The 72,089-nt window shown below is 39.3% G+C and overlaps 3 protein-coding genes across 4 annotated transcripts; 1 reads left to right on the top strand and 2 right to left on the bottom strand.

Annotated features, from left to right (window-relative positions):
* Positions 1-487: 487 nt before the first annotated feature.
* cav3 (caveolin 3) lies at positions 488-3,056 on the top strand. The gene is made up of 2 exons (XM_071538168.1): positions 488-612; positions 2,087-3,056. The coding sequence occupies exons 1-2, from the start codon at positions 496-498 to the stop codon at positions 2,426-2,428; spliced, it is 459 nt and encodes a 152-aa protein (XP_071394269.1). The 5' UTR covers positions 488-495; the 3' UTR covers positions 2,429-3,056.
* Positions 3,057-6,535: 3,479 nt separating this feature from the next.
* Positions 6,536-13,380, bottom strand: oxtra (oxytocin receptor a). Its single transcript, XM_071538162.1, is given in 6 exon segments — positions 6,536-6,789; positions 12,455-12,856; positions 12,859-13,005; positions 13,008-13,031; positions 13,034-13,112; positions 13,114-13,380. Coding segments are annotated over 6 exon segments (1,173 nt in total).
* Positions 13,381-41,856: 28,476 nt separating this feature from the next.
* On the bottom strand, positions 41,857-70,439 carry LOC139660112 (E3 ubiquitin-protein ligase RAD18-like). Of its 2 annotated transcripts, XM_071538170.1 has the most exons (8): positions 70,256-70,439; positions 68,959-69,029; positions 68,717-68,777; positions 63,232-63,363; positions 62,077-62,203; positions 48,490-48,537; positions 42,382-42,499; positions 41,857-42,119 (listed from the first exon to the last, which is right to left on the bottom strand). In XM_071538170.1, the coding sequence occupies exons 1-7, from the start codon at positions 70,416-70,418 to the stop codon at positions 42,400-42,402; spliced, it is 702 nt and encodes a 233-aa protein (XP_071394271.1). In that variant the 5' UTR covers positions 70,419-70,439; the 3' UTR covers positions 41,857-42,119; positions 42,382-42,399. The 2 variants fall into 2 exon arrangements, with proteins under 2 accessions (XP_071394271.1, XP_071394270.1); XM_071538169.1 differs by having other exon boundaries at positions 41,857-42,499.
* Positions 70,440-72,089: the final 1,650 nt, after the last annotated feature.

Here is a 72,089-nt window from a genome sequence, read left to right as displayed (position 1 = left end):
GCAATTCCATTGTAAAAACATACTCATATCGAATATCCTCCTTTCTGTAGACTGAATTCAGTGGTGGCATTTGACTTGTGTGGCTGAACTAGAGTCAGAGTAGGAGGGTGGGTTTTTACTTACTGCCTCACTCTGCGGTGGAAATTCGTGCCACCATGCAAACCCTGCCCAGCTAACCCCACAACCCTGTGTGAAATGTGACACAGCCCTGGGTTCCCCTTTAAGGCATGCCTTCTCTGTCTGCGTGCATCACATTGTGTGTGTGTGTGTGCGCGTGTGTGTGCGTTCATGCATGCATGTGTGTGTGCGTGCCAGGCATTCATTTGAAACAGGACGTCTACAGCAGCTGTCCACTGGCATGTCAGAGGGGCTTCAGAAGACCTGAGGCGGCTGCCTGCAGTTTGCTCCAGGAGGGTTGACTCTCACTGTCTCCTGCCCGGCCCTTAACACCCCACTCTCCCTGCCTCTGCCCTAGCCAGGACTACCAGCCCCACCATGGCGGACCAGTACCAGTATAATACCAATGAAGAGAAGATCGTGAAGGACAGCCACACCAAGGAGATTGACCTGATCAACAGAGACCCCAAGCAGATCAATGAGGACGTGGTGAAGGTTTGTGCAGCATGGCGACCCCGCTCTCTCACAGACAGGTTTAAGAGTGTAACCCCTATGTTAGCATGTATGGAAACATGTAGAGAAAATAAATAAACTGGTTGCTAGGTGCAAAGACAGAAGAACAGGTTACTACTATACTGCTGGGAAGGTCCCTAAATAGTCCAAGAGCTATTCCTGCTGCCTGAGCTCAACACAATGTTTATTTGTGGAATGGGGTAGAAGGGTGTGAAACTGATATAGTGTATCATCATGTCTTATTTAGGTTCGGCCACTGTTTATCCTATGATTGTTGCCATGTGTACATATCATCACAAAATATTTACTCTAAGTACAGGACAGCATATACAACTGGATTAATGACTGTTTGACTAAATGGAGGTTCATATAAACATTTTCAATGAAGGCTGCAGTAAATTGTGATTTATGTATACAGCATTTGTTTAGAGGTAACACTGTTCAATTTTGAATGATTTATACTCCTGTTTATGTTCAGAAAGTTAACAAGAAGCTGATAAAAATTAATGGTTGATATATTTTTAAACTGTAAAGTTTGTTAAGTTTGGTTACAACAGTCTGGTCTGACAAATTAACATTCCCAATTCTATTCCATGCTTTATTTTTCTGTTAACGTTTCCTCTTTAATGAATTAAAATTTTGATTTGCCACAAATATAAGGCATTGTTCAAATCTAATTAATCAGTGATGAGAGCTTTCTTAATCAGCCAGGGAATCTCAGCTGCTGAACACTGAGGCTGACGAGCTTTGGGCCATATGGGTTTCCATCTATTGTTTCTGAAAGAACATTGATCGTCCATTTCAGAATTTCACTCTAGCAATCGCCTAAGAATTCAGAGAAGCCAGACATTTTAAAATGATGCATGTCTAGCCATTCATTCAGAGGAAGGTTTCCAGGCAGTTATCTATATTGGAAATGGATGGAGAGTGGCTGCTTCCCATACTGATCCTATCCAGTGTTCTTGAAAGAAACTTTTAGTTCTGCAATGCATCTCGTCAATGTAACATCCACCTGGCATGATCACTGAGTTAATTAACATTTTACTACTGAGTTTCAGCTGACTAGGCAACAGCCAGCTTTTTTGAAAAAGCCCAGGTGCCAGATACTGAATGCACTATGCAAATCCACAATCGGATCTTTGTACAGTCGCTCTCATGCATTTTACATGAAAGTAATTTCAGTTACTGAAAAGTGTGTCAGAATGGAGCAAGTAGAAAGGTTTGGACCCAACATATACATCAAGAGCCACTCTGTGCAAGTGTATTTTTCATCCTATGAATTACAGCAGAAAATTGGTTTCTCTGCATAAATTTGTTCCTATCAATCTGCAGGTATCATCTTACTTCTTAAATATTCTTACATTTTGCCTTAAGATTTGCAGTACTGGTATTGGTAGAAGGATTGGTAGAATCTATGATGCATTGTAGTAATAGCCTCTGTTGAATCTCTCACTAGGTGGAGTTTGAGGATGTGATTGCAGAGCCTGATGGTACACACAGTCTGGATGGGGTGTGGAAGCTCAGCTACACCACCTTCACTGTGTCCAAGTACTGGTGCTACCGCATCCTGTCCGCCGTCTTCGGTATTCCCGTGGCTCTGCTGTGGGGCTTCCTGTTCGCCTGCATCTCTTTCTGCCACATTTGGGCTGTGGTTCCCTGCATCAAGAGCTGCCTGATCGAGTCGCAGTGCATCAGCCGCATCTACTCCCTCTGCATCCAGACCTTCTGCGACCCCTTCTTCGAGGCCTTGGGCAAGATCTTCAGCAGTGTGCGCGTGGCCTTGCGCAAAGAAGTCTAAAAACTCACATAGTAGTTTTTACAATATGATTGTGTAAAATGTGGTATCTTTTTTATACACCAGTGGATCAGTCTTGGCATCATCCTTATTTCCCAAAACACCCCCTGTCTTTCATCGCCTGCCGTCCCCCACCCTCCCATCCTCAAGCTCAGAGCTCTGCCCGTCCACCCCTCTAGTCCTGACATGCCCAGTGTGCCTTTTTGCCACCAGAAGCTCTGTGACAGCTGCAGTATGCGGCGTGGTTGTGTGACAGCTCTGGCACTCACGGAGGGCTCAGTGCTGCTCGTGGGGGAACCGAGGGCTGCCTGCCATCAGGAGGATCTGTCTGGCCTTGTCTACCACTATCACAAAATGCTTAGACAATGGCTCCTCCTTTCACATGACATGAAACAAACTTCCCACCATTGCTGCACCTGTGGACAATACTGCCTGTATGCATTATATTTGGCTTATTTTCAATTTATATTGATACTGTATGTTGCTGTGTGTGATATTGTTTTAGTTTATATTGTACGATGGAGATAGATAATCACAGAGATTTATCATGATTGGAAACTCTTTTACAGAACAAAGAAATTGGAACTATGTTTTCTCTACTGAATCATTTTGATTAAACATTAGGAATGTTTTCAGCCTATGGATCTACTTTCTTTATATATTTTAAAAGCCTATTCCAATAGCGTTTCCTCTTAATTTCTGATGGCTGTACAGTAACCAACAGACTTCTTGGAGATTTGCAGTTGTAAGAAATATGCAGATGATCTATTTTTCTTTTAACAGAGGGTGATGAGTGGAATGTTTGCACATTTCAGCCAAGTATGTGTGAACAAGTACAGGTCTACCTATTGCTGGAGTAAAGTGTGCAAACCTCTCAATGAGACCCATGAAATTTGTTTATATTCAGTATACTGATATTCTGATTTAGATAGAAAAGAAAACTACTTTTTGCTGTTATACAGTGTAGTAGGGCAAATTAAATGTAAGCTGAAATTAATTTAAAGACATTTTACAATTTATGAGATTGTACTTATAATTAGTATATGGCATTATTAGGGTGTATTTGATTAGATTAGAAAAAAGTGTATTATTTCAAAGCATTCTTGAGAAAGTTAATATTACTCTGTGGCCTTTTTATTCTTCAAGTGATTCTCATTATGACGATTTAACAACCATCTTCACCTTACTTCTATGATATTGATTTCAGTCAGCTGGGCAGCAGTGACCTATAGGCACTGTGACCCACTAGAGGTTGCTATTGTGTATGTTTCATATTGCACCTCTTCAGTGTCTCACATCCATTAGCCTATTGGTGGTCTAGTGTCATCGCACTTTTTTTCTTTGTGCCCTCAGTACAATACAATGACAGTACACCGTCATTGTATTATGTTCAACTAGAAGGGCAGTGGGAGAGCGCAGACCTCCGCCAAGGTTCATGCTATTATTGCTTGTTCGTGAGTCGGATCCGGATCCGCTCCAAAATTGAATGGGTTCTTCCTTGGTCCATGCTACACCCTTCCACGAAGTTTCATGAAAAGGCCAGTAGTTTTTCCGTAATCCTGTTAACAGACAAACAGACAAACAAACAGCACCGAAAACATAACCTCCTTGGCGGAGGTAATAATGAACTAAGTACAGTGCTGCACAGTATAATTACTGAGTATATGTTTTCTTTGCCAGGGTATATTCTAAAATTCCTTAAAAACTACAGCAAGAGCTTCCATCACTTTCACTTCAGTAGAATGTGGACACAATGAGAGGTTTTTAATGTTTTGATCTTCCATAGAAATGAAAAAAAAAATCTCTTGATATGATGCACAATTTATTTCAAATAAATAAGAGATACATATGTACATTTCCAAAATACAACACTCTAAATGCAAATATGTTATCAGTGTTTTCTAAGATGCCTTCAGTAGCCTTAAGGGGAAAAATATTGACCATAAAAGGATAAACCAGTTTTGTAGAAAAATCCTGTCTTTATGCTGATGTTTGTGATTTTTTACAAGGAACAGTTTCAAGTAGAGTGATCTTTAAGGCAGGTTGAAACGTATACTGCACATAGATGATGAATCAAGGTATTTATATTTTACCTCTTTACCTATTTTACCAAAAGATGTTTTCAGACTAAGCAGCGACAATCTAATTACAGTATCTCTGAACGAATGGTTTGAAGAGGCTGACCTAGCATTCAAAACCTGCACAGAGACAGTGAATTTGTAGAATATGTGAATATGTTTGGTGTTACCAAAATACAACACATTCTCAACAGATACACATCTTATGATTGTTTTTATTTGTTTCCTCTAGAGAATCTGTGGGCTTTCTGTAAAAGATGAGTAAACTTTTACAATTACAGACAAATACATTACCCTCCACACCAATTGGCATCCTTGGTAAAGATAAGCCAATGAAAAATGGGAAATAGCTCACAAGTAAACAGCTGTAACCTTAATACTAAAAAAACCCCCAGAAAAAATAGAACATTGCTTCGGTTATTGACACAATGATGTTTGAAGTTTGTTGTTTCATATAAAATTCAATATAACCTGTACAAATACAACCCACCTAGATCATGAAATTCATAGCATACATCTTTGATACGGTCTGGCAAGCCTTCATTGCCAGCTGTTACACTTAAAGATTTATATTTTTAAAGAATTCACCTGATACTATTAATTTAACCCTGGAATAGCACAAAAACTACATGATTGTCTGATGAAATGTCACAGTATCAAGGCTGTAAGTGAGCAAAAACTTGATAAGTCGAAATAATATAATCTTAATATAATGTGGTACAATTATGATTCTAGGCAAATTTAACTTTCCCAAGTATCAATACCTTGACATTTTATTAGTTAACCATGTTATCCACACTGCACCAGGGTAAATAGCAAAGGCAATTGATGCTTTATAATCTGAAAATGATGAATATCAGATGCTTCACAACCTTGATGGCTCTTAAAAGTGAATAGAAATAAAACTGGCCAAACAACAAACTCAGGCTTAATTAGCTTTGCAACAAAGGATGCTAGAATGAATTCATGGCCACAGGTTACCCTTATTGTTAATTTCTGCAGGAAATATGTCATGACACACAGCACGCATCGCCTCAAGATGGTTCTAGAAACATGACAGTCACTTTTGTTTACGCCACATGCCTGCACAGTCCCCAGATCTCAACCCGTAAAGCACTTTTGGGATAAGGTGGAACAGGATGTTCGCAGAATGAATGTGCTGCCAAAAAATCTGCAGGAACTGAGTGACGCTATTGAATCAGCATGGACAAACATCCCTATGGATCATTTCCAGCACCTTGCTGGATCCGTGCCTCGAGAAATTCAGGCTGTTCTGGAGGCAAAAGGGGGTCCTACCTAACACTAGTTAAGAGCATAATAAAGTGGTCACTGAATGTATTTTTCTTGTTTATATTTTTAAGATTTTTTCTATCGTTACCAGTTGTGACAAGCTCTGTAGGACACTTTATTTTGTCATCATGAAGCCATAACATCTCACATCTCACAATATCTCAAGTATGTAACAGTTTAAATGTAGCCGATCCACTGCAAATACAACAAAAGTGAACAACATGGCACACAATATTTATAACAGGTGAGCAATTTCATTATAACACAGACAAACTGGATTCATAAAGTTTCTTGTTATCCACAATCTCTCACCTGGTTGACACCAACAACTGAATCAATAGTGTGGGTGGCCAAGGTTGACCGTGCATATAAATTCATTCCATTATTCTCCATTTTTTTCCTTCCTCTTCGGATCAAACATGTAAATATACATCTGAAAAAAGCAGACATTCAACTGATTGCTCAGCATGGTCCATGAGAAAGGAATTGACTGGTGAGAGTAAAATAACAAAAGAATGCCACCAAATATATACAACAGTAATCCATTTCACAACTCCACTTTAACCCACCATAAGAAAGTACTGCAAATTGAAGATACAAGACTGGTGTCTTTCCCCGTTTGGGTGTGAATAGCAAGCCTCAGGGACAGAGGTATCTGATGGAGTTGTCACTGCTTTGTATTGTGTGGGCAGTGGGACAAGGAAGCCAGAGGGAGGGAGGGAGGGAGGGATGGGGGTGTTGCTTATGTGGTGGAGGTTTGTGTGATGCTTCTCTGACTGCTAGTGCTCTTGATGGCATAGGTGGAGGAGTTGCTCTTGTGGCTGGAGTCAAAGTCATGCTCACAGTGGCACTGGGAGGACTTGAGGTAGCGTGCTGAACAGCACAGAAAGTTCTGCCTAAGGTCCTGGAACAGGTGCCCAGCGAAGCACATGTAGATCCAAGGGTTGCAGCAGCTGTTGAGGCTGGCCAGCAGCATGGAGATGATGAAGGGCATGGCTGAGGGAGAGGAGAGAGACAAGGTTTACTGTGCTGATACACTGCTAACACAAGACTTAAGAGTTATACCCAGTCTGGGTGTGACCAGACGCATCTTCTGAAAGCTTTGATTCGAACAAATGAGGATGTTAGTGGGTAGCTGAAAGCTGGGATCCACTGCTATTCCCATCATGAATATGACAAAATTATTTCCATTATTTATGAGTTTGTAGCTGAAAGGTAACACTGCTATTACGTACACACATATTTAAGTGTTTTTATTCCTATTAATGTATACGTTTATTTAAATTTATGCCCACTCACTTTTCTACCCACTTACTATCTTCTTCTAACATCCATTGCACTTGTAGGTCAGTCAAACAGCATTCACATTACAAAATGTCATGTGTGGTGTTCTGCAAGTACTGCAATTCTCACAACTTCCAGCAAGCCTCACAACATCCTTTGACTTTATAATATATAAGTCATTTACTTTTTTAAGAAAAATACATTTTAGACATTTAGCTGCCGCTCTCAGTGAATGAATGAGTATAAAATGTATTCAAGTCTATAGCACTCCAAAATGCACTCTTGTCTGAAAGGATTCTCAAGTAGTTGTTTATCCCTCACACATTCCTGAAATGTATATATGTATTTCTTCAGACTCAATCCTCACGTCAACTTACTCAGGTTTTTAACCTTATTCATACTATTAAGCCAAACTTACACGTACCGACACTTTTTAAATAGTTACTCTTCAGGTAACAAAATCCATTGAATTACTTTGAAAGTTCACATACTTTCACCATTGATTGTTCTTAGTCACCATTGATCTAGGCAAAAACCAAGGACCAAAAAACACTGTGAGCAAACATCTATTATTGTATTTCCATTCCATTTCCATATACTGTATATATACATGTATATATTTCATTTTGTGATAATACCACATATAAGGAATCTGTTTTATTCCTAAATGGTTACCTTCTCTCTCATCTACCAATAAAATATAGCACTGATTAAATTGGTCAGGTATAAATCAAACAAACAAAGGTAGACCAGTTGAAACAAGCAACAAAATAAAATTCCACACTTTCAAAAACAAAGTTAATACCCAGAATACACTTCTAAATGTTAAAATGAGAGAAGAGTAAATGCGGCTCGCATACTGTGGTGATATGTACATCACTCAGTGCGACCTGCAGTGGCGCGTTGGGTGACATTTACGCGACGTCGACTCCACCATCCAACTGACATTTGGCAAATGACTTTCGGATTAATGTAATTGGCTCATATCCCGTATTTAACCTCTTCTTGCTGACTGATAATCTCTCTCTCCCTGTCTGTGCTTATGCTCTTTCTCACAATGTCTCTAATGACTGTCCCTGTGCTCTGATGAAAATTGTTCAGTGTAAACGGTCTCTGGAAGGGCACAAAGCTCGCACGCATAATTAATAAGAATTGATCATCAGCCATTAAGGTTTTGATTTATGAGCCTACAAGAGGAATTTAATTCAGTGTAACTCATTCTATTCTCTGTCTATTACAGTGTCATAGGTGTTATAATCTGCTTTTGACTAAGCACGCTGCATTTTATCCTTTCAGATGCACAAAAGTAAAAGGCAGAATTATACAGCAAATACTGCAAGTATATTTATATCTGAGCAAGAAAATACAAATTTATCAAATGTCCCACAGCAAGCCAAAAGAATTCATTGCTGCGTGACTTCGCCGGATAACAACCTCAGTTCTCTAACAACACAAAACTGCAGAATTGCAAAATTAATATTATAATAAACTTTTATCCATGCATCGACTTGCTGTACTACAGGGTATAATGCTGGAGGACATATGTGGCACTAACAAAATGCTAAATACACCACTGAGGAAACTGCGAAAGGTCTCCAAACACCAGACTAACTAGTGGCTATCAAGCATTCTTATCAGGGTGGATGAGAGCAGAGAAGAGCCTGGATCTAATTTGAATTATGGGGGGGAATTATGAGGAAAAATCTTTACTCAATTAGCTCATGGTGCCTTTCACAAGGGAATGATAAATCATACTGCATAAAGGAAGACAGAATAATCATGTGCTGGTTGGTCAATCTGCCTGACTGTCGGAGCTGATGATAAATACCACAACGTGCAACATACAATAGGCTCCTTAGCAATTCATTAATGAGAACGCATCAAGCTGATTCTGCTTATTAGTACTTATGATCATCTCAATTTAATATTAAGACTGTTTTACATTATTTCTACATCATAAATATTGAGTAATATTTACAAATAAAATCGTTTACAGAGATATGATATGGTCTTGCTTTTCTCACTGTTTGTCATGACACTATGTACGATCTGGTCTATAACAATATTTAAGACTTGGAGACTGGAAACTGGGATTAGTGTCCATTAAGTACTTAATGCAAATCAATACTGCACAGAGGGTGAGTCAGCATCCGAGGCCGAGGGCACAAGGCTTAGCACGGGAGAGATGTTTGTATTTGGGAGAGATTTGGGAGATTGTATGAATGTCTGATTCAGGGTGTTTTTGTCCCCCACGCGATGAAATCCGTCCGTCCAGCCATCCATCAAATGTGACATCTCAGGTGATAACTCAGACTCCACTGGTCTGACAAAACTTGGAGGGATGATACATTTTGACACTGTGTTCTGGTGTTTAAAAAATGACTTTCAGAGCCGGACTGTATTATTATTATACATTCTATGCCGTCATTTAGGGCCGCAACCACTAAGAAGGGCCACATAATGGAATTATCATTATTGTTAATGGTGGGAGTAACTTGGTGGTTATGCTTGGAGTGTTTTGGGACCACAAACACTTCTTATTTAGGGCTTTGATTACACTGACTGGCCTGATGCAGATGCTGTAATTAAAGGTCATAATGTCAAACTTTGAAAGGCCATAACTGCTGTACCACCAATCCGATTTTGATATATTTACTTATATAAATTTCATTATCCTTGCCAGTACAATAATGAAATCCCACGACTATAGGAGCTAGGAATTCCGCGTACAGCTTCAGTCATGGATACTGCTGTGTGCTGCTGTTTGTGCAGCCTGTTTCTGCTGAGAGTGCCCTTTGCAGGAAAGACAGAGGCTGAAAGTAGGAGACTTCAATTTATGTTAATCTGTCAGTTTGATTCATACTGAAAGTGGAACAAAAATATGTCTTTATTGGATATGATCTCAAGGGAACACACAGTAATAACTTTCCATGGTAGAAACAATCAATCACAAACATGCTGGAACAATGGACATTTTTGTCCTGCACCATGGCAAAAAAAAAAGAAGTAAATAATCAGTGTTCATGAATCTAAACATTTTAACTAAGGTTGTATTTCACTTCGGTTTCATAAAAAGGTTAAGGAAATAATCCACAATAGAATAAATCAGGTGGTCTGATACAGAAGCACCCAATTCATATAATCTGTATGCGAGGTCTGTAATCTGAATGTAATGTCTGTAATAAGCAGTAATCACCTGTAATCAGGGTGATATCACACTGATTATTTATTAGGGAGCATATCACAAAGTATTGATACTCTCTTGGGAAACAGCTTTCTGTTATAGGCTGTCTGGGCTGGGCTCACTCTGCTGAGTCTAATGGACACTTTATCTCCACACACAGGTGATACTCAGCCCATCTATTGTACACAAACACTTGCACGTGTAACTGCCAATTCTAGCCTTTCTCTCTGATCGCTGTTCACGTGTAGAAAAGCCATCAGAGCGCTGGCCTCATCATCATGTTCCACTGCACTGATCGAGGCTCTGCAAAATAAAATGGATGAATCACTTTTTTCCATTCAAAAGACAAAGTATTATTGGCCCTTTTCTCTGGGTTACTATCTTCGAACAAAACAGAGCCGCTTTGAGCCATGTTACATCATTTCTGCCATCAGAGTCAATCCTTGTTATTGCATTATTGCATCCTGCTACGCAGCTCCTCTTGTAATACTTCACTAATTCAATGTTGAGGTGTTGCCCTCAATTTTAGAGGAGTTATGTGTATTATGAGACTGTTCAGCTCCAAAGAGTTTGTCATCCCAGGGCAACAGGCGAGGCGGTGCTGCTCGAGGAAGATGACAACGACACAGAAGCAGTCTGGTGGAACCTCGCATACAAACCCAGAGAAGCAAGACAAAGGCCTGCAATACCAAAGTCTGTTTACTCTCCCCTCATCGACAGCCATCCTGAGATTACCATATTATTTTAGTGCTTCTGCATTATTGTTCATCTTTGTCCTCTCAACTACGTTTTGTTTTGCTTCCCTTTATTCTTCCTGTATGTGGGGGGACTTACCGGCTTCCAACTTCTCCAAAAAGTATTTGTCTGAGGAACAACAAGGAAAGCTGAAAACGGTAGAAAGGTTATTTGTAAAACATACTGTCATTATTCTTTCTTTGTGGTAAAAGTTTATATTTTATTTCACAAGGAGATGCAGACATTATATTACTCTGCAAAGTCCTCCAAAGAATGGACAGAATTACATTTGCCCTTGACTTCACTTTTCCACTAAAACAATGGTCCTTCCAACAAACAAACAAACAAATAAAATTAGAATAACAAAGCATAAAATAATTTGGCTAACACAAGTTCAACCTCCCCTTTACCAAGGGCAAGTAAAGCCTTTTGTGCCTTTTAATTAGACCTATACCTACATGGAAGAATTTCAGAGATTGAGCACAGAGGCTCAATCTCTGAAATGTGTAAATAGAATTTAAATTGAAATTGCCGTGTTAAATGCTGTATTGTTATAGTTGTGTGGCCATAGCCCAGTATAGAGATCAATAGATATAGCGAACAAATTCATGTCTACTTAGGAGCCTATCGTGGTTAAATGTCAACGACACACTCCAACCTGCCTCACAGGCACAAATAAACCTGTTTGGCGCGCTGTTGCGCACACTAATTTGATTAATGATTAGCCATCACACGGGGTTCGCTGAAGCCTGTGAGGTGTTAGAAGACACTTGGAAATTTCTGTATCCAGATTTCATTCATGAAAATAATCGTGGGTAATTTAGGGATTCGAGTTTTCGCTTTAAAATTGTCTAATGTGATCTATAAAGAGTTCTATTTGCTCGCACCATGCGTTTGTGTTTTAGAAGATACATGAAATCCTACTTCTGCTTTGGTACTCTGGAGGGTGCAGCCTCCTGTACAGTTGGCCCATTGGCGTTCTGAGCTTGAATGGCTCAATCTGTAACCTCACTATCAGTCCGCACTGCACCCCATCATTGGTCGGATAGTCTACATTCTCTGATACTAAATCCACAAACCAGTAGAACCAGATTCTACTGAAGTTGGCCACACTTGAGTCCAACGCGCATGAATGAGGCAAACATAATAGCAGTGCCCAAAATACTGCTTTTGTTGCATCAATGTATGTAGTCTGTTTGCTCAGCCTGCGTACTGCTTACTTTCATCTTTGCAAATGTCGTGCGTAAAGCGAGCGATGACGCGCACCAAGAAGGATGCGGCAGACAATAAATCTGCCTACATTGGCGGCATTTTTAGGTGGAAATTTTGTCCGTGGAATGTCGTGTGAGTTCATACATACCACAGTGTTTAGGTGTTTAAAAGGTGTCAGGTCACCTTAGCCTGTGCGCATGCATTGGCGCGCACTTTGTAAATAATAAACTTTAAAATTCAACCTACCTTCACGGGGCGCTGCTGGATCCCACGCCGACCACATCTGAACGGAGAAAAAGGGGGTCCAGCAGACGATGTAAGCCAAGACGATCACAAATGTCATTTTCACTGTGGTTATTTTCGCCTTGGAGATGAGTTTAACGCTGCTCACGCGGGCCAGAGTATTACCCTTGGAGGTCTTGGGCGTGAGGCTTATACACTGCTCTCGCTTAGTTTTCAGTTTAAAGTTTTGCCATATTTTGAAGCTTATTAGTCCATAGCAAATACTCAGTATGGCCACTGGAATGATATATATGGTGAGACTGATCCAAGTGATATAAGCTTTAGCTCCCCAAGGCTGCACGAAGTCTCCCCAGCAGTCATACACTCCAGATCCAACTGACCCGACCTCCCTCAGGGAAAAGATGTAATCTGCGGGATACTGAACAACAAGCTCAGAACCCAGGAGAATATGACATAAAAACGGTCTTTTCTCTTGTGCAGAGAGCGGAGCGGCTGACAAATCGCCAAGCACCTGTCCACGGACATCAGAACTAGCATGTACGTGGAGGCGAACATCCAACGACCTGTAGGTATTTCACCACCTGCACAGAATGTCCGGTCCATAGAAGCGAAATGTAATGTCCCAGATGAGCTGAGGGAGAACTTGAAATATCGCCACAACCCAGATCGGCGATGCTGAGGTGCTTCATGAAGTAATACATTCGGGACTGGCTGTGCTTGGTAGTGTGGATGGCCAGCAGGACGCACAGGTTCCCCGCCAGTGCCAGAAACAGCACCAGCGCGAGAACAGTCACCTCCACCTTCGCCACCTCCTCATTCCGCTTCAGGGGGTTCGTCTGATTCAACCCACCGGTCCCGTTATCGAGGCTTGCGTTCCGCCAGGATTCGTTGAATTGCCAAAAGTCACTTTCATTTGATATACTTTCCATTGTAGCAGCCGTGTCCCTCTGCAGATGCGTCAGCGGTGTGTAGTCATGCAATGGCTGCGGTGGTCACCTGGAGGGTCTTAAATGACAAAGCCTTCCTTGCTTCCTCACAGGTGTCAAGATGAAGGGTTCGATTTAACGAGGCTTAACACATGATTCTTCAGCGAGGAAAAAAGGGATTCACTTTTATTGAATAATGCACATCACCCATGCATTGCTAAAATAGTGGGAGACGCAGACGCAGAAGTCCACAAAAGAAAGCAGCAAATGTTTCCTTTGATCTAAATATAATCCGAAACATTTGACAGAATGTGTAGCCTACGGCCGGCAAAACAGAAGTAAACTTCAAGTGAGGAAGGCTACAGTCTGGGTCTACACAATAGAACTTGCTCACTAAAATAACGCCAGTAGCCTAGTACAGTTCACTGTTCAGAGGTAATTCTCAGAACCAAAATCAAATCCAAAGAATTAGCAGAACATCTCCATTGCAGGTTGGGCTGTGGTAGAGCAAGTTACTTATCCCTTGCCTTCGAAATGAAATCTGAAAATCAAAATGTTTTCATCAAAGAATTGCTTTGAAAAATGAAAGCACCAGCATTCATCTCTGGTAAAAGTCGGAATGGGCAGCGCTATATAAGCCGCTCGTATATCTGTCCCCTATTCAGTCATAACAGTAAATAGTCTTACCGTTTACCACCACGAGGTGTCCGTGTGCGCCATTCAACAGTCACTGTGCAGCAGGGCGCCCCAAACCTTCTCATATCAAGTACACCCAAATGCATTGGACCACGGATCCCATAAAGTTTTGTTAGGTAAGATTTGACACAGAATTATATAACTGTCTATACTGTAGGTGGGGAGGTAACAGTGGCTACAATGAAGCCTGTGATGAAAACATCCTTATCATCCTTAGACATTCTCCCATTGTGCTATAACTTCTAGGGAGTAAAATAACAATGAGATTAAACTATTCGTCTTTTGCTGGGGATCTGCCCCTAGAGGAACCTGGACCTCAGTTTGGGAAACAACACAGTAATGTATAGGAAATAGCTATTATAAAAAAAAAGAAGTCAAATCTGAACCTCCCCAAACTCTTAAAGTTAAATGAAAATTCATATTTTTTTTGAGTCAGGGAAGATGCTTGAAAAGGTCACATGAAATTTGCAATGCATACAGTTTAAGTTTATCACAGTATCAATTTTGAAAGCCAAGAAGCAGGCCTACCCAAAAGATACGTGAATCTCGTGGTCATTACAGTGAAATCCACCCTACAGATTGCACAACAGAATACATACAGTATGTAAGATCAAACCGTTTTAGCAGCATGAACAGTTCTTCTTCTGTCTTACAAAGCAAGATTACCGGGAGTCAAGGCTCAAATTTGTGACGTCATCAAGCAACACTTTATGAAGCTGATCTATTGATAATGAATGGGAGGATGACTGTGGAAAATATTTGAGCCACAAGCTTTTTCTAGAGAGGCACTAACACCGTAGACTTATCTGTGCCCGTGCTCCTGCTTTTCACTGTCAATAGATCACCGGCAAAAGGCATCAGATTGGAGTCTTGACTCTTTTAGCTAAACTTGTTCATGTGCTGAAAATGTAAATAAACTGTCTAAGATGGCAAAAATAACAGCATTCATTTTTGCTTTAACTAACAGGAGAGCACAATCTATTCAGTATTATTATTAGTATTCATTCTGTTTTTATATCATACTGCACTGATGATTTTGTTATTATGAAAGACAATTGATAAAGATTAGCTGTTGTCCCTCCTTCAGATGAGAATAAAAAACAAACATCTGTATTTGAAGTTTTATTGGCAGTTTTGTGTGATGTCTATGTTAATGTCCATGTGCTACATTCCTATGGTTCCTCTCAGCACACATTGCCTTCTCTCCATCTGTGCTGCGGCCATCGATGAAATCCCAGTGCAAATCATAGATGGATCCAACTTTTCAGAAAATCTGTTTAGGAATTCATGCACTAAAATAACAATACTTATTATTTAATTTATCCCTGATGTAAGCAAGTAAATCACTGAAGAATTTGATAACATAAAAAACATCATTATAAATTAATGTTGACTATTTTTGGAAATTGTTCAGTGGGCTACACAGACAAAATTGGAGAGCTGTGTGAGAGGGTTGAAAGGGAAGTAAGGGGAAAACAAAGACCATATGAGGAGTATCTGTATTAACCCTTTGTTAAATCAACATCTTCTGTCATTTCTGCAGCCTAAGTTCTTTTTTGTGCTCTGATAATAGAAATAACATACATCATATATTCAATCATATGCGTTGTTGCGGTTGATGATGATTAAAAAATACCCAAAAAAGTCACCCACTGAGATAGTGGGAAACCATGTCACTTTTTAACAGCCAAGAAATATGTGTTAATCATAACACCAGTGCTATATTATATGATTTATTAAAACACACATACAGAAATGGTCACAGAGTTGGAGGTAATGGAAAGTGGGATATATACGTTAACTGCCAGTGGCGTGACTCAAGTTTTCCAGCAACATGTAGTTGCAAATCCTCTGGGAAACCCCTCTGATCCTATCTATGCTGGAGAATCATTACCTCCTTATGTGGCTTTCATTATGGAAAATGGCAGATCCACTGGAGTTTGAAAGCATTAATGCAAATGCCGAAGGTGATTTAGAATTGACTGGAGGTTAAAAGACAAAGGAAAAAGAGGAATAATGAGAAATCTAATGAAGATGTGACATACGTAGTTGACATGAAAGTATTCAGGTGCCTCACTTCAGCATGAAATAGCAGTGGGTGTGGAACAAAATTGGATATATTCTGTCAGTGAAATTAACAAGAAGCGGAAGTGTCCCAAAAAGCTGTGCTTCTAAACAACTTGAATGAATGAATGTTGAGCATTTAAGTTGTATATGAAACAAGGTGATTTCTGTGGTTTTATGATGGTAGAAAGGAGGAAACTGAGCTGAGTCAGTGCTGCCAGGCTTTAAATGAGTTTTACCAGAGCAGGTTTATCTTTATTATTTCATTTATTGGGTAAGACCATAGGTTGCTCCACTTAAGTGCTAGTGTCAGGAGAATGGGCATCCTGAGCGAGTGTGTAGTGAGGACATGATATAGGATGTAGGCCCACACTGCTGTATGTGCAAGATGTGAGTAGATGGATGTTTTGTGGAGCACTGTGAATGAAAGAGGGAACAGGTAAAGTGCTTACATTGTAAAGGAAATCATGGAGCTGGGTCAGCAGCTTCCACTGACAGATAAAGGAATGGAAAGTTGCAACAGTGAAAGCAAAGAAATGAGTGTTGTATGCTGAAGTAGTGAAGCGAAAGATGATTCTTTGTCATCAAGAGAGCAAATTAAGCTGTCAAAGGGAAGAGAAGTTCAGGTTCCTTGCCAAGATGAAGTAGGATTCCTTTTATTTATTGCAGTGGTCATAAACTGTGCCATGGAAATAGAAGGAAAGTGAGAGCGGATAAAGATGGCAAAAGATGCTGCTCTAAGATTCCCTGATATTACTGATGTTGCAGGAGAAAATCTTTAGATTAGTATTGAAAGTATTGAAAGCGATTCATATAATCTCAGGGACAAAGTTCAGAGTGATAAAGTAGTTTAATACAGTTGTATGAAGAATTGGGAGATAGGAATTAAGAGTTTAGAAATGTAATTAATTTTACTGCCTTTGCATTGCACAGTTCAGTTCAAGGATGCAGGGCGGGTTCAGTTTGAAGGGTGGGTTGTACGAAATATAGTGGGGGTTTTTTCTTATACTGCTGAAGTAATTAATAAAATCCAGTAGTTGTCACAACAGTTTGGATAATAACCGCTATAAATGCAAAAGATGAATTAGAAAACCACCTCTTTCACCTAGCTGACAACAAACATAGCAAATGTTAAGAGTTCATTTTGACAATTATTTGGAATTCACAAAAGTTATTTGCCCATTCATAGATCTGATATGGCTCTGGGGAGGCTGTTCAAAACTATCTAAAGTGTTAAAATAACTCTGAATGGTGTGGACTTATATAAACACTGGCATAGTCTTGATTTTTAACACTGACAATCAGATCTAGTATTTTTTTTAAGTTCATGAATTCAGTTCTACCCTCTACCAGCCACTGAAATCCATGCAGTATGTATCCCATCCTCCAACCCGGTTCCAGCCGCTCAGCAGTTCTCTCTGCCGTTCCCACAGATATTGGGCTTTGAGTTGACAGATCTAATTAGAGACATGGTTCAAGCCCAAGCCCATGATGAAATAAGAGACAAAGGATCTGCGAGCTAATACTTTTGGCTCCCACTCCTTATGTAATAATTCAGTACATGAAGTTCTAAGCCTACCATTTTCCTCTTAGTGATCTGGTGTCATGAGGCGCATGTAAAAAGTAGACCAAAACATTTAGGCATTGTAGGCTGCAGAGTGATGCTGTCATTCTTGGCATAGTGGATTTCTATGATATTTCTCCACTCTAATGTCACTTAAAGCGCTGTGGCAAGCCGTTAGCTCAGTAGAGGAGAGGGTGTCGGTGCAGTCTGAGATTATGGCCATACATGCCAGATGCCTGCCAGCTTATTGTTTCAGGTGAGTGTTAGCAAGTGAAGTCAAGTCATACATCACACCAGCTCGAGACATATCTCACTCAAGCATCAAAGAGTTGTAAATTACAGATGGGTTATTTAGTCAATATCACATTCACTTCTGAGAGAATGCCCTACTTCATTACGGGAGCTTCCTCAGTTTCTCCTTGGGCTTTTTTTTTTTGAAGTCAGTTCCAAGGCATCTGCTTCCTAAACAATAACAGGATAAGGCCTCATGTGGAGCGCCTGGAAAAGGTTCTTATATGGGCTTGGCCACTCTGAGGGGCATTTGCAGGAAGTGGCAGTGAATCCTGAATGAAAATGAAAACAAACAACTAAACAATACCCCTAACTCCATACCCCCTTTAAATTTGTGGGACAGAACACATGTGAGAGCCTCTGGCACTTTGTTGTTTGACCCGGTGTAGCAGTACAAGCAATAACCCATAAGTCACATTTTGCACAGTTTGCCGAGAGAAAAAAAATCTATTATAATAAATGAATTGCTGCAGATGACTCATGCCTCAAAGGGGTGAAGATTGGAAACTTGGTAGAACATAATGATTAGAGATGTGCTATTATGAATCACTTTTCATTACAAGCTGGGGTGATGTCAGATAAGCATAACTGGGTTTTCCATATTCACAATGTCATGGTTTATAAAAACAGGGACATTGGGCTTATCACACTTTATGACCAGTAAACTATATCCCTGTTCCTCTTGGCGTAACCTATTGGCGTGGTTAGTCCGGGCTGTCATCACCATGAATAATATTTCATCTATTATATTCCATTTTCCATTATATGAATACAAAGTGCAGACTGATTAGCTGTGGTTGAAAGTGTGTTGTAAATTAAATGTCTAATGCAAAGCAGTGACTTGATATACTACCAACAATCTTTGTACCTTGTAATCTTGTAAGACTGCTGGGATGAAAGAGTTCATTGTCACTTGGTCTTTGCTTAAAGCTTGAGTACTTTTTTTTAGTACATTATGTGTACATACACATAGACTTGAGTGAAGTACTTGCTGAAGGAAAAAAATCTTTCTGATTGCACTGATGACTACATTACAAGCAACACAAACAAACAATTTCCAGCTTCAAAACAGATGTAAAACTAATGTAAAGTTAAAGTAAGTTATGTTTTCAATCTGATGAAATAAACATACTCAAAGCCAGCTATGGAACATAAGCGGTGCCAAAGATGGGTGCCATACTCCCATTCTGGACTGGGCCTTGAAACATCCAGTTCCGCATTACAGATTATATGAATCTGTGAGAGAGGGAGATACTATTGTCAAATTACACCTGAGCACATGCAGCCCTGCTCTGGATGTCAGGTTACATCTGCTGATGGATCATTCTGCATTTGAGCTGCCACTGGTCTTTTACTTAATTTGACTCAGCATTAGAGGTTTGGAAACAATCAACCTGACAGTACTGTTTTAAATCGATATTGCTACTATCTGTTTCAGTCAAATCGTTAATCGTTATCTTTCCAAGTACCATCATCACATTATGTTTTCTCAATGAGTTTGGTTAAAGACCAGCATTCTTAAAACGTTTACTTTGAGAGATATCGTCTATTTTGTAACTTTCCCCCTTAGTAATGGAAAAGCCTTTGGGAAAAAGTTAATGTGCAGTGAATGAGGAATATGAAAGACGGGCCCATAGAGAACAACCATTTTCAGAAGAATTCTGTTGTGTTTACTGTTATAACTGCCAAACCAATGGTAATGCAAGGGCATGCTGGGAGCAGGGAGAGAGAGAAAGGGTTTTATAATCTTGGCTAATGGGCAGAGCCTGGGCTGTATAGCTAGAGCAGGGTCTCCCCTGCTCTAGCTATACAGCCCAGGCCCAGGCACTACTGTTAGTGGTGGACACAGTAATAATGCCTCAGAGCCTCACTCTGACATTGTTTTGAGTATCACATGCGTGTATGGATCGAAGAGAAGAATTGACACACATCTCACGCACACTCTGACCTAACACATACACCAGCTTTGCCACCTATCCTCCCCCAATAAATACGGGTGTGTTCAGTATTTAGCACACTCCTTTTGAGATAACGCAAAGCCAGCTTGTACTGTGCACTATACACAGTGTGCTGAAGCATTAGCATGCACCGGAGCAAACTAAATAAACACTGGACACAGATGTGAAACTGCTTCCAGTCTTCTCATCTCATAACATTAAGTTGATCCATGTGCTTATTTAAAAAAAAAAAAAAAAAGGTGCATCCCTATAATTCGAGGCAAAGGCAAAGACTCGGAAAGCTCCAATTGTGGCTTTGCCCAGAGTGTTGTCGTAGATCTTCTTCGAGGTCTGCCAACGCCGCTGTATTCATGTCACTTAGTGGAGACAAAGCGTTGATGACACTGTAAGGTGCACAATGCATGATCAATCCACCTGAGCACATAGCAAAAGATGATCATGTCACTCAAATTGCATCATGTTAGCGTTAATATGGTGTTTCACACAGGTATACATCATAGTAAGTAGCTCTTCCCTGTTCCATGGAAAAAAAGGTGGTAGGAGGTAAGGAGGTAACGGAGAAAAAGAGTTACTTTCAGTCAAATAGGACATATTCCTATGTTTCCAAAGGGACAAATAAATCTTGAATTTTTTTGAAAAAGTCCTGGAACCCAAAAAATACAAAAATGGAGTAGGCCAGAAAATAGATCAATGTATTTAGCTCTGCCAGTCTTGTTCTCAATGAGATTCAGTTTTGACACATACAAAACCAATTTTCTCTTTGTGTTGAATTTTCCTTGTTAGATCCTTTAAAATCAGGCCTTAGTGATCACATTGCATTCGTGCAAAAAAAAGGTTATGATTTATACTGAAAAAAAGGGGATTGAAGAAGCAGCTATTCAATTTTCTGATGTGCAATACTTGCACAGAATTAATTGAATAAATTGGTCTGATTCCACCAGTGTTCACCTGAGCTCAACTACAGGCTACCTGATAAAGGAACCTTATAATTGGACTCTAATGATGTGCATCAAAACTGAACAAGGTAAGGTTTGTATGAGCATGATTTAAAGCAACCGTTGCTTTTGAAGTTATCATATTACCCCAGCTCCGCTAGCCAAACCTGTTCCAGCCCATAGTTGCTCCTGTGAGGACGATACTAGAGTAGATTATTAGACTATCATTTTTATCAACACAAGCAGACTTGGCACAGAGGTGTACGTGAGGAAGGATAATCGGCTCTCTCTGAAATAGCTGCCCTTGCTCAGACCATTACCTCCAAATACACCAGGTAGCTGCTGGCTATGGGAGTGACTGTTAAGTTATCGTGTGTGTGTGTGTGTGTGTGTGTGTGTGTGTGTGTGTGTGTGCGTGTGTGTTTGTGTGTGTGTGTGTGTTGGGGGTGGGAGGCGGGCTCTGAGGGTTTTGAGGTTTGGGCTCCTTCACATACACCTGAAAAACTGCATCCTATACCCTAATATCTGCCAGGGACTAAGCCTCTGGCTTTCATTTCAAATGTAATTCATGTCAGGCCAACTCTGCCACCAGCCACTAAGTCACAGTGATTTAACAAACCACTTAGAAGCTGACATCAGTAAAGCTGATGTGCTCATGTCTGGAGAATGTGCCTGTGCATTTTAAGGCTTATAGGGTTTGTGTGCCTTTCTTAAACAATACTGTATCTCAAGGGCCCGAGTTTATCAGCATCTTGAGCATCCAATACTTCTTACAATCAATTAAATTTTTTTGAACCACAGTTTGAATCACAAAGTCATTACAGAAATACGCCAGCTAATCCATCACACAACGTCAAAGCAAACAAATCAACATCCAAATTAAGCCTGTGGATTGTTGGCAAGTTGTAACATACGTACCACAGGAGTTGAACCGAAAATGTGGCTAGACATTGTCCTAAGGAAGAATTTCAAGCTTATCCTGGTGAGCGCTGCATAGGGGTCACCTGAGGTCTGCGCTCTGTGCTATCATACCTGAAGTAAGCCCTCATCTCTCCAAAAGACTATTTTTTATTTATCTTTGTTTTGACAGCACTCTTTATTTATAGGGGAGGAACAATCATCACACTGTTCATATATGCCAGATAAGAAACCTGAAGATTTATAGAGCTGTACATGCAGATATTACAGTATTCAAAGATCAAGGATGAGAATAAAAAATAAAGGTGCATCCACAAAAGCTCTTGTAAAAATCAAATGTCATAGCTTATTGATATTCGAGTTGTGGTAGAAAAATAAAAGCAGGTTTTACTTGGATTAGATTTGTGTTGATGGTGATGTATGTTATTGCAATGCTCCTGTTACTGGGATATACCTACAGAGACAGCACATTTTCAACTTCATGCTTCAGAAGTCATTTGAGTGTAATAATGTTATTACACACTGGGTGACAATTATTAAAGTGAACTTTTGCCGAACCATCCTAACCAACACCAAAGAGTATGGATTCAGTGGCTGCTAATCCCATTTTCATGAAACAAAAAGTAATCCTCTTAGCACATGAAATTTAGCTTATTAGCCGGTCTTCTATCACCCCATTAAGAGAAAGACGAAGGATTATACTCACTCTGCATTAGTGTTAATTTTTCCTTTTAGTCCAAATAGCCAAGGTTCCTTTGTGTCAGTGATGACTTTCACTTAATCTTCTCTTCATCATCTTCTTTTGCAGATGAGAAAATACACAGCAAAATGGGGCTTAAACAAATTGCTATTCAAAGCATCAGACTAATAGAGAGAGTCAACTTGCATGGCTTAAAAGGATAATGAGTTGTTTTCTGACTTACATTAAATGTTTGTTTGTAAATCAATGCGTGCTCAGCATCATGACAGTCTCTGTGAACTTAAAGCAATACACCAGATTGGCCACTGGTCAAGTTACTCATTATGGGATGAGAACAAAGATACCAAAATCATCCATGCCCAAGGGGCGGGGCCACAGGGGCGGCAAGGCTTTTTGCTGACACTCCAGATGAGGAGTGAATCAGATTATCTAATGTTCTTGAGAATAATTTGTCCCGATATTTATTATTACCATACTTCTCTCTGAAATACCAAACTCCAATCATATCCAAAACAACACTTGCTGCCTCAAGGTATCTGCTGGCAATTGGCTACCACTCTGAAGTCAAGTTCAAAAGTTCAGCGCTCCCCTCCCACCTCTACCCTTCTGAGAGAGGAGCCAAACTCAGCTACATCAAAGGCATGATCAACTGACCATCATTTTATGCTGCAACATGTTGCTATTATAAGGAATACATAATAACCATAAGCAAATCACATCAACCAATAAAGTCCGCACACTGTTATGTGCTCCCATGGTGTATTTATTAAAACCTTAAATGCTGTGACGTTTTGAGCACACAGGCTCTTCATCAGGCCTACATCATGACTGTGGCATCAATTTAGTTGTAGCTAAAAGCTAACTTGTCATTACTGTTAATGTTAGCTTGGCAGCACCAAACAGTAGTGAGTTTGTTTGCTAATGCTACCAAGGCAGCCCCATGTAAAGTTTTGCTGATGCTGAATGGTAAATGTTCAGATCAAATAAGTATAACGTTACTGGGGGTGTTAGTTAGGGGGGGGTATAGATTACTGTTACACAGTAAGTCACATATTTCCAGTTGTAGGTCGTATAACATCTGCTGACTGCTAATAATCCAGCAATTTTATCTCAAGTCTAAACTGACTTGTTGCTTTTTCCTTTATTAATGTTAAATATTGTTACAGTAAAGTGCACTTCACCCAAAACAAAGTTAATCCATGCATTACATTCAAACTAGAAACTACAGTATATTGTACAATTTTATTAATCTTTAGAGAAGAGTCAGTATAATAAAATGTGCCTCCTAATGATGTCATTGGAGGGAACTCTTTAATGAAATTATGTGTATTGATTTAATAAGTCATAGCCAGGGAAATTATTGGGAAAACATCTAACTTTGATTTACCTTTTACAGTGAATAAGCCTTCATATGAATTAAAATCTCAACAAAACATTGCATTCAAATAGCAAACAAATTATATATAAAATGACCCCTAAATGTGTCCTGCCACCACTGTGCTCCATGCTAACTAGCATTATGCAAAGTAAGACAAATGACTTTTTAGCAATAATATGTTAGCAATTTTTATTATATGGCCTGTAGTCAAATGTCATAAATGCAATACAGTTTATGTCACAACAGTATATTTTTGGAACTATTTTAGGTGAGCAAACATACAGTAGGCCTATTCTTCTGCTGCACAGTGATTTTTTAGCCTACAGTCACCCATCGCCCCCCACATTCACTTCCTGCTGAAACAAAACAAGTTATGCTCCAAGTCTGAAGAGAGACTGAAGAGAGACCTTTTGACAGGGAAAGTACTACAGAATGTTATTTTTGTATCATATTTTGTGCAAATTTTACCAGTCTCCTACACAAAAATGCTAGACTTAGCCACATATCAATTTCAATGAACTTTCCATTTAGCTTTCCAGCTGCTACAAGTTTTCATTTTCTCACATTTGGGATAGTGATAGTTGCCTACCATCACATAACATATGCTAAAGGATTAACATTAACTTTCTGATTTACTGGGGACACATGGATTTTGGTGTCTATGTTCTCATCAGCAGGTAAGTTGACTAAAGGTAGGTAGGTCCTCTGTGTACAGCATCTGCCTCCTGTAAAACGTTTGGGGGGGGAAGTTTATGGAAGTGAGAGATGATGAGTGGGTATTTTAAATGGAGAGAGCTGTGGTTTGGCTGAAAGCCAATGCAAAAGTCTATATCCAGTCCTTTGAAACATACTCTTTGCATTCACTTTCATTACTGATTCTTGGCCAGTTTAATACCTTGTCAGCTCATTTTCTTTGTGTTTTGACTATTTTATGAGAAAACCACCACATGTAAAGAGGCTGAGATGCTTTGTTCTTTAAATCATTATATTTACAAGTGCAACAAAACAGCAAACAACACGTTTCACATACTGTACAACCTCTTCATGGTCACTGTAGATCCAAGCATCTCTGACTGGTTTTCTCATGCTGAATAATGGATATCTGCTGTTTCTGCCAGCACCGAGGAATGCACTGCTGTATGCTGAGCACCCACTGGATTTGATTTTATTTGTTAGTTCATATCTTCTCGTCTGTATGCTAAGTATCATTACAAACCATGTTTGTTATCACTATGTAGCTGTATTGGTCTCTGCTGCAGCTGCAATGAACATGCATCCCATTGATCTCATCTCCAATTACTGGACCCATTAGAATTATTGCCAACAATATCAGTCTGACAAAGAGGGGCCTAGTCAAATAATGAGAAATAAAGGTAACACACTGATGTTAAAAAAAAACATTTTACAGGGAGCAAATAGCAGAGTTGACAACAAATGCAACGGAGCATGACAGAATTTTACAGAATATGAAGATTACAAACTCATTTCATTTGTAAGCAATTAATTGTCATAAATTACTAGGAAAATTTGAGACAGAGATCCTGAATCAGAGCAAAAGCATCTTAAAGCATCCTGACGCTAAATTAATCTAAATTCATCTAGTCAAGTCATGTTCATTTATATAGTCCTTTATCACAAGCATGTCTCAAAGGCTTTACATATCATCATATACATACTATATTTAACTATATCCCATACTACATCATATATACATACTACATATACATCATATACTACATCATATACTGTAGTACACACAAACACACTCACACCAATGGGCAATTTGGAGCCTTCAGTGCACCTGACTTGCATGGCTCTGGACTGTCTTTGTTCCCGGGCCAGCTTCCATGCAGAACTGTGATCTCAACCGCTATAATCAGACTGTCTCCAAATTCTGCTCCAAATCTTCCAACTAACTATATTAGTTGAGATGCCCTGTGGGAAACCTCAAATAGATTTCAGCCAAATGATTTCATAAAACATCTTAATCTTCTAAGTCACAGTAAAGTCTATGAACTGTGGCTGTAATACTATTAAACATTATTAGATTGTGTGGTAATTAATTCCAGACAAACTGCAAACTACAGATATGTTAAAAATTAGTGACGCTGATAAAACTGTAGGGCTACAAATGGAAACACATTATCAGGCTGAGTGATGCAAAGTCTGCACACATGCAGTCTGCATGTTCAAATATGGAGATTATTCTCAGCATTCTCTATGTAAATAGCATTTACATGGCTCTGTATGAATATGAACCCTCTTTTTTTGCATCTATGATATGAAGTCTTGTCTGATTTTTGATAACATTAAGGTTATGAAGCCCTTAGCTAACACAATCAACTGAAAATATTCTCCTTCCAGAGCCTATTTGTATTGGAAAGTAATTCATAAATGTGTTTTGACATGACATCAGAATGTGTTTTGACACAACAGACGAAATTAAAAGGCATGACAAGATTCAAAAGAATCTTGATACTGTGTGACTCACTGAAAGGGGGACTGCTAATTTTTCACAATAAAATGATAGACAGAAGTTATCAAAGGAAATAATTAATTTGATTGGCTCAAGACCAGCTATATGAAACTCAATGTGAGACTTTATTTCATTTAATTGTTATAAACAAAAATGTAATGCATATTTAGTATAGCATATGCGTATTCACATGCAATATGGATAGCTCAAGTGTCCAAAGAATACAGTAAATGTGAAATCTCTTGGTTGTGTATGATAGCAATTATTCAACAAGAGGAACTTGGACCTAGTGCCACATCAAGTCTAAATATGGGTGTTTAAAGTATGCAATCACAACATCCCAAACTGGACGTCATGCTTGACATACATATAGTGCTTGTAATTCTGACATGTAAATGTGTTTGCGAAGTCCTCATCAGAGCGTCTCCCTGTGAGAGACAGCAACTTTGAAAGTGATATACTGTATATCACCGCTGCCGGATGAAACTGTATCCAAAAAAACATCTTGTCAGGAAGAAAAACAGCTTGTCATTGTCATTGTTAACCATGCATTGTGAGATTCTACGAAAGTGTCATCAAAATACTAAGCACAAAAATGACCATGGATGCTTTCAAATCAAGACAAAAATAATAAAGGCATTCACGATACATTTTTTGTCTCAGACAGGAGTAAAAGACTGATCAGAGATATTAGTTGCTCATATGGAAGACAAGGAACTTTAAGCCACAACTGGCCATTCATTTTGCTGAAGATAGTAAGGTCGCTGTGCTCCACCAGAGCCTGCAGTGATGGATTAGAAAGGCCCATTTCTAAGATATTACAATGCAGCGCCTCAGTGGTGCTGTGCCTGTCACACTGTGTCAAGGAGGGGTGCCACTGTCCATGCTAAGCACGAAAACAAAGCATCGCAACTACGTGCCTTTACATACCGCCTTGACTCCCTATAGGAAGATATATCTTCTCAGTATGCAAGGTTGGTAAAGAAACTCAAATAATCTTGTGATAGTCTTTGAGGGAGAAATCCACCCATGTATGCCAAAGTGATGCACACTGCAGCTCTACATGCACAGTGCTAACTACTCGACAGGGTTGCCATTGCGCCATAATTCCCCCAAACCTGTGTGTGATTCATGGTGGCCAGTTGCACAGTCAGATCCACACAAGTAGAAAACACAAGTCAGAATCCATGAGCTCAAATCTTTCTGTTCCAGCTGTCTTGTGTGTTTGTTTAAGATACTTAAGAGAGTTGGTTGGAGCTGCAACTTTGCCTCTGGGATGCAGCTGGTGGGGATACTGGGGATACAGGTGTAATGTGCAGGGGTCCCTAATGAGCTCCACAGAGGTTAAGCTACTATCCAATGTGGAGCGCTGATAGCAACATTTGAAAACAGCATTATTTTTTAAACGTTCTACCCCAAATTAAAATGAATTGCAATATCTTTGTTTTGTTGTTTTTTATTTTTTTACATTCTGCCTTCAAGATACTGTTCCCGATATAATCAAATTTCAGTTAACAACTCTTTTCCAAAATGTTAAACTACCCAAACAAAACAAAGTAATGACAACATTTGTAAAACAATATAGGGAAAACTTGCCTGTTTGGCAGTCCAATTGCTTTCATATTAAGTTTTCATAGTATTCACACGTCCACACATGCCCTTGAGGACTGAGAAGTAAAGCTCTGTTCTTTGGCAAAGTTTTGACTAACACAAATGGATAGATTGAATTGAAAGTGGCATGTGTAAAAGTTGTGGCTGACAGATGGCAGATGGGAAAGGCTGTGAACGTCTTCACGTCACAGTCGGGGTGAGATGGACAGAGGAGAGGGGAATGAGTGGCAGGATGCGCCCTGCGGTCTGTGAATCTTCAATAAGCACACACAAACACTGCAGAGAACTGCATATATAAACACAAATAAACGAGTTTTTCACAAAATATTTTTTCATAACTTTTGTATTATATTTTTGTTTTTCATTTTGACATAATGATTATGTACTTTTCCTTTTCCTTCCTCAAGCAATTATCACAAGCCTTGTTGGATGGAATGAATGGTCCGTTTTATAATACAACTATTACGATTAGTCCTGTTAGTTCTCACTGGTTTCTACTCTGCTTGACAGACCAGACTGAAGTGTTCCCTGTATTGTGCAGCCTATTGTGTACCCAGAGGCTCTTTTCTTTTCAAAGTGGGTCTCTCGGCTCAGAGGCTCCTTGGAGCAGAGAGGGATAGAGTCATATCACAGAATGGGAGGACAGGCCATAAACTGCCCCTGTGGTTTAAACCATCCAGGAAATCCCACTGCATGACATTCCACTGCACTTTAATTGAAATGTTACAGCGAAACTACCCACAGGAAGCAGCTTAAGTCCTAGTATGGATGAATCAGAACAGCGCTACAGAGGGCAAACCAACTTTGAAAGAAGGATGAAGCGCAAGGAGAAATTAAATGAGAATACAAATATTCTTCTCTTTTTGCAGTATTTTACTTTTTCCATATTGAATGTCTTATTTCAGGGCTTTGGTGTTATTTCAGCCAGTGTGTCTTTTTTTTTTATCACAGGTCATGAAGTCAATTCAATACACACTCTGCAAAATAAAACTTTACAGCTATGCAAAGCTATATTGCTCCTGCTGTATGCACGGATTTAAACCGTAGTTATTTGGGAACTAGATGCAAGCTCTCTTCCTCAAAGGAACAAGGATGCTATTTCTATGAAGTAGACCTCACTCAGTTCAGCATTGTGGGTTTTGGCTTCAGATTTATGAAGATATGTTTCATGATATTTGACGGAGTTTCAAACTGAATGAGATCCTATGAGCAGCAAAAGGCAATATGAATTTGAACGCTGTATCTCATGACCATGCATTATGTATGCACTGCACAACAGTTTAGACAAGACAGAAGTTGCAGAGAAATGATATGTCATGAATAAAAAAAAAACCTCACAATGTTATCTTCCCTTAAGTGAATGATACACCGGCATGCTTTCGGTGTTAGAAATACTGGATGGAAACTGAAACAATAATGGATAAATGTAAGCATGATATGATGAATGTCAGTCTCACTGCAGGGAGGCAGGTAGGAAGAGTAAGTGGGAGTTTATGGATGCAGATGGCATCTGTCACCCTGAAGCATCTGTCAGTACAGGCAGCAGGGAACATTACCTCTCTTTAAATGTATCTTCTTTGGTCCTGCAGCATGATGGAGCACTACACAGTACAGTAAATAGTACACTTAAGAACACACGTGGTAACTGTGGACAATTGCAGTGTCATAACACACAGTATTATGTAGCCGGCCTCCAGTGAGAAGCCTGTTGCAGATAATAGATTTGACAGTGCGAACACTGTGTGCTGTCTCCAAGGAACCATTTAATTTACAAGCCATTGAAATGATTACAAGCACAATGTTCTGAACATATTAACAAAAGTGCTGATGATTTCCCCCCCTCCCCCCATAGTATTACGCTATTTACAATCCCCATGACAACCAAAGGTTCCGTGATCAGGGTCCATTAAAGCACATTTCATCCTCTGCCCACTTCACAGTCTGACAGAGATAATCCAGGGACAGACACAGAAATACATTTATGGAAATGGAAGAGAACGAGTTAATAAAATCAACTCTGTCAAAATGTCAGCATACCAGAAAAAACATTGAGCAGGGATTCAATTACGCTGCTTACCAGAACAAACCTACAGTAAGTTCATGACCTCATTCTCAGTCCTGGTCACTCTTCTGGTCGATCTTCATTTCAGCTGTTGGAAAATGGCTTGAATGCATTTATACTTTATTTATACTTTTTTTTTTCTTTTAATCTGTGTTTCTCAAATGATTTGCATGTTTTTTGAAACCCTCCCGAGAGCTGTGGATGTTAATGTTCCATGGAGTTTCATTATTTTATAAATCTCACAAAACCTCTTCGCAGCAGCCAAGAGATTGATCATTCCTGCACCCTGCTGAGATAATAATAACGTTTATGACGTTAGTAGATGAAATGAACGCAGATGACATCTAGCTGCATTATATTTAAGCATGTGTAGGAGATGCAAGGACTGTAAAAGCACGTAGGCTTTAGTGCACTCTGCCTTTGTTCAGGTGGTAGAGTCTTATACTGTGTATCGGATATATGGGCATTAGGCTGCTGGAACATCTAAGAAAAACATCCCGGAAATACTGGGAATTACTGGGAGTACTAGCACTGAGAAGGAACCTAATAAAATTGCCCAGCTGACACCATCACATGAAATGGTGACTCACTTTTGACAAGATAGAATGTAACACAATTAAATCATAGCAATAATAAAAAATGCCTTGGGAGATTTTTATTCCTTTGCACACTGTGGATGTAAGTTTTGTCACTTCTTTTTTTTTTTTCATTTGAAGCTTATTTGTAGCTAAATGCTGCTGTTATTGAGTTTTTATTATTGATCTCTATCATTTGTTTGATGCTTCTGAACCACTTGTTCTTCAGAGCAGCGTGTACATAGTTTGATATGGAATTCAAAGATACATCACTCTTTGTTGCTCATAGCATCCAACTGAAACAAGTGTCCCACTTTTAATATAAATAAATGTATGTGTTGCGACTCTATATTGCCAACTGATATAAAACAATAGTGATCCCAACTATGAAAGCTTTGACATTTGTTACATTTGCTGTTCTAAACACCTGCTGCCTGTTAGGTGGAAAAATCCTCTGGCGCAAAGGAAGTGATGCGTTGTATGTTTCCAGCAGCAGCAGCGGTTCATTTGGAATAAATAGAAATAACTTGGTAGTTAGCATGAGCAGCGATAGCCACCATGGCTGAACAGACAAAGAAAAGGCCGGTACCTGCAGACTCAAACTTCATCAACAGAAAATCAAAGGAAAAAGGCGTCACAGTAGCCTACTGGACACAGTTTGATTGCCAAGTGATGTGTGGGAAGTGCAGTGCAGTGCAACACCACAGTATCATCGCTTATCAGCAAAGATGTTGCCAACGTAATTTAAAAAAAAACAACACATTTGTCCTGGTACCTGCAACATCCTGCTGGGTTTCTCTATATTTATTTTGATTCAACCTTTATCTAACCAGGCATCTCATGTTCCACGACAGCCTGGCGAGAGGCAAAATGACAAAGACACATGACAGCACTGGTAAAGAACATTTTTTGTCATTAATTCCATTTGTGCCTGTAAACGTCTGTGATAGAGTCCTTGAAGGCAGAGAGAGAGATTAAATTGTCCAATTCAGAGTCTTTTGCAACTCAGTCCAGTCGCTGGGAGCAGCAACCTGGGGAGTGGCCAAGGGAGGTTTCGGGCAGACTGAGTGTTATGGGAAGCTGATGTGATTTGTAATGATACCTACAGATCTATAGGGAGCATCGGTGACAAACCTGATAGGTGAATACAAAACATCATTGTATTGCCTACAAACCTATGAATAACATCACCATAATTTAACATCGGTAGGACGGTCATTTGGATCACAGCCATTTTATGAGATGTTTAATCATGATTTTTTTTTACAAACAAATTAGAGTAAAAACAACACATTCCCATGTGTGATCTATTTCTATCTTTATTAAACCATCCAAATAGATGCAGGGCATTTGCAGCAATAAAAAATATACTAAGCAAATTTTCCAGTGTTAATAAGTGTTGATTATTCAGTGTTGATTGGAGTATTGTTTGTTCACACATAGAGCTGATGCGGCTCTGCAGCGGGGGTGTTAAACTACCTCTGATGGGTGTGTACTAAGATAAACACTGGCTTAGTGCTTATTTTTACACTCTCAGAGTTAAATTAACACTGACGGTTTTGCTGCGTATTAAAGACATTTAAGACAATAGTCAATGATTACTTAAATTCATATATCATTAAGAATTCATTCAGTTAAGTCACAGGCTTGGAAACTAGTTCTCCCTCCACTGGCCCTCCTCTGTGGATGGCTTCCCTCCTGGTGAGATAAGATTAAAATTACAAGAATTTAACAGAGGAGATGTTACAGCCACACTGCACTGCCTTCTATGGCTCTGTGCACACTGCTTTCCAAGTTAATCTTCACGCTAACTTAAATAATGGGCTCAAATGACTTCATAATTTGCCTTGACCTAGAACCTGTGATTTCTCAAATGACATTCCAAATATGAAGATACGAAAGAAGTTGTGTTATATAATTAAATAGTCGATAAACTGATGAACTTAAGGCTAAAGACAAAAACTGCACCATGAAGTCTGCACATTTGAAGCAAGTTAGTACTTAGGTACATCATACTATAAAGCAAGGAATCTCTGTCTGTATGTGTGTCCTTCGCATATCTCGAGAACCGTTCGTCCGATCTACTTCACACTTGGCGGGTGTGTTGCTGGGGACTGATAGCCTACACCTATTGTGGGTTTTTTTTTGTGAACGGGCACTGCACTAGTATTCTTTAATTCAAAGTGAGACAGGAGGGAATTATGTAAATCAAACTTGACTTAAATGATTTTAATACTAGCACTCAAAAACTGTTGTTTGGCCAGTCAGAGGGCCAAGTCATGATCTCCTGTTTTATAATATGCTTCATAATATTCTTATGAAGTCTTTACATGGTTGGAGAAAAACCAACAGAGCATACAGTATACTGTTTATTTTTTTTTACCTTTTTGCACCATAATCATTGATTTAAAGTGTTGTGATGGCTCACGTTGAAAAAAAGATGAATCGGGAGGAAACTGAGTGCTAATCCACACTGAAGAAAAACAGAAAGATAACAACAAACAACAAGAGATTGACAAATTATGCCATGTTCAACTGCATGGACTGAGTGGGGGAGAGATGGGGCGGCTTGTAATCATCCCTGTAAATGGCTTCCACTGTCAATTGTTAAGTTTCCCAATTTCTTTGTGCTTCCAACGCGAATGTGATTTTTGCAACAGTAATTATGGATGACTATGGATGAACTGGGTAATATCAGATTTTATGCTCTGGTTTGCAATCATGAATCAGTAGTTACAATGTAATCAAACCACCCCTCTCAAAGTGGTTTGCACTGGTCACTAGAACTGATGGAATATAATGGCATTAGAACATTATTACTAAATCACCAGAGTGTGGAAAAAACCTAAACAGCATAACTTAAGTATAGTCTTATGAACAGTTTTTATTGCATCTTGTGTGGATTTAATACACTGTATATCAAAGGGTAGGCCAAGTTTTCAAGTGCTGCAAGACTAAATCCGGAGGTGTTGGATCAATGCATGAGGAGAGCTCAATTAAAAATTAATTATGATTATGAGAGGTAAAGACATGATCATGTTTCTATAAAAAAGTCTTGATGAAGATTCATTTCACCTCTAATTAACCTCTAGTCTGGCTCATTAGCAGGTGTCACACCTCTTTCACCGCAAGTCCTTCAACATCCTATTAACCATGATGACAGGCACTGACAGGGAGCAGTTGAGGAAATGACCCAGAAGAGAAGATTCAAAGTAAAAAAAAATTTAAGTGGACAGAGGATCTAACTTGTCAAAACTTCTACTGTGTGGAGCATCCTGGTAGCTAATACAGTTACCTACACTGAATACAGAGTTATGCTGTGCTATATCATCTCTAAGGCTATAAATATAACAAAGGGAAGCAATCTCTGTACATATCGTGTGATACTCTATTGATCCCCAAAGGGAGGAATTTGTCTTTTTGCTTGGCTCTCTTCACTGGGAGGTCAAAGTGCTGGGTCAGCTGCAGCACAGCGCAACTGGAGCCGATAGGGATTCAGTGTCTTGCCCAAGGGCACAAGGGTACTTGACAGAGGCTTGAACCCTGGCCTTCCAGCTGAAGGGAGGTCTCTCTGATCATTACACCACCTGCTGCTCAATGGCTCAATCATGTCTCAAAGTCAGAGAAGCCATAAACCATAAAATAACAAAATGTCTAAATAAGGCAGCAAATGTATTAGGCTACTTCCAACAGTATTGTGCAAGGCATGGACAAACCACAAAATTACTTGAAATTATTTACGTAGAAAATTTTAAATATACAATTTAAATTTAAATACAATTTAAATATTTTATATGTTATATCCCAATTATGCTTTCTTTCATTAATCATATTTTTCCCACCAGAAAAAAAGCATGCCAGGAATTAACAGCCTCCAGCTGTGTGATCTTCCAAACATGTTTAGAATAAATGTTCCATGATATAACTGGCAGCGGTGTATTACAGACTGACTGAAGAAGCTTACCAAACATCCCTGGTTCCCAGAAACAACACAGACCTGGAACTAGACATTTGGGTGATGTAATATCACAATGAGCACACCTCTCTAGAGACATACTGTAAGTCTTATGGACCCACATACAGTGTATTGTGCCCTCACAAATTTCCACAACACTTGATAAATATTAGCCTACAAGTCAGTAAAAAACAAGCAGAATTAATGGGCTACATTCTCAGCTAAGTTAACACAATTTTATTATTTTATACAAAATCAGTTAAAAACAATATTCTCCAAGGATGATATACTATACTCATGTGATTAACAGATGGTTCTCTGATTTCAAAGTACTTTGATTCTCTTTGATTCGTAATTCTAACAAATACCAGCAAACATTTAACCACCTCTAATGCTAAATGAATTAGGCAACTTTGACAAGCCCCATTCAGCATTAACACTAGTGTTGATGTTGATTTAAGTGGATTTAAAGGGATTTCACTAAGTACTATGACACATTATGCTATTGACATCAAGGGCAAGATTGCAAGTGAGCACTTCAATGTAAAGGATCTATTGTTATATTTATTTGAAACCAGAAATGGGATTTTTTTGTTCTTTCTGAGACTCAATACCTCAGTATTATATTAGTCATGTTAAAAAAACACTATCTAAAATCTCATTGGCTATTGATACATGGAAACTGTGATTGGATCATTTGTTCAAACCCGATCATAGTAGTCTGAATATTGGACAGTGATAACAGTTTCCGGTGTTCATGCAGTTAGCTGTCTACATGTGTAGCTTACTGTATACCATCACCTAAGTGGAGTATACTCTGCTTACTGCTGTGTACAGTAACAGTATGTCTTCCTCTTCTATAATGCTAATAGGCATCTTCAAAAGTAATATAGGTGAATGTGTGCATCTGCATTGGAGGGCAAGCACACACTTTCCACTCCCAACTACAAGAACTGATTGAATTTGCCACATCACTGACATATTGTGTGTGTATTTGTTCAACGGTTCGCTTAACCCAGCATCTGTCATTGTTTCATTAACAAATTTGAACATGCCCGAGTTGCAAATGTTCCATTGATGACATCCTTCTTTTAACTGGGGATCATTTCACATAATTGCCATGCTCCCATCTGGTGTGAGGATGAAATGCATACATCAGAGTTGTCTGATGCAATGAGCATTTTATACTGAGCTATCAGGAGAAAATTCTGCCTTCGAACAGATTTTCAAAGTGGCAACCCAGGTTGTTTGACTGGATTGAAATTTCAACATGGTTGAGGCTGACTCTAACTCAGCTAAAGTGCTGTTTGATTTGGACTGGTGCTCAGTCGGTCTACTGATAGCAGATTACTAGGCTTCGTGCAAATGTAGGCACTGAGGTGCATTCAGATACTGTAAACAAGGTTAAGTAACGGCTTGTCAAACCATCTAAATGCAATATACCAAACAAATTTGTACCTAGAATTTGGTGTGGAACCAAATCAAACCCCAAACTTACAGCTGAGGAATTTGGTGAGCTTTCAAAGAAAGGTGCCAATAATTACTTTATACATCACTTTTACTATACCGTATACAGTTTTTTTTAAATAAATGCAGAAATATACTTGAAACACACAGGGAATGGGCTATTTTCCTACTTTTCTGAAAGACTACAATTTTCTGAGAGTTGAATATAGCTCATTATGTTAATCTTTTTGCTGCTTTTTTGGCTAATTGTTACTAAAGTTGCCAATAAATCTGGAGGGCCCTTTATCTACACAACATGGAAAAATAGGATCCTTTCACTGCAATCACCAAAGAAACCATCTGATGGACTATAATTATAAGCCCAATTCAGCTGCTTTGTTTCCTTCCCATGTTGATCTGTTAAATCCTAAAATTGCTGAAATTGCAGGTTGTTGCTAGGGCTAGAGGTGTAAATGAGAGACCACAGAAGATTTGCATCTCAATATCAAACTATTCAAGCTTTGAGAGGTAATAAAAAGATAAGAAGCCACGCTCAAGTGGGCTCTCATGGTCTCTCATGGTCTCTCAGTCCTTTTCCTTTGTAGCTGATTGAGGAGATTCATCAAAGTTACTATTGGTACAAACTAAGTAAAGCCAAGTAAATACTTGATTCGAGCATGAAAGAATCCTGCACATTCAGGTAATTTCAGCAGTAAATCCAATCTCCATTCTATTTAGGAGCTCCACAAGGATGTTGGGTGCAGTCCAGTGACTCAATATCAGCCAAAGTCAGCACAAAGAGGGAACAGCAGGCCCTTCCAAAATAATATGAGACCTAGAGGAAAATACAGGGTGAAACACAAGAATTTAAACAGATCAATTCACTGTCTCTCAAATGACAGTACTGCTGGTGAGACTGTTTATTATGAACAAATAGTGTCTGAGCAGCTTCAGTAAATGAAAGTGTTTGGCTGACCTGTATGTACTCCCCTTTGTCTTGACCCACTGCGTCTCCTACTCTGACATTGATTATATGAACCTGCCCGCTCACCCTTCTTGGAATGTGACTTTGCAAAGTGCAAAAAACAATGCAGCACATGCACACATGTAAGTGCTTTATTTCCATGGCTCCCAACTCTGGTCCTCAGGACTTAGTACTGCTGGTTTTCTGTCCTAGCAGCTTGTTACTTTCATTCACCTGACATCCCAGGTGTAACTCAGTGCCTGATTACATGACTAGAATGAAAACCAGCAGAGCTCTGGGTCCTGAGTTGAGAACCACTGCTTTATTTGAATCGCCTAAATGAAATTATAATTTACAAAAGACAACCTTTTTATAATATATAATATTAAAAAATATACTACTTCTCCAATGGCAGACGGCCAATGATAATCAAGACCGCACCGACGTTACTGCACTGAGTGTCGTTATGGTGACCTTAATGGCGACAAGATTAGGGTTGCAAAATTCCGGGAATTTTCAAAGTTGGAAACTTTCCATGGGAATTAACGGGAATTTATGGGAATTAACGGGAATTTATGGGAATAAACGGGAATAAACCAGGAATTTACTAAATTGAAAGTATGCTCTTAATAGGGAACTTAAATAGAGTTGGGTAAAATATATTTTAGCATAATCCTGACTAAAACAACCAGATATCATGCAAGTACAGTTGAATATCTATGCTATTCCTCAATCACATGCACACATAGCACACTGCTTACTGCAGGGCTATTGAGACCACGCCCCCTACATGCACTGTGCATTCCTGTGCATTTTTGCTAATTTTTGAATGGGTTGGGTCGGGGGGATGAGTAATATTTAACTCAACATTCATGTTTTTGTTCTTCAATGAAAGAATTGATTGTTCAATAAAATATTTAACACTTGATAAAGTTCTACTTACAAATAAATCTGTTTTAATTGTATTATTTTGGATGGATGTCTGCTTATAACAAAACAAATATTTATGCTTGGATATGATACCTTTCCATTAAATTACCCTCAATTCGCAGTTAATTCCCATAAATTCCCATTAATTCCCATAAATTCCCATAAATTCCCATAATTCCCATGGAAAGTTTCCAATTTGGAATATTTCCAAAATTCCCCAGCTTAACTTCCCATGGAAATTTACTGGAAACTTTCCAGAAATTTACCGGAAATTTTTCACCCCTTTGCAACCCTAGACAAGATGGTGACCGAGTTGGCGTTGATGCCCCACGCCCAACTGTTTTTATTCTGTTTTTTCTGTGTATGTTGCTTATGTTCCATTTTGTTATCAACATTTACTCTGTCTGCCCTCTCCAGACACCTGTTGCACGCCTGACCCTCCTGGAGGGGGGATCCCGCTCTGTGACGCCCTTCCCAACGTGTCTTACATTTCTTTTCCCTAACGAGGTTTTCATGGTAGTTTTTAGAATTTGTTTCTTACAGCTTTCTGCCAGTTTTTGTTGCTGCAACTGTTAATGTATGATATATCCTATTTATTTATTGTTATTTTAATGTAAAAAAAAGAAAATCAAAAAAGCAGAAAAGAAAATTTCATATTACAACCTAATGTACTATTAAATAGCACAGTAGGTTTAACTAATCTTTAACTTCAGGGGTTAATAGTCTGAAGCTGTAACATAGGACTGAACTATCACGTATGGACATTACTTTGAACATGAACTTTTATTTTAGAAACTTAAAGATACTTTAGATACTTAAATTACTCTTTTGAGTTGTTAAGCAACTATCAACTCCAAGGAGCTGATACAGGCTCCTTGGAGTGCTCACAAACAATGCTTGCTAGAGATTTGTGCTCAAAACAATCAGTTTTCTTCCCTCTTATGGTAAATCTACTGTAACTTAGTTTTGATGACTTCATCCACACACACACACACACACACACACACAGGTAAAACATTTTTGACATCTGTTTGCAAGCTCAGTGATGCGCTCATCTCCCAGATGAGTCATTTTCTTCCAAATTAGCAAAGCATTTCTGCTTTGCTAGAGTGAAAGGAATGCATAATCGTTTCAAATTTGGCTTTAATTAATGTGCATCTTACATTCATTCTTTACAGTACATTTCAATGCACTGATTATCCACTCGAGCTGTTTATGCTAGGGTCATAATATTTTTCCCACACACAGAAACTGCATTTCTTGATATTTTCGTTGGCTTATTGCCAAGTATAACTTTTCAGTGTTATTTAGTTTTGTTCTTCTATCAGTTGTCAGGATTATCAATATATAGGTTTAAATGTGCCAGACAGACAGTCTTTTAGAGGGCACATTATTTTTTCACAACACTATAAGTCTGTTGCTGAAGCTACGAAACCAAGGTGGGAGTGGAGCAGCATAGTAATATCATGACAATTAAACAAAGGGACTCCCAGCAGTCTGTACAACAGTGTGCAGCGCACGTCCACACGTCAGAAAGTCTACAGTTTTGACAAGCTGTCAAATGTGTACCTGGATTGAATCAATTTTCAAACTATCAAGAAATTGTAACACTTGGTATGTCACTGCCTAAGACGCATGTTATTTTGCAGGTGGCATTTCTAATTTTCACCCCAAAATAAATGGCATTCGAAAGAGAGAAGTGAGATATAGATGACTTCCTGTCAAGGGGACACATCATTTGAATAATTTGAAAAAAGTTGCACACTGGCAAATCCTCCACCTCAATAAATCATTCAATCTACTAGTATTTAGTCTTAAAATCTGGGGTGAGATATCTTCACTTGTTTTCGATGCAAAGGATGATCACTAGTTCAGTGATCATCCTTCTCCTGCCTTGTTTGAAGAGACTTACACTTGTTCTTGGAGCAAGTGAAACTGCCTTTGAGGCAAGGGCAGAATTTCTCAATTGTTATAAAAAAAAAAAAAAAGACTGAATATGAGATTATCTGAGCTGTTAATGCTTTTTGCAGTGTATCTCTGATGCATGTCTTTAGTATAAAGACACTTTAGTCATTTTTCACTTGAGGCTATGCTTGTTAAGTTAAGGGGGAGCTGTAGTCAGGGGCACAGACGTTTGTGCACAGCACAGGGTCATGAGGGTTAATGTGCTAGTGTGAGACGTATCACTCTGCCCTCAAGGAAGGATCAGACAGAGCTCTCACCATGACATTCAGATTGGTCATCCATCTCGCAGGAGTTCTGGAAAGGTCTTAACATGGACAAAAGGCTGTCACGGCAGTACAGTGCCTTTGAAATGTGAACAATTGTGGAATGCAAACAAACCCACAGGAATTTTTGAGGAGTAGGCAGCAGCCCAGCAAGCCTTTTGACAATTCAGAAGCTTAGACATTCACAGGAAAGTACTGCAAAGTCAATTTAGTGTACTTTTCTGTGATTGAGAACTTAGCTAACACTAAACTGTATTGTCCCGATACAGTAAACTCCACACATTTGGTAATAATAATTTTAAGCAGTTAAAGTTTCCAGCTTCGCTCTGGTTTATTTTAAGATCAGGAGCAGGCAAAAGCAGTTCATTTAATTACCACAGATTTAAAAGGTTTTCACTTCATTTCACTTTGTGTTGTGTCAATAGCCAATTTTCTCACCCAGACAGTCAAATATGCGGAGTGTGATTTCTGCTAAAACAGGTTCGTGGTGAGTGGAAAACTGTGGATCTCTCCTGTGTATGGAATCAATGATAACACTGCCTGCTTCACTGCTTCCCAAATCCAGACAGGGATCAGGAGCCACTTACTTCTCTCCTGTGGTTTCAAGCAAGAGCAACATCCCTGCTGTTCTTTAAGCCAGAGACAACTAGCTTTGCAGCCTTGTGTAGGAAGGAGCTAGGGAAGCAAGGGGAGCAGAGGAGGGCTGCGGTAAAATGAGCATGCCACACTGATATGAGTCCAGTGGTGTCTGTGATGCTGTAAGGAGTTTTTCTGTGGCCCTTGGACAGTCTGTCAGTGTGTCCCTGCAGTGTCTGAGAAGCACAGACAACTGAGTTAGACGCACCATGTTTCCGTCCAGGCTCCAGGCAAGCTCTGTTTTCAATCAAGGTCAGGTCCCCAAAATGTTCCTGCTCACTCTCCCATGCACACACATACATAAACACCTCTTCCTAAGTGTTTACTCCCTCCCTACCTGGCTTTTCCTCAAACCTCGGGTTTATTTAATTAAACTGACCGCACTCTCTTTTCTTTCAAAGAAAAACAGAATCAATTTGAGAGCTATTTTACAGGTGGTACTCAGCTGGAATTGCAAATGACAGGCAAATCTCATGTGACTGAGCTCTGTTAATCTGCTATGGCCAAACAACACGCCAAACATGAAAGAGATTCTTGAAGGTGGGAGATGGTAGATTAGCAATGAGACAACCTAATCAGACATCCAGCCACTCTGGGTTAAAAAGTGCAAAGAAAATTACCCATGTCTTTCAGTTCACATTCCACTACCACCCATGCTGTTTCTGGGATCATTTGTACAGCTGCTAATTCAATAGTTATATCACTGCAGCCAAGTCCCAATGTGCAGCTTTGTGCCCTAGCAGTCTACATAAATTTGAAAGGCCATTTTAAAAAGACATGTGATTGCACTTAATGTTATGCACGCAGTATGGGTGATCAATAGGGTGTAATTGGCTAACACAGCATAATGCCAGATATTTTATAGCATCCTAATATATTGTATATTACCCTCCGCCCATGGGTGTGATTTTCAAGAAGGAATTTGACCTATTTCCAACTATCAAGCTGGGGCAAAAGATCTGGGTGCTGTTGGTGACACATAGGCAGCTAATGTTTGAGGATGCCCATTTATGTAATTCTATTGAGGTGTACATATACAGTATATGCCAAAAGTGTTCTTTATTAAAATGCCCAATCAAGTTTATTTCTGCTTAAAGTGCATTTTACAGAAGGACTGAACACACCTTTCAACACAAACAATGGAATGGGAAACAAAAAAATGTAAACATTAAAAGCAGGCAACAACAGAAAATTGGGATCGCGACTAGGTAGGAGGTAGGAGCAGGGAAAGGGAAATTGTAAGACAGGCAGGCTGAGTTTTAAATGGTTTTTAATCTCTAACATGGATACCAAATATTTAACACAGTGAATAGTGTCAAAATAAACTCAGCTGCTGATTCCATAGTCCCCTTGTTCTAGAGGTAAAATGAGTTAACACATTTTGAAGAGATGATGAAATACTGAGGGCCATAGACTAAACACTGAACACAACTAAATTATGTTAAAATATGAAATATTTATTCATACAATAATATCTAAAGTAAACAGTACAATTTGTCTCTTACAAGAGATGTCAGGCAAGAGTGTGTATAGAAATCACTTCCTGATATGCTTCAAAGTCAGTCAAAAGTTAATTGCTATTGATGTGTTTCTGGTTCAGGGTCTCTCTCTCCTTACCCCGTCCTCCATCTCTCCTTAAGTTTTACGGCGCCGTTTTCCAAGGATGAGAGGTGGAGCCGTATCTTCCTCTCTGGAGCTGGAAGTCCGCTTTCGGGCTGAGGTCTTCTTTGTGTCTCTAAGAAGGAACAATGTAATGATGAGATGAAATTGTATGAACCTATATATATATATATATATATATATATATATATATATATACATACATACACACACACACACATATATATACACACACATATATATATACATATACATATATGTATGTATAGAGTTACATGTTCTCAACAATTTGCATTAACACTGCTTTAACACATACAGACAGGCTAACTTCAAGGTGCAATCTCCACCATTTTGTGATGAGACACACATGAACTGCTGTGTACCAACCGCATGCACTTGCTGCCTGGCTTCTGTACACAGTATGTCAGTACCAATAATATTACAGCAATAAATTACTTGCTGGCCATGACGTTCAGTTCTGGAATATGCGATAAAATAGCCAACACCATAACTGCGTAAGCTATGGCCCTGTAGAAGAGGACTGCCTTAAAGCATAGTTTTATGACTTGTAGGATATAATATAGTGTAAATTAATATTTTTCTACAAACTGTATCTTGTAAACATGCCTGCCTTTGTATCACCTGTCCAGGGACAGCAGATAAATGTTCTTTTTTTTGCTTATCAATAGACCTGGATGACAATTCTGAGAAAAGTCATTTGGAGGATTTGAGAGGAGGGGAAAAACCCTTAAAAATTTAATTAACAGCCATTTTCAGGTCAACAATCTGACAAAATCACTTTTCACTATTACCATTATGGTGGATTAAGTCAGACAGACTGGAAAAGTAGTCCTGAGATATGGGAAAATGAGAAGTGCAAATGAATGCCTATTTGCCTCCAGTTCCCTTTACGCAACCAACATGTCATACAGTCAATTAACACTGAAAGCCCCTTTACTTTTGACCGACTAATGCAGTGCAGATACTATAAATCCTGCAGACTACGAAGGAGAAACACATTGCCTGGGTGCATTCACATTCCATTCTCATGCTGTTGAAGAGACAGATTTGAAAATTCATTTTAATTCTATCTTGAGCGACAGGCTGCTTGACATCCCTCCAGCAACTACGTAACAAAAGAGCAAGTGGTTGACCAGACAAGTTACAGAAATTGGCTGAATATAACACTCTGTGTGCTTTCCACTTAAAAGGAAAAGTTATGCTCTATGTTTGTAGCTAATATAGAGCTCTAAAACACGTGGCTGTGTATCTCTCCCTGTCAAGGTGAAACAAAATATTTATTCATGTTGGCTGTTAGGTGGCTGAAAGGAATGATTTGTTACCAGAAAACATTTTTAAACATATTTAGTGTAGTGGTACAAAGTCAAACCCATTTAGCAAATATCAGGTCACCAATGAAGTTTCACTCCCCAAGTAAATCTCATGAAATCGCATTAAATCAAGTCAACTTACACATGCAGGTGCCTAATTGAAAATGTTTGCCCAGCTGAAAGAAAGTCTTGGTAAGCCTGGATTAAATATTCCTTAAAAGGACGTGTCTCATATAGTGACTTACGGCGATGTGGTAAATTACCTCTATTTTGAAATGATGGTAGCTCTTGATGCCCCCTAAAAAGCAATGTGCTAGAGCTTTAGCATATGCATTTTAGTGAATGGACTTGATCAAAGAACTTGTCAAAATGTTGGTGTGTTCCTTTAAATGTAATAGGAGGTGGATGCAAACCATGGGCTGGTGTAACTGCGCTAGGATGGGCTACAGTGGGTCTATTTATGCAGCTTTATGACACCTTGAATGCTAAAGGTTAAAGCCTAGATGAAAATATACAAGTGTGCATAAAGAAATATTAAATAAAACTAGATAGTACATATTATTTATTCCCAATGAAATTGATCTTATTCCGAAACTGATTTTATTATTTAATCCAAAAAGCATAGACCAGCCAGTATATGGAGGTGGCATAGAGTAAAGAAGACATTAGAATCATATCCTAAAGCTGAATAAAATTTAAATGAGATAGTCAAGTTTTAGTTGAGTTCATTCAGTCTGTACTTGATAAATGGCTATTGTATTATTATTCAGCCTCTTGACTGAATTCTGGAAGTTAATGAGGAAAGCAGAGAATGAAGGAAAAGAGAACCTTCAGTTTAAAAGTTTTCTGGTACTTTACCATTACTTTGCCCATACACCCAACAATTTCTCAGACATTTTTAGCACTCATTGGGGAGAGGGGTAAAGTCAGTGTAATATGTAAGCCTTGACACATATGAGAGACATGGGAAAGTAAATAAACAAAACTAATTTCCGTAGCTTTCAAGTCCCAAACTGGACCCAGTGGGAGCAGGCGATGGGATGGGGACCACAATTTGAGGTGACAGCAGTAGCTCAGCATATCGTGTTAAGTTATAGCTCCATTACTGAATCACCTCGTAACATAAACTGGTGGATACTCTACGAGATTCACATTTGGGTCTGCATCTAAGACTCTCCAAGAGAGAGGCAGAATGAGTTGGATCGAGATGAAGAGGAAGAAAGTGGAGGTGGCATTACTCTGCCCTGCTGGAGGAGGACAGACCTCCATCTCCCCGAAAGGAAATATTCTGATAACAGAGCCCCTAAGAAACCAAAGGGGGGCCTAAAACCCCAGTGCCTTGCATGTGGAACCACTTACAGCTTCACATGAAGGGCTTTCTACAGCTGTTTACACTACAGACATGTTACCCTCCAGCCAGTGACAAAGTCCTGTGCCTCTCTATCTTGACTGGATGGATAGCAAAAACAAAATTCCACCGCTGGAATGTGGGTCAGACATCCATGTGTGTATAAGAGGAAAGGGGTAGATGTCTTCGTATAGCGGATTACTGGTATGCAAGGAGTCAGTCTCCATGCATGGACGCTTCAGGACTCATCAAATGAACAACAGTCAAATTCTTGTCATCTTTGCCGGAGTTTGACAAAGGCTGGAGGATGGAGATAAAGCCTTTTTGTTTAATGGGGGGCAAATCACCTTTCACAGTTATCACAAGGCACAATAAAACCTTGGTTTCCTGCTATTGAGTTGACAAGGCATTCCAAGCTCCAACACTGTGGGGATATGAATGGCTATATACAGGAAAGTATTGTGTGGACGGATGACATTAAGAGTGAACAGTGGCAGGTTTGGACATCACCAAAAGGTCATTTAGACAGAGATGAAGAGCGGAGCCTTGATTATCCACAAGAACAATAATAGAGATAAAACATGGGGTGAAATCACATTCAGATGTATTGCCTTGACTTGAATGTTTTGTTCCCACTGTCTCAGTGAAGCTTTCTGTATGTGAAACGGCCTTGAAACTCACTTGCCTCTGCGTGGTAAATGAACAGCACAGCAAGATGGTAAAACTGTGATACAGTGGCTTTTATTTGAGCTGCACTCTTCTTTGCCGTTGTCATTTTCTAGGAAGTGGTGTCGTTTGACAAATCACTGAAAACTATCTATGGACTTCAAATTTCTGTGTAATAAGACTAAAACAGACAAATGACAAAATGCAGACAAAATGCAAATGCACACACACTGCACGCACACACAAGTGAAGGTTCTAACTCAGGCATAGGCACCCATCGGCCATGAATCAATGAAATCACCTGCTGTCGTCTTTGGTTGAAATGAAAACCTGCATACTCTCTGCCCTCCGTGGCACATGGTTGCCTATCCCTGCTCTACTAACTACTATAATTAGTCCTCCATATGAACACCATTCCTCCTGGATGTCTAGATTTGTTCCTGATATGACTCAATGACTCAATTTCTGAACAGCAGCACAATTTGATCAATCATATTCCAGGGGATGTTAAGCTGTCAGAACAATTACTGGGATCTAAGGGGCATCAACTACATGACAAATTGTCCATAGATTTGCCGACAGTTTGTTGACAAGATGAACTCAATGAGCAGTGCTATCGTGCCACCTGTGACAACTGAATTTCCAAAATCTGTTATAGGGAAAGAATTGCATAATAGGGATATCACTGGGCGCTCAAGGGACAACTGAACTCAAGTTAGCACAATAATCTTTTCTCCAAGCTTAAGCCACACTATTCAAAAGCTACATCACATCTAGGAAAGTAGGCTTATGTACATATTGCAGCCTCGGCTGCTCTTACTGTTTCACTATAGCTTCCAGGACACACTTTAGTGTTTCTTATCAATGAAATGATGGTAATCCTGGTTAAGACCAAAGGCAGAGCAATACTGAGTCATTATTTAATGAGATGCAGATCTTGGAAACTCCACCATATAATGTCTGCAAAATAAATAACTACATTTGTAACTAAATTTTGTGGCAACAAACATACATTTTCTTAAGCCAAACCAGGATGCTGTCATGGTCACATGAAAGGCAGAGGCAGAGATATTCATAACATGAAACCCAGCTGTGCTAAGAGCTACTTCTCTGCTCTGACAAAAGAGCATGCACCTACAGATGGTACTTAGACTTCACTTCTAAAGCACCTACAGATGGTACTTAGACTTCACTTCTAAAACACATTGACTGCTGGCAAGGGAATGATGGGAAGTCAGCAGTGGGCAAAGGTTTCTTTGTATGTGGATTCTTCATGTGCCTATATGATATGCTACGGTTTTCACTTTTTGGTTAGAAAATTAGCTGGTCCATACTGCAAGTTAGACCAAGGTCTATTCACAAGTCATATAACTTCTAAAAAAGCTTGACACACTGGGCATCAACCCAGACAGACAGAGGAAACTAGAGCTAGAGTAGCCTGTTCCAACTGAATGTGCCTGTGACTCAGTGACAAATATTCCTACCATGACAACAAATCACTCACAATTAGGGATCTTATTTCCTCCAGGTTGAAATGTCAAGTTACAAAAACTGTGGTTTATGATGAAAGCAGCAGAAAATAAAAGACATGACAGGTCCACATTAGTATGATGCCAAGATAGTTTACTGTACCAAGTGCAACTTAAAGGACATCTGTTTTATCTGATTAAGATAGCTTCTGTGATGCCAGCTTAGTTCTGAGTACTTACTGTAGTATTAATTTCCTTATTGTCTTGATAATCATATGGCTAAATTTATGCCTAAATAGTTTCAAATAATACATGTAAATGTTTGTTTGTTTCTTAGAAATAGGAAAATTACTGTTTAGGATATTTTTGTCAACATGTAATTTTTAGGGCAACCCAAAACTGCAGTGCTGTATTAACATTTTATTATTATTATCTTTTTTTTTATCACATTATTGATAATAATTATTGACATTTCATTGATCAATTATCCAACATTGGGTAACTTCAGCAGAGTAGCACAATCAATGGCTGACATTTGAGTTTCCACTGTTCTAAATATATGGTTGCCATAGAACTCAATTGACAAACCTTTTATTCAAAGCATATTTATTTAATAATCCTACTTTTTCCCCTCCAATTTACACTTCATAAAATAAACCTTCTTTGGTCCATAAGTGATGATTTGCCATGCTGTGCCAGATAATTCTAATGCAATAGTAAGGGTGAAAGAGCCCAGTGTTTGTCCTTATGACCCATCACTCGAGATGACAGATAAATCACAGGAGCCTGGCCAGCCCAATCTAGGAGACAACGGGGGATGGAGGCAGGGTTGGAGGATGACAAGGAAGGAAATACTGACACCAGATGGGTTGGATTATACAGAGCTAGGACTGGACTACCAGTGACATTCTCTAATACATATCTTATATCTCTCTTAGATGCACAGGGCAATGGTTTATAAGACAAGACAAAGACAAAGACAATAAGACAAAGTATATCAACCTAACAAATATGCATGTACTGCAGCTGGGATGTCTGATGTGAATAGCATTTATCTGTATGCAAACAAGCCAGCTGCCATAATTTGAGATCCAATCTACACATCAGCACAAACCTCCAATTACTTGCAAAGGCAATTCAAGTTAATATGCAAACACAGGTGATGAAAATGTCCATGTACCTAGCCTGATATGGGTGGCACAGCAGAAATACTGTATATAGGTGACATTTTTGGATAGTACCAATGTGATGAGTTTTAAAAAATTCTTATAAGGACTGCAGAATCACTTACTCAAAGTTTCTGCATGCAGGCTCTGGCCCAAAGATGTCTGAAATGGAACTATAAGGAGGAGGGAGTGGGGGAGGAGAGAGGGAGGGGGGGGAGAGAAAGAGAGAAAACATGTTATTGATAAAGTTTGATTGGTTCAGTGATTATGCTGTAGCAGCACAACATTCCAACAAAAATCTCTGGCTGCTAATAGTGCCACAGCACCGTTCTGAGCCCAAGTCACTGCCCTGAACATAAGGAGCTGACTATAAATAGATTGTGATGCTCCTCGATCTATGATTGAAAACCCTGAAAAAAGGGAGCCGACTATAAAAAGACTGTGATATTCCTCGATCTATGATTGATACCTATCCTTCGGACACAGTTCTATCAGTCATCTTAACAGCTGTATTTAGCTCACATCTCACTATTGATATTCCTGTCTCATTTGGTGTAGGAAGCACATCTCTTACATTGTGATCAGCACAAGTCTATTTCTATGCTAGTGGTATGAGACATGCATAAGGAGCACGGATCATGACATTCAGTATATGCAACTAAAACTAAGGAACTGAAAGGAAAGGAAGGCTATGCTGAGGATGAGGATGAGGATATGAGGTCCAGGATGAGCTGCGGACAGACTAAAGATAAGCAGGGGTCTGACTGAGGAGAAGGAGGGCTGACCTCCCCACGTCTGGTCTACTGAGGGATAAGATGAAACTGAGCTGCAGAGGGCTTAAGGTGGAACACGTTCTGGAAGATTGGGGACTGCAAAAACATGTCCCTTTAAGAAGAGGGGAAAAGCACAAGAAAAATAAAAAGCAGTTTGGAGGTGACAGAAGCAAGGAAATTGGCAAGCTGGATGGTGCATCCTAATGAAGTGTAGCCACTCAGGAGCCATGCCACAGGGAACAGCTTGATGACACTGCAGTAGAGGGCAGCCCAGCATAAGAAGGTTGCCATGACACAGAACACAGAAGTAAAGCTGCAGGAATGAAAACAAGTCAGGCTTCACAGAAATGACTGGACCATGGTATCAAGCTGAATCCATGGGATGCCATAGACATGGAAACACAATTGTAATCGTTTTTTTGTTGTTATTTTTCCAAAGAACTTTCTTGAGATCCAAAACTCCATATTACAAGATTTAAAATATATCTCAGTCATAAAAGATTCTCAGTGTTATGTCAAATTCTCATTTGTACTTCTCCCCTGTGATGCTTTTCACTCGAGTTAACCAAAAAAGCACATGTCTATATCAAAACCTTAGATGTTATCCAAGGGCATCAAAAAATGAAAACACATCACAACACGCCCCAAAGTAATAACCTCCATGGGTGGTTTCTCCTTTATGGTGGTGAGAGATGTGGAGAGAACACAGGGTAAGAAAGAAAAATGGGATGGCAAAACTGTGCCTGTGCCTGCCCCCTGTAGTGATGTTTCGCTGAAGTATTGAGCCGGGGCATTAAGCATGAGTAAATTTAGAGGAGATACCAGCAAATCATGCCATCTGGTGCTGTATGCTGTTGTGGCTTCAACACATCTCTTACAACCAGGCACTCATACATCAGCCACATTCGCCACATGTGGCAGTAAGGGAAAGAAGTAGACATGTTGAGTTTGTAAGTGGCAGGGGTCTTTAAAAACAGTGTGGCCAACGAAAGATCTCAGAGTTTATTCCATATATAGAAAGGGGCTTGGGGCAATAATAAAGTGAAGATAAATAACTCATTTTAAAGGAGAAGATTTAGGGGGGTAATAAAAACTGGCCAGTCCCAAGCCACACTTCCAGCAGGGCTTCAGAGCTTCACAGCTACCAAATATTTAACCTGAGTTATCATAATGACATACTGTTTACCGCTGTACAGGATAGGGCCAACTGGATGCATCAGGATTTGTTTACAAATTCATATGCTGTAAACACAACAACATATATACCCCCGAGCTTTCCACAGAAAAAAGCCACAGGTCACAGCTTTTCAATATTCCGTGGCCTTAAAAAAAACAACGTAAATTACAAATTTTCATGAAATGCAGACTGATGAGAATTGTTTTTAAACAAATCACCAGTTATGTAGGCTTTTGCTTTTGATATTTAACTCATGCTTTTAATATTTGAAAGCATTTTTATGACAACAAATTACTGTGCAATAAAATAAAATAAATGAATTCAACCATTTAATTATCAGAAAACACATTGAGGATTGAAATGAAAAAAAAAATAGCTACCATAAAAATTGTATTTGTGTTAACAAAAAGGAGTAAATGTGCAAAAACAAAAATATAAAGATAAAAATAAATGAGAATAAACTATAAGTATAATTTTGGGAGAAAGTGGTCAGTTCCACCCACTCAGCCTGGTAACCCTAGTCTGGAAATCAAGACCAAAAACTGACAAAAACAGGAACTTTCTACCAATTCATAGCAATCAATTGTGCCAACAATTTGGCCTACTGCTTAAGCTTCCCTGCTGGTGGAGCCCCGATGAAATTACATCTTAGGACTGTTTGTCATCACTCAGAAACAAAAACAGCCTAAAATAAATTGAAAAAGGCCCAAATCTCAGTTCAACAAGGGACATAAATTGCAAAGAAATTGGATACGTAAGTGTGTGTTTGTGTATGTGTGTGTGTCTCAGTGAATGAGCTAAGAAAGCATTTCTATATCATTCAGAAGTGAAAAAGCAACTATGGACGAAACTGAGCCGTTGAGCAACACAACTTGAATTGTTGGATGAGTAGAAGTAAAGCTGTGATTACCTATTTTGCCATAGCACACATGCTGAGAAGAAGAAGACTGCCATTGACAGAATGAGAAATTAATCGGCATCAGGAGCTAAAATGGAAATACACAAAGCACTGGATAGCATGAGATTAAACCTCCTAACTTGGCATATCCATGGTCATTACATCAAGCATCACATTTGTGCCTGAATGAAATGCAAAAGAGGGATAATGCCAGGTCTGACAAAGCCTTTGTCAAAAAACAAAAGATGAAAATTAGGGTCTTACTTGGCCATGTAACAGAGGAACAATAAGATGTGTGGTGAAAGGCATAATCTAACATGACCCTAGATCGACCTCCCATCCAACAAGATCCAACAATTAGTGTTCAGCATGCAAGGTATTCTAGGCCGGCCATCCCCATGGATTAAAAGAAACATCTTTGAAGTTTGACTCAGTGTCATCACAGAGCTAGTCATCATGAATCCCTAAGTAGAGACGCATCTGGGTAAAAGAGAGGACCTTTGGTTTTATCACACTTCCAACTACAGTACTCCTCGTTAATAAAGTGCACATTTACAGGGACTGATCCAAGCTTCTAAATCATAAATGAAATACGCAGCACCAATGTCACCAGTAAGTTACAGGAAAAATCCACCCTCACATACTCTTGTGATGAGGTAAATCCAGTTAAAAAGACTATCTCTTCTTGATTTCCCTTATTAAATATACACCACTTACAAAAGAGATGTAGATAAAGAGAAGTAGATGAATTAGAGAAGGATTTCTACTCAATTGAGACAATTGAGATGTAGATTGTGCAAAAGGGGCTGCAACTCAATGTCAGGAAGATATCCCTAATATTTTGCAAAGAGCAATAGCGACAGCATAAGAGCAAGAGAGTGAGGTTTCCATTCGAGAAAAAGTGAGAGGTGCCATGCTCATAATGCAGCATGTCTTGTGTCTTGTTGGCTGGTGCTTAAACTCATTTTGACAATTCAAAAAAGGTCTTCCCGAAGATGCAGTAGGCTCAAGTCTAACTTATGTTAATTTCATTATGTTTCCCAGTAGGCCAAATGAAGTTGATGTAGATTCATTGTTTTTCCTCATGCAACTGTACAACTACCGTGGGGAGACAGAGTAATTCCTCTTTGAGTCCCATCTCAATTATGGAACAGCTTACTCCCTCAGGCAAAACAGCAAGACACTACTGGGATTTGGTAAGACTGGCCTTAGTCCTTGATTGATTGTTCTGTTTTGTTTCAAAAATCATAGTTTTTGTTTTTCTCAAATGAAAAAAATAATATCTGTTCATTTTAAATGCACTTTAAATATGACTTTTGAATAGTCTCTTTTCTCCAAAGTTCTTAACCAAGTTGAAGTGCTGCACTGAGTCATATTACCGGGGTTCATCATAACCTCACCACATAGGCACAAAGGAAAACATTGTGACAGGGATATATGAGGCAGGGGCTTTAACTTTCATTTCTTGAAGGTATATGATTTAGCATGACTGGTTTCCTTGCAGGGGATAGGACAGGAGCCCCTGGTGAGCACATCTACTATCTCCTATCTGACTGAGGAATCCAGTCTGGCCCTGGAGAGCAGGTGTCCATCAGCTTCATGGAGTACTACAGAAGAGGATCACATATTGTGTGTCAAGGTATTGTGACATACAGAGATGTCAGACAGATAAAACTCCAGACAAGGTTGTCTACTAGACCTGGGCACTGGGCAGATGCTATAACTAGCAGACAACAGCTGTTGTGCCAGAAATATAGATGTGCCATTATAATAGGCTACCAGCAACAGATTCAACTTTGTAAAGGTTTGTCTTTTCTCGAGACCATTTTTATCCCAGCATAGGAAAAGAAAAATCAGTGCATACAAAAGATTTTTGTTAACCTAAACTCTAGTGTTGTTTCCTTAGTACTGTGTTTGGCATTTATCCCAGTTAAGCAAATAATCAAATAATATTGGGAGAGGACAAAATACAACAAAATAAAAGAAATGGCTGCTGAGCCTTCAGGGATATTCAGTTTAAAGATGAATCGGACAGACCGAAATAGATAACAGATTGACTCAATCTATCCCATCCAGCTGTTTGCAGCTGCCATGATTTAACTAACAATGAACAGAATGCTGAATGCAATGCTTGTTTGAAAAAATAATAAATCAAAACCAAACATGACTCTGCTTTTAGTTCTCAGCATGTAGCACATCAAGGCTGGCCTTCCGTTTGAAGGAGATCAGAAACATTCTTTATGAGTTATTCTAGAAAAGCCAACACCTGAAGAGTGCAGGTTTAAATTTTCAGGAACCTAATCGCAAAATAGGAAAGATGTTGAATGTAATGATCATTAGAAAGAAGCGTTTTGGTCCTAACTCTCATTAGCTGTTGTGGCATCCCACTGCCATGTGATATCACAGACAGCGCAAGCCACTGCTAAGAATACTAGAGGGCAAGTACTACCCTAATGATCTGTTTGACTCCTAGGGAGCCAGCCACAGGTGTGCTGCACTCCCTTAATTTCCCCTGACCATGAGCTCTAGGAAGCAGGTGCAAGGAAGGGGAATCTCAGGCTGTGGTCGAATTGTCTTTTTTGCTTAGGAAGGTTCCTAACTGAGTGAAATGACCCGAAAGTATCTAAGTGGCAGCCATGATAAGAGCTGTTCGAATTCTCTAAATGCTAAGGAAAGGTGCTTCAATGCTTCCTCACTTAGCTCCTTTAACATAGGATACACTGGACCATCCTTTACGAAAGGATGAAAGGAAAGATAATGCTGTCCTACAATTCCTTGCGGCAGCAACATTTAAAGCGATGCACCATTCGGCTGTTCACGAAAACATATCAAATCATGACCGACAAGGGACGCAGATCATCATGCAAGTTACCGCTGGTTATTAAGCATTTTCCATCTTATGCCATAACTTGCCATAAACCAATAGGCAAACTATGAACATTACGCTGCTGTTGTAAAATGATCAAAGTGAAGTTAATGTTGTAGCGTAACCTATGCTCAGTTTGCATTAGTTATTTCTTCATTCTGAGCGTTGTTGTATTGCCAGCCTTTAGGAATATCATTCATTAATTTTACTTCAGTCACAGATGCTGAAACCCTTGCCTTGATAAAGGCCTGTATCAGCCATAACAACTTCAAAGCAAAATCAAGTCAACATTTCAAGGTGTTTACTGAGTTCTGTGGTGGTTCTTAAGCTATTATATGCATAGGCTTATAATCAGATCATAATCAGCATATTAACCATAACACAGAAGTCTGTCTTTCAAGAAAAAGGGATATGAGACGTTTTTAGCCAGATGATGTTTTTAATTCAACATGTTTGAAACTTAAGAATGATGATATGTACAGTAGCAGATTTGTAGGCCTAACATGTTATGCCTATCTTGCATGAATTTAACAATTATTTTCATACAATCATACTAATTGGGATTCATGTCGATAAATATGAGTGGACAGGAGGGTGAGCGTGAGCAACCATTCTCAATGTGACAACCATTTCGTTTCACTTTTGTGGCCTTGTATAGCCTATATTCCTTTTTTATTTCAATTCCAACCTTGGTGATGAAGCAATTTTTTTCACCGGGTCGTCCACGTTTATATAGCCTGCATGAAACAACACGGTAAGAACGCACGGGGCAAAGTATCTAAGATGTGCTTTTAGTAGTCCATCTTTGGAACACAGTAGTTTCACCACGGCAGACCCACGTCATTAACATCCACCGTCGCATAATTACGTAGCCTAGTGTAAGTGCAGTTGGATTCTCTTTGCACCGCGGTTGTCTTTTCCTAAGCCCTTATGAATTCGTCTTTCCTTGACCTCATGACGTTTTCCAACGAGGTCAAGGAAAAGTGGTTAGGAATAGGAGTTAGGACGTATTTTTTTGACTATGCGACCGCAGCCCCTGTGTACTGGGCCTCTCAGGGAGAAGGACTACAGCAGGTAGTGATTAGTCCCTCCTCTCTGGTTGAAGGTGTGCTAATCAGTGAAATCACCTAGTGTAGTGTTTGGTTGGAATGAAAACCTACATACTCTCCATGCCTCCATGGCACACGGCTGAATACCCCTGCAGCAGAATTTCAGGGGCTTAAAATTAGAGGACTGTGGAATGCGTTATTTTGTTGTGGACTGTTTGTCCACAATGTTCTGACCAAGTCTTGACAGAGAAATGCCGGGTCCAATCGAGGAAGAAGCACTGATGAGAATTGAACTGCTTTCAAAATGGTCATAAAATCAAAATGGTGGCTATTCAGTTTTGAAAGTGACAGTTACTTCAGTTGCTGATCAATATGTTTGACTTTAGAAAACTAAACAAGAGATGTATTGTACTGTGACATGAAATCAGTCAACTGAGGACTGTACAAAATAATTGGTTGTGCAGAGAGGCTCCTCACATTGTAACTTCAATTTGTCATAGCTCTAGTCTGTATTCACATAGTACAGCAATGGAAAAAGTGCCAAAGTGTCAAATCCTGCTTTCTATAGGTCTTGACTGAGCAGAGTGTGACATATCAAGAGTATTTTCTCTAAAGTCCAAGAGTGGCAAGTTATGCTTCACCATCTCAATTACGAACACTGTTGAAATCAAATAATTACTTCGACAAATTATTTTGCAGAGGTAGAATTTGACACCATGATGTAGTGGAGGATTTAAGCTTTCTGATGTTGACTCTTTCAAACCAACTTGCCAAAAAACCTTCATATATCTTAAAGTCCATACGTGAAGGATTTGAAAATTGTTGACTTTGGCGACCCATAGTGGTGGTGCCAAAAACGGACACTGTCGCAAACGTTCTGGCGACGTCTTAGCGCCGCTTGCGACACCCCCCTCCATACAGCTGGATATATGTAAAATATAATATATAATATGTAAGCAAAGTACTGCTGCAGATAACTGTAGCTCAAGCATTGGTTTCTATATTATTCCTAATGACAGCAGCTTACTATGAAGTAGTTTGTTATTGTGAGAATTCGGGTTAACAGATGTTTGGGGGATCACTGTCGATGTGAACATAGCCTATCCAACATTTTAGTATTCTGACTCCATGAGCTGCAGCTAATGGAAAATGCTACCGCTAATGAACTAGACTAAACACAAATCAAGTAACATAATCCGAGTATGGAGTTGTATTAAATGTGGAGATTACGGCCGATCAAGGTGGTAGAAGGCAGGACACATGAACCCGACACAACCGAGGCAACCAGGCGGCAAATGCGCACTATAAACGACGCAATTGCAACCCACACACACTGGACAGGAGGAACGCCGTGGTCTGCTCTTTCATGTAAGTCGCTATGATGGTTTCTTTTCCTTTACCAAATGCAAAGGCAGCCGGCTACGTACTGACAAGTGAAGCTAATTTGCTAGGTTAGGTTATATAGCTTAGTAGCTGTACAGGTAGCCTACTACATAAATAAACTATGCCATTACACATAACCGCAGATATAACCCACACTGGTCCTAAACAACCCCACTCTCCTTCTTAGCTCTTTTAGGACTAGTGCTCCGCGCCAATGGGTCCGTGGGGCTCCCAATTCTTGTGACCAGGGGCTCCAGTTGGTCTATAACCTATCTTGTTTACACGCTAAACAGATAATTGCATAACTTCTGACATGCCAAATCTAGAGTAATTTGTTTGAGCTATGTGTGAGAAGTGAAATTACTTTTTTCCAATCCTGTCATACAGGGAACAAACTTTGATGGGTCCTCGTATCGAACACCAATAGCAAACCAATATTTGTTAACTGAATTGCCAAACATTGACTACTTTATTATATAATGTAAATAAAAAGCACAACTACACATTCATTTTATTAGCGAACATGCTGTATTTATTACTGGATGTGAAGAAACCCAAAATATTGCTATCGCCAAAGCATCTTATGGTGTCACCAAATGCATATTGAGAAATGTGGCATCCTGAGAGATTGACATCAACCTATCAGAGTTAACTGGAACATGTCTGCTAAGAAGCTCTGTTGAACAGAGTCTGTTCTGAGTGACTGACTCATCACTTTAGAGTGGAAGGCGGTCTGATTCCTGCAATGCTCTGTTGATAACACAGACAAGAGGCTATCAATATCCGTTTAAATGATGTAGCAAAGGAGCTTGTCAGGTTCCTGAGTCCCAGCTGTAGAGTTTGGCTGCTAGGCTGTAATCAGAGACAGCAAGTGAAGTTTGCTGTCCTGTTTGTAATTAGACAAACTGAATGCTATGCTTGGGCTCAGCCAGTGCACCTGCATGATTTCACACTGATGCACTTTAAGCTTGATTCAGGATTAACACAGAAACATAGCAAATCATATTTGCTGGAAGCTCTCGGGCCTCAGACATGAATAGGAGACAAATAATATGGGGAACAAATCTGCCAAAAACACAATATCTTTAGTAGTGTGGATCTTTAAGTTGTCATGGGACTGAGAGCAGCTCAAACGACTTGTCTGATAACACCTCTGGTCCACTATAAATGGGCTTGACACTTGAGAAAACATGCAACAATCATGCTACAAACAATATAAATCTGGGCTCTCCGAATTCAAAATTATAGGCAAAAGGAATATGTACAGCTAACTGTAACAGCTAGCAACTACTATGTCTTGTCAGTACAGCATGATGTACTGATTCTATTCTTGGCCATCAGCCGTGGCCATCAGTGGCCTTAGAACAAAATGTTGTTGTAAAAATTGTGATAAAAGATATGCAAACAAGCAACCTCTGTGGTTTGTATTAAAATGTTGTATTAATCTATCAGCTGCACTGATAGATTGACAGGTGTTACTTATTCCTCTTTCGATAATGGGCAGGGTCTATTTCTTCTTTATGCAGTTTTGGTGTTTGAAAGAGTCCCTGTTGTGGTGCTTGTACAATAAAAGTCATTTATTCTGGGTTGAAGTGAAGGTAGGAGGCAATAAGAATGCTGAGAGAAGAAAGAGGTTATCCAAGGCTCAATTGGTATGAAAGTAAGAACTAAATACTCCCACTGAGAATCAAAGTCAAGGTTTAAACAGAATTCCTCTGCAATATACATGATCCAGAAGCACTCCTTTTTCCATAGGTATTGCCATTGGGAAGACTATGAGTCAACATTCAAGTAAACATATGTAGTCTGTCTATTCATTGCGATGCAATAAGAGCCTGAACAGTTACATTCCTTGTTCTGGACTGCATCTCCCCAAAACAAAACAAAAAATGTCAATGGATTTTGTGGGAAACAAATGGCAGTTGCATGGGTAGCAAATCTAATAGAAAGGAGAGGTTTGAAAAAGACAGAATATGAATGCATGCGCCATATAAATTCAAGTTTCATGGCTGCCTGTACTCTCTGTACTCTGTACTGTTGTCCTATGCTCAAAAATCTCATCCTGCAGAGACATGGCTTGAGAATACATTTGTAGTTCCAAGTGAAACAGTGCTGTTGCTCATAACTGTCACCAATGACTAAATAAAAACTGCACTTATTTCCTTTTATTAATGGTGTGGCCAACAATTTCAGTGTCATTGGATTGCAGTATGCTCCTGGAGCTGGCTCTGCACATTTTAGAGTGGCCTTTTATTGTGACCAGCCCAAGGCACACCTGTGCAATAATCATGCTGTTTAATCAGCATCTCGATATGCCACACCTGTCAGGTGAATGGATTATCGTGGCAAAGGAGAAGTGCTCACTAACACAGATTTAAATAAATTTGTGAACAAAATTTGAGAGAAATAAGCCTTTGGTCTTATGTCTTATTAAAAAGTCTTAGATCTTAGCAGAAACAAAAGTGTTGCGTTTATATTTTTGTTCAGTATAGTTCGTTTGGAGCCTTTATTACAGACCCTGGAGCGTTTCCACCCCAGTTCGGTTTGTTTGGGCATATGAACGCAGCAATCGCACTCAGGTGCGGACCAAAACAAGCGGACTGAGACCATCTTGAAAGGGTGGTTTCAGTCCACTTCCAAACGAACTCTGGCACGGTTCCTTGGTAGTGAGAATGCAATTCGTGCCAAAGGATCGAACTCTCTATGCATGATGGCTTATACCTGATGCATCTTCTGAGTAGAAATTGGTGGGTAAATATGTTACTGTAGGCACTCATTAGAGCGCGCCTTCTACAGAGGTGTCTGGAAACAGCGCGTCTTGTCGAAGCAACAAGCAAAGACAATAACCTGTCCAAGCTGCTGGTGCCCAAGCCTATGCTCCATTGTGTTCCTGTGTAGTACAGAATTCCCGCACAAAAATTCTGACCAATGAGGGACCAGTTTGATTGAGCATGCTGTTTGTTTACAAATCTTGGTCCACTTAAAAATATTGCTGTGTGAAAAAAATCAAACCAAGGGTTAAAGGAATAGTTCACCCAAAAATGAAAATTCAGTCATTATCTACTCACCCCCATGCCAGTAGAAAATCGGGTAAAGTTCGTTAGTCCATACAACAGTCCCAGAGATCCCTGAAAGAAGTACATTGCAGCGTTCTCCAAAACAAGTGAAGTTGCTGGAGACTTGTCTTCAGTCTTCAAAAATTTACAGAAAATAACCATAAAATGGCTCCATGCAGCTCTCACAGCATACTCCAAGTCTCTTGAAGCCAACAGATCCCAAAGTGACTTGAAAAGACCGACATTTACACCATTATTTAGCTGAAATTGCCACTCTAGCTGTCGATTTCACAATACGTCACGTTTGCACACACCCCGGCCTCGATAGGTAAGACTAGCTCGAATTAGCAGAAACACGACTTCCAAAAATAGGTAGAAATAATGTTTTAAACCAATTACTTTGTATTTAATTGTCAAATTCAATAAGTGAGCACCCATATTAATGTTTGATGTCATAATAATAATGAAAAATGCCATAAAATGTGCCATTTTTAACTATAAACGCTACATGTACTACACTGTACAGAATACATACAGAACGGAGACTAAAGTGGACATCAAACATTAATATGGGTGTTCACTTATTGAATTTGACTATGTATTCCATTGCACCTTTCTTATTATGAAATGGTACAAAAGAAAATTTTTTGTTGTCCGGTGGTTACCCTCTTATCACTCTTCCCCTCCAAAAGTGACGTTGACTTCTGTATAAAAAATAATCGGCTATCATTTGTCAAGCAATGAAAGTTTTTTTTTCTGTGTTTACCTCAAAAACTGCATTTTATGAATTGTGATGTTGAGCTTTGGTATACAGTATAAGAAGTCACTACAATAGACACTACAATAGACATCAGGCAGACGAATAGGCTGTCAACTATGGTAGGTAGGCCTAGATGAGACTCCCATCTCAGAAATCAAGTAATTTACTGAGTGTTGGCCAACTTAAAAGTGTCAAATTACTGTCTATCACACAATGTTAAAAACACATGGGAGATGCTCGGAGCTTTCTGTAGGATCATAAGTTTCACTTTTGTTTTCACACCAGTCCAGGAGACTTGGATTGGAGATGGACCAAGCGCAAAGCTCCCGTCTCCTGCACTGGCAGAGCACAAAAGCCAAATGTGGAGACACATAAGTCTGCCTGATGCGTATATACAAGACTCCTAACATCAATAACGTGATCAGAGTGAGGAGAATATCCTGCATTAAAAACAAATCACTGAATTACCTGCTGTAATTCATCCTATTTTCCATTTCAGTGTCTTGCAGATGTTCAGTGTGTTAATCTTTGGCAGGCAGGCCATCCCAATACCAGCAACCTTCCATCATTCAGAACGGAAAATCCGAGCATTCAACTCCGAGTCAGAATGAGAGGGAAGACGCAGACAAGGGGAAAAAAGTTATTTTGCCAAACCCAAAATCGGTTGACATGACCGATTTTGACATAAGAGCCTACGTACGATAAAAGCCCAAAAAAAATACTTGTGAACAAATTAATCTTAGAATGTATTTTATAGAAAGTGGTTGTTATAGGTTTTGTTAGAGATGACTGCAGGCAGGTAGGTCCTCCACCTGCCTGAATAACCTGCAAATTAGGGATGGGCTTGGTATTTTGGATGGGTAGTGATTAGTAAATGAGTCAGCCTGTATGTTATTGACCATCTCAAATACTCAGTATCATCACCCCCTTTTTCCTTGCGGGTCTACACTGATGTTGCAGCTTATAGTCTACTGCCTCTCTGACATCCGTCGTAGTGACGGAAAACTTTAATCCTTGTGAATGTGAGTGTGATTGTCTGTCTGTCTGTGTTAGGCCTGTGATGGACTGACAACCTGTCCTGGGTGTTTTGCTGCCTTGCACCCAGCGCATGTCGTGACCCTGAAGACGAATAAGCAGTACAGTAAATGAATGAATTCATGATTTGGAAAGATGCGATGTCTCAAAAAAACATTCAAAATTCATATTTAACATTTTCAAATAATCTTCTGGGTGTCCTTACACCTTGAATAATCATTACATGTCCAGTGATATAGCATTTGGTGGAAGTTAACGCTATTTTTTTCTGAAATAACAAAGACGGTGAGGAATGTCTTCAAGGACCTTAGATTTACAACAGTAACCTAAGGAAGCACTTTTACAAGACAGATCAGAGAAAATAGCCTTTCATCATCATCATCATCATCACTGTCAAATCACACTTATTCATGGCCAAATAATATAATCAAAAGTCGAACGAAGGGTCCCTGTGAAAAGGTTTCTCTCATACTTTTTCACCTCCACAATGTCATTAGACCTCTACCTCATGACTCCCTTCTTCAATACACCAACATCCTTCTGAAGTTTTGCCAGTGCCAATCAGCCACATTAGCATCCCTATTAAATAATGGTTCAAGCATTAACACTACAGTCCCCAAAAAAGATATCTTTCAGCAACATGAAGAGGACCAACCCAGGAGCACAAGGTGTCAGGGTGTTATCAGTGTGGATTAGGATGTGTCATGTGACTGACCTGCTGATGGACACGTCACTGTCAGAGGGGCTGGCCGGCCTTGAAATCCGTCCTGCAGGTGCCTCTTCGTCAGCTCCTGTCTCCTCTAACTTCAACAATAAGGAGCTCTTTGATTCTGCAACTCGATCTAAATGAGGAGAAATATGTATCATCATGTCACACAGACAGTGGGAATCAATAAGTGGTGACGTCCTACAGATGAACTTGTCCAAATTGGACTACAATTTCCACATAAAAACAATTTGTGTATCCATTACGGCCATTAGTGTAATTTAACAGGTAAACCAATCTTGTCATCATTACAAAAAACATCAAATTTGTCAAACACTCAGAGGTAAAGATAATAACTAAACAACAGAATTATAGGAATTTTATCTGTATCATCTTTGTCATCAAGTTGGGATTTTTATGTTAACTGCTTATGGTCAGCACTATGTATACTTTCTTTTTTCTAACTTATTAACAATAAAGATGATGGCCAGAACTGCACTTGAATGTACTGTAGATTGAATATTAGATTCCATATTATACCAACCAGTCTGACTAAAAAGATTATAGACCAGAAACAGAATAGATTGTCTAGAGTAGATAGCCTAGGTATATAGGTAGATACATAGGTAACTGGCAATTCGGCACTTGCTATAAAGCCAGTGTCAGTGACTAGTAGTGAATAGTTTTGACGTACTACTTACTGAAGTGCATGCACCCATACACATAGTTACATAGAGAGAACATTCAGATCAGCGTACTTATTTCTTTGACCCATGCGGTTGTGATTTTTTTTTACTTGTCTATACCGGCAAGTGACAAATACATGCCATTTGTCTGAATATTTTTTTTCACTTGTCCCAGACAATCCGACAACCATTAATGTTGAATGCTAATATGGCACTGCATTTTAAATTTTGATTCAGCACATCTGACTATGAGCATAATAATATTTAAACGTTTCTTATCAAATATGACAAAATTGGAAAGGACGACAAAGGTGCATACAAGGTGTTTCTATAAAATGAAAATGATAAGGAATGAGAAATGCAATGAAAATTTGTTATCGACTGAGTTATGCTGAGGGGGACTGGAGAGGCTGGAAAGTCTCCTGTGGCTCGAGTACACTAAGCTATATGGTGACAATGGTGATGAGCGCTGCGATACCTGCAGTATGTGGTTCTTGGGCCTCCTCCCCTTCCTCACTGGCTTCCTGTTTGATCCGAGTCTGCCTGGTGCTCTCTAGGCGATCCTGGACCTGGGCAATAAGGCGGGAAAATTCGCTGCTGTGCTGCTTCCCTGCAAAACAAATGAGGGAAGTCTCAATACCCACAAGAGACATCCTGTTGTTGAACATGAAGAACAACATTATGCGTTTCACATGTGTGAAGATGTGTCAACATATAAAGAACAAAAAGTATATACATTTTAGAATGGGGCAGTTATTCATTCCCACTCATGCTTCATATCTCACAGAAGCAGAGTGTCAAGGATGTTGGTACAGGGAAGATACAGGAGGACAGATTTTTTAAATGTATGATTTAGGCAACAAAAATGGGGCCAGTTATTTGTCATTCATTTCCCCTCGTGCGTCATAGCTCCCAGAAGTAGTGGAAGTCTCAGGCAGGCAGAGAAGAGTCTGTGCTTCATCACCGAAATGACCAAATCAGAATGCCACAATATTCACTAACTGTGCACAACGAGTGGAAAGCGTGCAAAATTGTGCTGGCCAAAAAGTAAAGCATCATTGTGCCTGTCATGGACTTGGTCTAAATCATATGTAAATCTCATTATTTGGCTCATTTAATAGTGATTTGTAGGCAAGGCCATGCAAATAGAGATTGCACCCAATTCACTAACTCTGCAACAACCACTTCCCCAAACTGTTGCAGTGCATATAAGATCTTTTAACAGGTGGCATCATCCCAGGAAAGTCTTCCATCCTAGAATCTCAATGTAAGATCTGAGAACGCTCCAAATAAATAGGGCGCTTTAGGGTGTAAGGGTGCCAGATTAGTCTGTAAGCTGAAGCATGCAATTTGCCCTTGCAATTGGTGATGAAGGGGGTTTTTGTTTATGCAGTGCTCTTTTTGAGGGCTTGTTTGTGCCACAACTTGATTCACATAATTTCCAAGTGAGTAAGACCAAACTCTGCACTCACAACAGAATCTTAGTGAATATGGACCTCAGGAGCTATGGAGCTTTGTTCTACAAAATCACTAAGTCTTCCTATCCTGGGAAAACCTCGAGTCTCCTCTGTGATGTCACTAGTGCAGATCATGAGTTAGCACAGAGCACAGTTATCCTCACATCTTCATCTCCAGTATCTACACCATTGTAATAAATTACCAAAGGCACTGACTAAAACGTAAGTCCTGAGATAGCAGTGCTTTTCCAGAGGGTTTTCAAGTTGTGATGTGCAAGGAAGACATGGGAGATACACATGTCTTCAAACACCAGTGAACTCTCAGCTACTTGGGCTCCCCTTGGGGCACAAAACGTTCCAATGGCTGTTGTTTACAAGAGTAAATTGAGTTGAGATGTGTATGTGGGGCAGCTCTATGGCTGCATGGTCTGCATTACCTTTAAATTTCACGCCCCCTAACCCTGGCTTAGTGAATATGATTTGCACAAGTAACCTAAAGAAGTGATGACAACACTATGAAATCCAAAATGCATGATATTCATTTGTTGAACATTGATAAAATTAATTCTCTCATGTACTTTTTCACCTCACAAAGACAAAATGCAGAGCATGTTTTTGAGGAAATTTTGTATTAATATTTATAATGGAGGCAGACTCATTTTTCTTTCTGAGACAAGATCTGTAACGGAATCAGGCCATTCAAATGAATATTTTGACTTGGAAATGACAGGTTCCAACCTTGAGGGGTTGCATGGATTGTACAAATCAAGGTTTTATTCATAGGTTATGTGAACTTCACTGAATATCACAGATGCAAACACCAAACAGATGTCTTATGTGGTGAAAATTCCTTTTACTACTTGATGGAGGCCAAACAGTCATTAAAAGGACATTATGGGTGAGCATGTGTGGACGCAGGGAAAAGCCTGCATATAGGTTAATTGCTGGCAATGATCCAAAAATAAATGGAGGATTTAATCACTTTTCATGGAAAACCACAGCATCTGGAATTCTATAATGGTCATATAAACAAGAGACTGGAGATTGATGTCAGAGCTAAAAGAAAGCGGCAACTTTTTGCCCTAACACTGCAATTAACATTTGTTCTACAGTATATTCTAAATATCTCCAGCGGCAGTTCAATGGAAATAAGTGTCACTGGGTAATGTTGCGATATTGCTGGTAGCTAGCTACTTGCTATATTGCTGGTAGCTACTACGCATCACTTTGCATGGCAAACCACAACATCTGGAAATCTATGATGGTCATATAAACAGAGACTGTAGCCTGATGTCAGAGCTAAGAGAAAGAGGCAACATTTTGCTAAAACACCGCATTTAACATTTGTTTTACAGTATATTCTAAATATCTCCAGTGGCAGTTCAATGGAAATAGTGTGCAATGTTGTGATATTTGCTGGTAGCTATTACGCATCAATGCACTACAAAGCCTCAAAGACAACAGTTAATATAATAAATGTGTCACTGCACAGGAAAACCAAATGCAGAAAAATCTTGGGTTAGCAAAATTGAGTTATAAAGCCACCTCTCTAAATGGAGTGCCTTAGTGCTGCATGCAACACAGATGCAAAGTGAATGAGAACCACATGTACAAGAAGATGGTAGACAGGTTTCTTTATTTCTAGCTCATCTAATTTATTTTTTTCACACTATGAATATAATTCAAATGACAAGCTGCTGGTGGAGGGTTGAGGTAGAATAGCTGCAGTAGGGATATAAGAATGTGAAGGCACATCTCCACACAATTGAGAGGCCCAAGCCTGACTGATTCATACATACGCAGGCAAGGGCATGTATGCATCTTAAGTAAGATAAACTTTTAAAAAGGGGCTATTCATAGCATTCCCATGCATTTCCTACCAATATGGTGCTTTACCATATACACAGCACATTGCCTGTGGTTGTCATTTGATTATAATCACCTGTTAATTTATTACAATAACCTGTTATTTTCCTACCAAGATGGCCGTGTGGTGATGTAACAGAATACTATGAATTAAGTCCTATTTTGTCAACCACAAAATTGATAGTCATGTATTTTTATGTAAAACTAATAAAGTTATTTGTGTTATTTTTGACACTTCAACAGTAACAACAGTGCAGTCCTGCATTAGCCTATTACTAAGTCCCTTATCTTACAACATGATTTTTTTCCCCCCATGACAACAGTTATGAAGCACATACACATGTTGAACTGATTAGTTAAATTATTGAGTTGAGTTATACATAACTCCTCAGGTCTCCTCTAGCTTGAGAGGCTATTTGTCTCCTGAGACGTATAGTTTTTGCTGGTGTTATTTAGAAGGTCCTATCTACACTATTGGATACACAGAAATAAATAATCATAATACAGATATGACCTTTAGGATTAATCATGTCTCACTAACAGACCACAGATTGTGCTACTACTAAAAGACAATGTCTCTCAAAATAAGGAGAGGCTGACACCACCCGCTGGATGTCTAATACTTCAGAGTGTGTGTGTGTGTGTGTGTGTGTGTGTGTGTGTGTGTGTGTGTGTGTGTGTGTGTGTGTGTGTGTGTGTCGCTTTCCCCTTCCTCTCCTGTCTGCATTCACCATTCCCCATGCTGGCAGAGTGAGTCATCCACATCCTCCTCTGATAAATCAAGTGGTTATCACAGCAATGCAGCTATTTATAGAATCCACCTCCTGTGAGTCACACCCATTTTTCATCCACTTTTAAAGTTAGCTCTACAGAGCTATTTTCAACAAGCTTTTCATCTTGTTCTACCGTGTCAACATGACTTTGAATATTGTTCCATAATGTCACTGCCTTGACTTGACCTCTGCCCTGAGGACGAAAACACAGAGCAGGTCCAGATTCCTGTGCATTTATATACCTCTGAGTGAATACCAATGAGCTCATAGCTAATGGACGCAATACTTCCTTAAACAGACACTTAAATGGCCAAGTAACCCTACAACCTTCACTACAAAGATTTAGGTATTTGCCTCTGTGGAAATCTTGCTTCATCACGTCATCAGTTTTACATGTTTTCATTCCACCCCTTATTGCTCAATCACTCACTTTAGACAGAGTAATTCACTGAGATACTGCTTATTTTGGTTTCTGGCAATGTGTTGTGAAAGGTATTGGAAGTTGGCTCCAAACGGAAGTCCTGAATAAAGTGAGAGGGACTTGTTGCATCCCCCGCTTGTAATGATCGGGCATCTCTTTGGAGGTAGCGAACCCAATGTGATTCACATCTACACAAGCAATGGAAGATGACTTCTAGATAAAGAAGCACTCCTAAACGCTTACTAGAGCTGAAGTGAGTGCATCACTCTAGTGGAATGGAAAATCATGCCCGAGTGTTTTCCAATAATAAGTCTTTACAGAGCTTTGAAATCTATAGTGACAGTGAAAAACGAGAAAACATCATACCGCTCCATTTCAGTGAACACAAAATAAGTCGACTCGACTACAGTATAAAAGGGAATTCATACTTCAGAAAGAAGTGACTTGTCTGGAATAACAACATTTGCTATTTCAATTTGATTTGTCATTTTTGCAGCGTGCAGCTCATTTTTTCAAACTTGTCTGCCTTGCTCTGACAAACACAGCACTCAGTCTTTTTGGTAACTGGCCAAGATTTCAGCTACCACTGACATCTATTTGTGCCAGTCCATTTCAGCTATTGGGCAGTTAGGGTCATTCTGTTCTTGAACTGCACCCATTTTCACAGTGACAGGATAAATGTATGATATGCCCACATATAAAATATTCAAATTCAAAACAGTTTAAGAGAGCAAAATATGTCCTTTTCTTCTAAATGACCTTCTGGATAAAGTATGAATCTACCCAAAGGAAATCTTGTGCTTTTTGATGCTAGAGATGATTGACACCCTGACAGAGCTACGGAAGCTCTGAAAGGCAAGGAATCAGGGGATCCAAATATCTAAGTTTCTCAATATATTGACTGACCAATAGATGAAACTATTTTTTTGCCAGGATGCTTTTTTCACCTGTTGCTAAGTCAATATATTAAGATAGCAACATAAGAAAAAAGAATTGGTAGAAGAACAAAAAAGATCCTGTCAGTTTCCTGTTATCCAGTTAGCAAGTCAATATACTGAGATGAACACAGGGACAAAAACAATTAGACAAAACTTACGTATTTGGATCCACCAGGAGAATCAATTTGTTTTTCTCTTGCCTTTCAGGGCTTCAGGGATTCCGTACAGAACATAAGTTTGAGGATGGAAAATCAGATTTGATGTTGTAATTCCCCTGTCCCCATCACCGATGTGTTAAGCTGATTAACAGTGTGATTTTCTTTGTACTTTGAGCGTACAATTTCTTTGTCACTGTTTGTTTGTTTGTTTGTTCATTTTATAGATATCGACAAGGCAAAGACATTGTGATATTATTGCATTGATCTTCCCAAACTGCTGTAATAGCATGGTCTGGCAGAGAACCCCCCAGTGTCAACAAATCAATGGCAAAAGTGTGAACATCACTTACTATAACTTGAATGCATCTCATCAATCTCCTCTTCAGACTGATTCTTCGAGAAGATCATGACCTGCAACATGTTTCAATGGACAAAGAGAGAACATCATCATCAACCAAAAACAGTTTTAGCTCGGTAGTTTAAAGCAGCTGATCAGACCCAGTTATGCTCCTAATGTGGCAAGTGTTTGTGAAGAAAAATAACAGGATAAAATTTTAAATGTCAAGATTGCCACTAAGCTGTTAGTACACACAGGTTTGGCTTTCCCCTGTAGTTGATTTCTGGTCTTCTCGTTGGTCTCCACTTCTTTGGCAATATCTTCAGCTGTTGACAGAGGATAGAGAGATCTTTATTACTCTGGAGATCACAAATATTGCTTATTTATATGAATTGTGCTATTCACCACACAACAGGTTTTGGCCCATGAGGCCACTGCTCCGGAAATGAGGCATCCCTGGAGATGCGCATTAGAACACGAGAAAGAGTATTAACATTATTGTGCGTTATTATATTTTTCTTCTGATATCTTGTCAAAATAAATAAATAAGAGAAACATGTGAGATCAAACTCAAACACCATGTATGTGGCCATAACAGGTGTTTGCGTTAAGCTTTCAGGGTCTGCCCGTGACAGTTTGGACACCAAAAAAGCTCTGCAATTGGAGCGAGTTGTTGGTGCGTTGAGCAGAAAGCAGTTGTCAACTTTTGATCTATAGAAGCTAGTTGTGCTGATGTACTGTATGTAAAAACATTGATTTCCTACAAGTAAAAATGAATAGCCTAAATCATTTCAGACATATAGCATATTTAATTATATTTCATTATGCCTTTAACCAATTAATGTTCCAAGGCAGTCTTACCAATTAAATTGTGTGCAGTTCTCCTACACAAAACTTAATCAAACATGGACAGAACTTTAAGAAAATGTCTCAGCAGAAAGATGTGCAGCATAAATCCATGCACAAGTGAAAGCACATCCAATATCCCCAGTGCATTCATCAAATAGGCCAAGTCTGAGTATGAACAGATCAACTGTGCATAACTCAATCCAAGAAAAACCCACATAACTTAACACAGTCAGAATCAAGCCCCAAACCACTGAATGAGCTCAATTAAAGCACTGAATATTTACAAGCATTTCAATCTGTAACTATCCTAAAATTACGTAGTCTTTGTTGATTATTTAAAATCACATCTCTGCATCCTGTCAAAAATCAGAGATATCTGCAGGGCTTAAAGAGGGATCCAGAGATTTGCATAAGGGAAATACACTGTGCGGTTGTACACCAGGTAGTAGGGTAGAAATCACAAGCATGGACAGGGTCCAGACATTCATATACCAGGAAGTAGCTCAGTGATTTTGTAAGAATACTGGGTGAGTCAATGCATGATTTAAATATTTTGTTCAGCGATTCTCTTACCCCCCCCCCCCCCGACCACCTAAAAAGTGCTAGCACTCTGGTTACATAAACAAATATATGCACACAAAACCACAAACACAAAATGCTTTATAGTTCTATATCGTAATCACAGTGGACCAAGGGCTCTCACCTGATTTGGGGTCAAGTGAGTCACACTGGGAATTATAAATGTGGACAAACTCCTGATGCCTTTTGATCAGTTGGTCTCGAGCGCCCTGCACCGAAAGGTGGCACTCCTTCAGCTTCCTCTTCAGTTCCTGCAGGGAAAGCAAGTTGTACACCAGCTTCCCCATCGGACGCCTCCTGTTCCCTATGGAGCTGCAACAGAAAGGCCCATTAGTTCACTCCAGTGATCACCAAATATTACTTAGCAATGCCTGATAGGGGGCCATTTCTGTACTCCGTGGTAATCAACGGCTGCACTGCATGCCAGCCCAGTTGTCATAAGCAGGAGAAAATGATGGAGCTGTTAACACTGAACCTATAACTCCAGTACACTGGGGCCACATCAGCTCAGTCTGGATAATAAAATGGTATAAGGAATGGGAGTCACTAAACTTGTTAGCCAGGGGACATAGTTGAAGCCAGACATCTCTGTTGGTCCGCAGTCCCATTAAGTTCAATGAAGACAGTCAAATGTCTGTTTTCAATTATTTGGTCCCAGAGGAGAATACAAGACATAATATGGCTCTACTGTACTGCATTTATTTCAAATGGAAATCCAGTGTAAAAAATCCTCCCCATGTAGGCTGGTGGGCTACCTTAGGTCAGAACAGTTTAAACCTGTGCAATCCATCATCATGACATCAAGGTCCACCACAGATTAAGTGTGCGGCGCAGCTACGCAAATACGACCAATCATTAATAGAACCTCAAATTGCCGCATTGTACATCAATCATCCAGGAAAACCCTGTATCAACGGCCTTTCACAAAGATCAATCTTCAAGGTTATTCAGGAGTATTCAGCAGGCTACATATTCAGGTTAATGGAAAATATTATAAAAGTTGTAAAATAGACAAATCTTTTAGTCATAAGTTATGATCAACACATATACTGTAGTTTCATCAATCTTCTTCTAGTCAATATCATTCATCATGTGCAGCTGGCTGACTTGCCACTTCCAGAACAGAAACACATATTCTGAATTTGAAATTTATCCCTTGATTTGAATCCACTGAAATTTAACCCATAGACTGAAGATTAGACTAAGATTATTCTAATGACAGAGAAAAAACAAACAAACAAACAAACAAAGCTACACTACTCAGTAGCCCTGCGATGCATATAAGGCACAGCTGCCAAGTTAGGAATGCTCCAACTCCAGCACAGGACAGTTTTCCATCTGGAGATGCAAAAATGGTGACAACCATGCTTTTAGCTTGCAGTGTAACCAGCAGCACAGAAATGACTGCCTAGCACCACCAGATTCAGTATGTTCCTACAGGAATTCATAATTGTAGGAAATTTTGCTCTAGAGTTACATTCTAAGTACTGAGTCTGGTATGTATAATGTTTTTGACATAAATGGTACAGATTCAGTACAGTCCCACAGCAGATTCATGATGATTATTGACCTGTGAATGTGATCTCAGCTCTTGGGTTTCATAGTTGACCAGCTGCCTTAATCTCCTCTATGGAGATCAATACAGTAATATTAGCTAACTAGGCTTGCTAGTTAACGTCAGCAACTGAACAACTAGCAAACCTGGCTGATAGCATATTACATCCATACATACATAGAAGCATTACTGATACAATGTGATTTATTATAAAATGCCAGAGAATGGGTTGTATCACAATGATCAAAAGATTATATACCTAAATAACCTCAATACCTAGATCTATATTGCCATACTTCAACTGTATAGCAGCAGATCCCAGAAGAACGTTCTCCCAGTGTGCGACATCATTTATTTATTATTATTTACCTTTATTTATTCAGGGTGGTCAATTTAAATTCGC

This window comes from Centroberyx affinis, unplaced genomic scaffold (genome assembly GCF_046629955.1).
Source record: "Centroberyx affinis isolate AG114_WGS23_722 - 3 ecotype Tasmania unplaced genomic scaffold, CSIRO-AGI_Caff_v1 ptg003216l_1, whole genome shotgun sequence".
Classification (NCBI taxonomy): domain Eukaryota; kingdom Metazoa; phylum Chordata; class Actinopteri; order Beryciformes; family Berycidae; genus Centroberyx; species Centroberyx affinis.
Note: the sequence above shows the minus strand (reverse complement) of the source record. Positions and strands in the feature narration are given on the sequence as shown.

Coding starts and splice junctions, on each gene's coding strand:
- cav3 (XM_071538168.1), top strand. CDS start 496: ATGGCGGACCAGTACCAGTATAATACCAATGAAGAGAAGATCGTGAAG. Junction 613..2,086: donor TCAATGAGGACGTGGTGAAG/GTTTGTGCAGCA, acceptor ATCTCTCACTAG/GTGGAGTTTGAGGATGTGAT.
- LOC139660112 (XM_071538169.1), bottom strand. CDS start 70,418: ATGGGGAAGCTGGTGTACAACTTGCTTTCCCTGCAGGAACTGAAGAGG. Junction 68,778..68,958: donor TACAGGGGAAAGCCAAACCT/GTGTGTACTAAC, acceptor AACATGTTGCAG/GTCATGATCTTCTCGAAGAA. Junction 63,364..68,716: donor TGAGATGCATTCAAGTTATA/GTAAGTGATGTT, acceptor TTTGTTTTGCAG/GGAAGCAGCACAGCAGCGAA.